The 72089-nt window shown below is 38.1% G+C and overlaps 3 protein-coding genes across 3 annotated transcripts; 2 read left to right on the forward strand and 1 right to left on the reverse strand.

Annotated features, from left to right (window-relative positions):
• Positions 1-33451: 33451 nt before the first annotated feature.
• Positions 33452-34856, reverse strand: LOC109179975. The gene is made up of 2 exons (XM_019329450.1): positions 34183-34856; positions 33452-33969 (listed from the first exon to the last, which is right to left on the reverse strand). Exons 1-2 carry the CDS (start codon positions 34854-34856, stop codon positions 33462-33464), a joined length of 1182 nt encoding a protein of 393 aa, XP_019184995.1. The 3' UTR covers positions 33452-33461.
• A 1008-nt stretch (positions 34857-35864) lies between these two features.
• LOC109179976 lies at positions 35865-36988 on the forward strand. The gene is made up of 2 exons (XM_019329451.1): positions 35865-36167; positions 36266-36988. The coding sequence occupies exons 1-2, from the start codon at positions 35865-35867 to the stop codon at positions 36986-36988; spliced, it is 1026 nt and encodes a 341-aa protein (XP_019184996.1).
• An 8150-nt stretch (positions 36989-45138) lies between these two features.
• On the forward strand, positions 45139-47133 carry LOC109179953 (B3 domain-containing transcription factor NGA1-like). Its single transcript, XM_019329430.1, has one exon. The coding sequence runs from the start codon at positions 45691-45693 to the stop codon at positions 46822-46824; it is 1134 nt and encodes a 377-aa protein (XP_019184975.1). The 5' UTR covers positions 45139-45690; the 3' UTR covers positions 46825-47133.
• Positions 47134-72089: the final 24956 nt, after the last annotated feature.

Here is a 72089-nt window from a genome sequence, read left to right on the forward strand (position 1 = left end):
CTTTTAAGCCGCAACATGGGCAAGAACTGGAATTCGCCAGATGTCTCCTAGCCCGTTCTGCATTGGTTAGCAACCGATCTTTGAGGATGAGCCAGAGAAAGATTTTGATTTTTTCCCAACACCTCAAATTCCAGAGCCAAGCCCAGTCCCTATTCTTCTCGTCAATACCTGCAACACAAGCATAAGCAGATTTCGTCAAGAACTTACCAGTTTTGCCGTTAGTCCACCCCATTGAGTCTTGTCTTCGATTGTCGAGAGGAATCGGGATAGTGCAGATGTTGTCAATAATGTTTTTCGGGAAAATATCTTGTAGCTTAAGCAAGTCCCAGCTTCTATTCTGTAAGATGAAATCGCTTACCGTACAGGAATCAAGCTCCTCCAGGATATCAATATTTTGCTCTAGTCCGAGCGGCATGCTACCAACCCACCAATCTTTCCAAAAATTTATTGATTGACCATTGCCAACTTTCCAATTTGCATTGTTGATGCCCGTGCTTCTTCCCTTGATTATGCTCTTCCGAGCCCACGATGCGTTACCGGGAACTTTGGCGGAGAAGAAGTCACCATTCTTGACGTATTTGTCTTTCATGGCTTGTATCCAGAGTTTATCGGACTTACCACACATCTGCCAGGCGAGCTTAGGGAGAAGGGCTTCATTGAAGTGGCTAGCTTTACGAAGACCGAGACATCCCGAATCGCGGGGTTAGCACACTTCTTTCCAGTTCACCAAGTGAATCCTTTTTTTTCCTGCGTATCCCCCCATAAGAAGTCTCGGCAAATCTTATCTATACTATCGCAAGTACCTTTGGGGAGGGCCAGCACTTGCATAGTATAGACGGCGATGGTTGCCAGGGCCGACTGAGTTAAAATTCTTCTACACGCGAGGTTAAGGGAGTCTCGCTTCCAGCCTGAAAGTCTCTTCTTCATCTTTTCCAGAATATAACCAAAAGTATCTTCCGTAACTCTTTCCTGCAGGATAGGGATTCCCAGATATTTTCCCATGTTGTCGGACACCGGGATCCCCACAACCTCACCTAAATGCTGCTTGACCCTATCACTGGTGTTAGGGGAGCAAAAAATAATAGATTTATTAAAGGATGACTCCGAGTTGTTGTTCAGAAGCTTCACCGAAGAGGATCAGATCATCCGCGAAGAAAAGGTGGGATATGTAAGAACGCCCCCCCCCCCCCCCGCGCGCCACCTTATAAGATTTCCATCGTCCAAAACCGACCTCCTCTTGTATTACCCAGGAGAGAGTTTCCATGGCAAGGATAAATAAATAGGGAGCCAACGGATCACCTTATCTTAACCCTCTACCCACTCCAAAAGCGGGAAGCTTACCCCCATTCCAATTGATAGATATCGTGCTTTCTTTAAGAGAGAACATAATCAGCGAAATCAGGCGGCTGGGGAAATTAAACTTACAAAGCACAGATTCAAGGAACCCCCAATCGAGGCTATCATAGGCCTTGTGAATGTCCAATTTGATGACCATGAAGCCCTTCTTGCCTTAGGCCTTCGACATGCTATGGATAACCTCTTGCGTCATAACGATATTGTCAAGTGTGGATCTTCCCGGGAGAAAGCTGTTTTGAAAAGGTCCAACCATTTTCTTCATGATAGGTCTGAGCCGGTTGACAAGGACTTTGGAGACAATCTTGAAAATCATGCTAAGCAGGGTGATTGGCCTAAAATCTCCCGCATTTTCTGGATTATCTTTCTTGCGAATTGGAGTCATGTAAACTTCAAGCATTCCCATAAGAAAGGTACTTGAAACAAGACAAGAGTTAACAAAATTCATTACCGAGTTACTAACGATATCCCAGTAATGAAGGTAGAAATCCGCTTGGATCTCATCCGACCCCGGGCTCCCAAAATGCTTCATGCCAGACTTCATCAGAAGTAGCATGCCGGATTAAATTTTGTATCTGACTGATGCTAATGTTTCGCCCACTACAGAAGGTGGGGGTTTCATCAATTGTGTCTTGATTCCTGTCAAAAAGGCATTTAAAATAATTAGTAATATGCTCTTTGATGGTATTGGGGTCAGAAGTCCACTCACCCGTTGATTTTAAGCATTGTAACCCTAGCACGGTTCCTTCTCACCAGAGTTGCCCGATGGTAGTAAGTGGTATTTTTGTCACCATCTTGGATCCAGTGTGACACCCCGAAAATATCATCCTTTAAATAGGATTAATTGAGTGATTAATCCTAAATTATCCTTGTTAACCTCCTAATCAATTTTCGAAATTGATAGTCAAAGGACCAAAATTGACCAACTCCTTGGTCAATTGATTTAAGTCAAAGAGTTGTACCTTTAGCCTTGTTGGTTGTACCTAATTCTATGGAGTCTTCCTAAGCCTTTCTACGAAAAGTAAGGGTAAGATGGTCTTTTCTCCTTACTTGGTCTTGTAGCCTTACCCTACCCAAACCTAAAGTTCATTCCCTCACTATAGCAAGACAACTTTTCTCTCCCTTCTCTCTAAGAAACTTGGCTTCTTCCCCAAGCCAAGAAAGACATCACCCAATCTTGCAAATATTCATCCCAAGATCCCACCTTTATATATTCCAAGCTTTGGACAGGGTAAGATCTAAAGTTATTTAGTGTTTTTGGTTAGCTTTAAGGTGTCTTTATCTAAGTTTGGTGTTTTCTTGTGGTTTGGCTTGTGTAAGAAGGTTGTGAGGAAGAAGAGCTTCCAAGTAGGGCTTAGGAGGGTTGGAAGGAAGAAGGTTTTGTTCTACAAAGGTAACCCATGCTATACAAAACCTATTTTCTACTTGTTATTTATGATTCTTGACTTCTATTGATGATTGTGAGTGATTTGATGCATGATCTTGTGGTGATGCATGTTTAGAGCTTGTATCTAGGTTTCTTGAATGTTATTCTTTGATTTATTCTTGGGTTCAAGTCTTTTTCTTTTTGTATGTGAGGTTTGGGGTGTTTTGGACTTGAATTTGGCCTTGTTGATGAATTTCCCCGAAGGGAAAAATTGGTGACTCGGGTGTTCCTCGCGGGCGGATGTCCACCCGTCCCCCCATCCGCGGGTGGTGGCTTTGTACCCGGTGGTAGAGCCACGGGTAGGGACCCACCCGCGGGGTACAACCTCGGTGGACGGTTGGATGTTGTTTTTCCCATGGTTCCTTCTTTTGCTATGTGATGTTTTGACCTCCTTTTGTTGGATTATTGAGCTTTTGAGTGTCTTCTTGATGTTTCGTATGTCTAGAACGATGTCCTAAGTATCCATGTTAGGATTTGGTGTCTTGAATCGTGCTTATGGTCCAACTTTGTGATTCGTTAGATTTATATGTGTCTTTGCGGTTCGTTGGAACAATTTTGGTTTACCTGTTTGATGAGCATGCTAGTTATGATGTCCTTGATGATAGTATGTGTTGTTTGTCCATCTCTTGAGGATTGGCAACTTGTGTTGCCAATCGTGTTGTTATTGGATTGAAGTCTATTGTTGTTGTTGAGTATTGTTTCATGTCTCTCATTGAAACCTCTTGATTGATTCCTATGATGTGATCTTGTACATTTGTTGTACTTGTTTTTTATGCTTGATTGGGCTATTGATGTGCCTCAATCCTCTTGATGATGACTATGTGTGATTAGGATTGAAATTGGTAGTGATGTGACTTGAGCTTTGCTCACGAGTTCGGCAGTATGTGACTATGATATTTAATGGTACCCTCGTGTACTGAGAGTTCGGCGGTATTGTTTGGCGATAGTTTGGTGGGGGACGACGGTCCCAGGAGGGATAAGGTTGGACTCAGAAGTACAGGGTGGCACTCGGAGGTACAGGTTGGAATTGAGATAAGGCTGGGGGTAGCCATAAGGGTGGTACTAAGGTATAAGGTTGGAATGTGAAACTTGTGACACCCTGTAATCCGAATTCAATTAAGGGATTAAGTAAGTAATTAATCCTAAACCAATTGGTAATTTAATTCCTTAAATTCCTGAAAATTCAATAGTCGGGGACTAGTAATTGACTAGTCAACCCAAAGTCAATGTTGTACCTTAAGCTTTGAGAGGAGTTCCCTTGTTCCCTTACACCTCTTCAGTTTAGTAAGGGTATTCATGACATTTCACCTTGTATTTGTAATGCAAACTAACCTAGTAGACACTCCTCATTCTTGATCCTTACACTTCCCAAATTTGAGCTCTACCTTCTCACTAAAAGTTGGATAGCTTTTCTTCCAAGCCAAGTTGGAGCTTTTTCAAATCTGCAAGTGTTGTCTCCAAGATTCTACCTTTCATACCTTTGAGCATCTAGGAGGGTAAGATCTATGTTCATCTTGTGTCTTTAGTGTTTTATAAGGTGTGTTTTCTTAAAGATAGAATCTTTATGATCTTTTGGTGTGTTCTTGATGTGGGTTTGGAAGGTGAGCCTTATTAGGAGCTTGGTGAAGTGTTAAGTGAAGGTTTTTGTCTACAAGAGGTAACCCATGCTCTACAAAATCTATTTTGATTACCTATATGATGATTTCTTGGATTCCACATGTGATTTTGCTATAAAATATGAGTGTTTATGCATTATCTTGTGAAAATGCATATCTAGAGCTTGTGTTTAGGATTCATGTGTGCCATTGCTTGGCTATTCCTTTGATTCAAGTCATTTTGATGTATTTGGTGAGATTTGGCATATTTTGGACTTGAATTTGAGCTTGGTGTTGAAAACCCCCGAAGGGATTATTTTGGGCACAGGTACGTACCCGCAGGCGAAACGGCGGGCAGTGGCCTACCCGCCGCCCACCCATGGGGAACATGAGGTCAGTGGGTGTGTACCCGCGGGCGGAACCACGGGTGGGAGCCTACCCGTGGGTCCACCCACGGGGAACAATATGTGGTTGTTGGGGGATTTGTTCCCCGTGATTCTTTGTGGAACTATTTGAGCGTCTTCTTGATGTTTCGTATGTCTAGAACTATATGGTAGGGATCCATGTAGGCCTTGGTGTCTTGAATCGTGCTAAGTGTTCAACATTGTGATTCGTTGAACCGTGATGAGTCTTGTGTGTTCTTCGAAACTACGTTTGGTTTACGAGCTTGATAAGCATGCTAGTTTGGTGTTTAAATGCTAGCGTGTGTGTAGTTTGTACCTTCCTATCGTTGATGATGACTTGTGTTATTCATCGCTGTTGTTGTTGGACTGTGATCCACTCCTTGATGGAGTATGGTTTCATATCTTCGTTGTGATCCGTTGATTGATTCTTGTTGTGGTGTGATGTGTGTGTGGTTGTACCTGGATTGCACGATTAGTGGTATGGGACACTAGTCACCAAGGTACGGCAGTGGTCCTCGTGGTGGCCATGATGTGATTATGGAGTTTGTGACCTATGTGTCGGGTTCACGTATTTTGGAGAGGCGTGTGTCGCCGTGTGCGTGATCGGTACCTTGTGTACTATGAATCGGTGGTCTTGTTGGTGGTTTGTTGGTGGGGGACGACGGTCCCATGAGGGAAAAGGTTGGACTAAGAAGTACAGGGGTCCTGGAGGTAATGGTTGGAACTAGACATAAGGTTGGGGGTAGCCATAAGGTTGGAACCGGGCATAAGGAAGGCATATCAATTCGTGATGAGTGATGTCACGAAGGCTTGTGTAGTCGTTGTTGTGAGTATCTCTTCTTGTGACGTGTGTAGTCACAAAGGCATGTGTTGCCATTGGTTGTGTTCTTATTCTCTTGTGTTATGCATGTCGGGTGTTAATCTACTGTGTGATGGTAGATTATGCCTTGAGCCATTCTTGTGAGTCGTTATTACATTTCGTGTCTTGGGATGTGTTCCCGTATTGTTGATTGTGAGTGCTTAGAGTCTTGTGTTGACTTCTGCTCTCGATTTTGGAACTTATATATACATATTCCGTTTCGCAAATGATTTTACAAACGTATATCTTATCTGTGTATGATATTTCACATGTATTGGTGGGTTACCAGCATTATTCACTGACCGGGCGTCGTCCCATCTTTTATGTGTTTCTTTCAGGTGATGTTTAGACGTGAGTGCGGTCTAGAGCCTGCTAGTGTAGTTCTCATCTTGTGTTGTTATGGCCTGTGTGCCAAGGATAGATTTTAGTACTTTGGACATGTATGGTTTTTAGCTTATGAATTATGCAGATGTTAGTCTGTGCGTTCACCTCTGGGTGAGCGTGGCATAGCACCCCTTCCGTTTCCAGTTTATATAATCCTTTTTCAGTCTTCCGCTGTGTTTGATGTTTCGTTTAGATATCTGCATGTTTAAGGCTTTAACTAGCATGGAGATTAGGGGGTGGTACAAAACTTGTCATTATGTGATTGTTGTGTTTATTGCTTATGAGCATGTCTATGGAGAACTCTACCATTAAGATGGTAGGTTGTGTCTATTGTTGAGTTGGTTGCTTGTGATCCTTGTTGGTTTATGTATTGTGGTTGATGATCGGTCTTTTGTTGAGAGCGTGATGTTGTGTCCTTTGTTGTTTCCCTCTCTTGATTTTGAAATGATATATACCATATTCCTTTGTCTCAAATGGTTTTGATTATATCTATATATTATATTACTTAACGTGTATTGGTGGGTTACCAGCATCTCTCGCTGATGGGTGTTATCCCTATGTTTTTCAGGTTATGATTAGCTTGGAGAGCGCACTAGTGGATCTAGTTAGCGTAGTCTTGCCTTTCCTTTCAATTAGTTTTGTTGGCCTGTGTGCCTTAGATTGTTGGTCTGTGTGCCTTAGACTGATGTTATGTTATGATGATTCTGTTAGACTTAGCCTGTGCACCGGTAGATTTATGGGTGTGGCATAGCACTTCCCGATTACGAGTTTTGCTTCTACTTGTTTAATGATTAATATTTAGACTGTTTATCTCTTATTTAAACTTTTAAATTTTGGTAAAATATGGGGTGTTACATCCAGTCTTAACGAGATTTTTGGAACCAGAAAACCTCCTCTTGCTTCAGGATACTATTGAGATCATTAATGAGCAATTTTTCCAGCCTTAACAGCCCTATATCCGAACCATAGTTGGGCGAGGCTTAAATCCCCGCGATTCTAGCAATCATATTTTTATTCCTGTTAAAAATATTCCCAAAGATTTTATGGTTCCAATCTTTGGACAAAGTAACCACCTGGTCAATGGCCCCGGAGATATTATCTGAGGAGGAGTTCCAAGCTTGATGCCAGATCCCCCGGTAATCGTCTCTCAAAAGCGAAGCCACCTCAAACCTAAAGGGTCTCTCTTTCCTCCAGGGTGGAGTGCACGCGGTACTATTAATGTAACACCCCGTGTTACGGCCTCTAACCCAAACTAATTATTTAATTACTTACCCTTAAAAGAGAATTAAATTCCTTTAATTAATTAGGAAGGGTCCACCATAGACCATGGACTCTTATCCCTAAACCAAACCCTTAGTCCTATAAGGAATATAATTAGTAAATCCATACCATTCAGAGCCTAATTAGGACTCTTAGATATATATATATATATATATATATATATATATATATATATATATATATATATATATATATACCTAGAATTCACACCACAATAGATTTCACCACACAAGAATTTCCAAGAATTCCCCTATCACCAAACGTAGGAGAAATCAAGAAGAGGAGATCTTAGAGAAAGAACCTTAATAGCCAAGGATTCTTATTAAGGCTAAGAGGTAACCCATGTCTCAACAAAACCTATTTTCCTTGCTATAATCTTCTTCTTTGGCTCCTTGCTATGCAATTCTATAATCGTGTCTTGATAAGGCTTTTATGATGATTGTGATATGATCTTGATGTTTATGAGATGATCTTATTTGTTGATCTTGATGATCTTGATGAGGATCTTGATAATTGTGTGTTGATCTTGATAATCTTGATGTTCTTAATTTTAAAGATAAAGTTATGATTTTGTGATTTAAATATGATTAGAGCCCTAGGGTAAATTATGGATTTTGTGTTATGATAATCTTGATATGTTTGGGAGGGATTTTGCATGTTCAGGTGTTAATTATGTTTAGAAGTCATGATATGATGTATTCAATGTGATTTTTGGTTTTCATCTAGTACTTGACTACGTGGTGTCGTCATTTGTGTTTAAAAGTGTCTAGACTTGGTTTCGGGTTCCAGAGAAGATCCCGGGACCAAGGTATTACAAAAGAGTCAGTGGGGGTAGGGGAACCTGCCACCTACCCGCTGCCCCATTTGGTGTCGCTGGCAGCGGGCAAGCGATTGCCTGCCGGGCACCCGCTGCCCAAAAGTGCGCCGCCGGCGGGCAGCCGATGGGTGGTCCTCCACCCGCTGGTTTTTCCCAGTGTGGATGGTGGTTTTCCCCGTTTGTTGTTTCCCCATTCCCCGTGGTGTCCCAACGGACCCCGTTTGTCGTGCCTGAGTCTAGTTTGATGTTTCGGGTACCATTCCTAGGATAAAAGAGTCTTGTGTATTGCATGCTAGTTGAATTGGTATCCCGTTGGCCTAGGTGAAAGATGTACTAACCCCTTAGGAATATTCCTAGTATGTGGATGACCACGCATAAGTTTTATTTATACGTTTCCCCCCTTCCCAATATGCTAATGTGGGTTGCATGTGCTTGCTATGTGTTATGTGTGCATGATACCCCAATTTGGTTGCGATCAAATTGGCTATATGGGCAGTTGGATAGGTTGAGAACCATCAGCTGTTAACCAGGCCGGTTGCGATCGGTCAGGTATATAAATATTATATAGGGCTGCGGCCCACCATTTGGTTGCGATCAAACTTTATAAATGAGTTGCGATTCATAATCTAGTTGCGATCAGAAATACACTTTTTGGGTTGCGGTCCACCGTTTGGTTGCGATCAAACGTTATGATGAGCTGCGGTTCATCGGTTGGTTGCGATAAACCCCTTCATGCTGCGGTACGAGGTAGGGTTCTTCGGGGTCGTGTTAGCGCTATATGCGTTGACCCTCATGTATGTGCATGCGATTGGTCTTGCGGCACCACCAAAGTATGCTTATGTGTTGAGATAATGATTGAATAATGATACGAATGATGTGAAATAATCTTGTGACCTTAGGGTGTATGCTAGTATCTTTATATGCATGATTATAACTGATAAATGTGCTTGTCCTTACCTGTTGAGTCTATTCTCGGTTTTAAAGCTAGAGTCTCCTAAGTAATTATCTTCCGGCTTCAAAATGGTTTTCCTATATATATATTTGCCAGCATGGGTTGCCAGCATTATTCGCTGAATAAATATATTTGGCTTTCAGGCACAGATGAGTAACTCTGGAGCGCGCTAGAGGACCCAAGGCTTAGGTAGTTAGCTTCCTTTTCGGCCTGCGTGCCATGATGATGTAATGACATTGTTTTGAGGATAATTAGATAGTTTAGCCTGTGCATCTGAGTTCTCCAGCTCAGATGTGGCATAGCACCCCAAACACTTATGTTTAGTATGTTCTGCTTTGGGATTTAATGATAGTATTACCTTCATTTTATAAGCTTTGAAAGTTTAAAATTTTAGGGGTGTTACAATTAAACTGAATGGGATGATGATCCGAGTGAATACAAGGCAAGATATGGGTTTTTCCTTCGGGAAAAAACAGTTGGGCCTCCATATTCCAGAGAACCCGGTCAAGGTTCCTTCTAAGAATGACCCTTTCTCCCACTTTCCTGTACCATGAGAATTTGGACCCCGAGGTTCCAATGTCTATAAGTCCACAATCATTCATAGCATCTAGGAATTTTTCAACCGAACTGGCGATGATTTCTCCAATACCCCATTGATCAGAATACCCCGAGATATCGTTAAAATCCCCGAGGACGACCCAGGGTTCTTGAAAGGACGTGGAATAGTCCTTGCAACCCTGCTAAAAAATCTCTTTCACCCTAGGATTGGGACGAACGTAACCAAAGGAAATACGAATATTCTTCCCATCATTGCGAGGGATCACGATATGGATGGAATGGGAATTGTGATCGACCACGGAGAGGGGAACACGATCTTTATTCCAAACTAAGAGTAAGCCTCCCATGAACCTGAGAGGGTCAACAATAAAGGAAGAGCAAAAACCAAGGCTAGCCGCCATTTTTGATAAATGATCAGCCACCTCAGTCTTGGTTTCCAAGAAGCAAAGAGCACCTAAATCCGGCATTTTAAGGAGCTCCCTAGCATGCCGCCTAGTACCACCACTTCTCACACCCCTACAATTCCAAGCGATAAAAATCATGGAGAAACAACAGACGTGGAGGGATCTGGATTACCGCTTTCCTCCGGAGCGCTATTCAAGTCCATAGGTTGGACCATTCCATTCGGGGGGTGCCTAAAGGCGAAAGTGGCAGTGTTATTCGACACCATCCCCTTTTTTTTTCTTTAGGAATTTGCATTATCAACTTTTCCAGAACCCTTCTCCCCACGAGTAACCCCTTGCAAAGAAAAATTAAGCATTGCATGAGATGTACATGGGGAGTCCATAACCTTACCAGAATTAGCGATTGGTGTTTCGGTGCTTCTTTGATCCTCCATTTGCGCCGGCGGGACTGTGTCACTAGCCCCAGACTACTCTATTTCCTCCTGCAAGGCTGCGAACATATTGCAAGTTTCCTCTGGATGTTTTCCCTTTTCCTTCTGCGCTGGACCATTCGGTTTGGCTGGAGTCTTTCCCTTATCTGATTACGTGCCCTTGGGAAGAGGTTTTTTTACCTGTTTCCCTTGATTAGCACGTTTATCTGGTACAATCATCCATTAACCGTATCTGTAACACCCCGTGTTACGACCCCTAAAACCAATTAATCATTTAATTATTTACCCAAACGAAAGGACTAAATTCCAATAATTAACTGGGAAAAGGCCCACCATAATCCATGGGCCCTTATCTTTAAACCCAATCCCCAAGTCCTAGAAGGAATAGAACTAGCCCTAGTTAGGGACCCTTAGGTATATAAATAGGGGGCATAGGAGGCACCTAGAACCCACACCACAATAATCTCTCACCATACAAGAAGTTCCAAGAATCCCCCTAGGAGAAATCAAGAAAGAAGGAATCTTAAAGAAAGACCCTTCATAGCCAAGGAAATTAATTAAGGCTAAGAGGTAACCCATGTCTCAACAAAACCTATTTTTCTTGCTATAATTATCTTCTTTGGCCTCCTCTCAATACTTGTGTCTTGATGAATCTTTTATGATATTGATGATATGTTCTTAATGATTGTGAGATGATTTTGTGGGTAATCTTGATGATCTTGATGATGATAAGAGGTTCTTGATGATTATGTGATGTTCTTGATGAATCTTGATGTTTTGATGATTAGAAGATGAACTATGATTTTATTAATTTGAATATGATTGGAGCCCTAGGTTAAAATTGGGAATTTCGTATTGTGTTATTCTTGATATAATTGGGTGGGATTTCGCATGTTCGGGTGTTGATTATGATAAGTCATGATAAGTTATGTGCTATATGATTCTTGCTTTTGATCCGTTAATTGTCTACGTGGTGTCACAAACTGCGTTTAAAGGTGTCTAAGCATGGTTTCGGGTTCCACAATGGATCCCGGGACGTTTATCTTAATAAAGAGTCAGTGGGGGTAGGTGGGGTAGGGGGAACCGCCACCTACCCGCTGCCCGAGAAAGACGTCACCGGCAGCGGGCAGCCGGCGGGCATACGACTACCCGTCGGCCACCCGCTGCCCGGAGACTTGTCGCCGGCGGGTGGTCCTCCACCCACCGGCTACCCGCTGGAATGTGCCCAACTTGGGACTTCGGCTTCCCCGTTTGATGTTTCCCCGACCCTCGTGGTGTCCCAACGGACCCCGTTTATCGTGCCTAAAGTTTAGTTTGATGTTTCGGGTCCCATTCGTAGGATAAACGAGTCTTATATATGTATATATGTCGCATGCTAGTGGAATTGGTATCACGTTGGCCTAGGTGAAAGAAGTATGAACCCCTTAGGATTATTCCTAGTATGTGGATGACCAGGCATAGGTTTCATTACACGTTCTCTCCCCTTTCCCAATATGTTAATGTGGGTTGCATGTGCTTGCTATGTGTTATGTGTGCATGATACCCCAATTTGGTTGCAATCAAATTGGTTATTCCTGAGCTGCGGTTCAGAAGCTGACTGCGGTTAGAAGTACACTCTTGGGCTGCGGTCCACCGTTTGGTTGCGATCAAACGTATTACATGAGCTGCGGTTCATATTCCTGGTTGTGGTCAGATGATCACTTTTGGGCTGCGGTCCACCGTTTGGTTGTGATCAAACGTTTTACATGAGCTGCGGTTCATATTCCTAGTTGCGGTCAGATGATTACTCTTGGGCTGCAGTCCACTGTTTGGTTGCGATCAAACATTATAATGAGCTGCGGTTCAACGGTCGGTTTCGATCGACCCCTTCGTATTGCGATACGAGGCAGGGTGTTGCGGGGCCGTGTCAGAGCTATATGCGCTGACCCTCATGTATGGGCATGCGATTGGCCCGGAGGCGCCACTAAAGTATGCTTGTGTGATGAGACACGAATCGAATGATGACGTGAATAAGATGAAGTGAATTTGTGACCATCATGTATGGGCATGCGATTGGCCCGGAGGCGCCACCAAAGTATGCTTGTGTGATGAGATACGAATCGAATGATGACGTGAATAAGATGAAGTGAATTTGTGACCATAGGATACATGCTAGTATCTTTATATGCTTGGTTATAACTGTTGAATGTGTTTACCCCTATCTGTCGAGTCTATTCCTGGTTTTAAAACTAGTGTCTCTTAAGTATATATCTTCCTGCTTCAAAATGGTTTTCGTATATCTATATATATCTATCTATAATGTATTTCAACGCGTTGGAGTGGTTACCAGCATCTCTTGCTGAACAGATATATTTGGCTTTCAGGCACAGATGAGTAGACACTGGAGCGCGCTAGAGATTCGGAGCGTAGAGTAGAGAGTTTCCCTTTCGGCCTGCGTGTCGTGCTTATGTATTGACATTATTGAGGATATTAGTTATTAGCCTGTGCGCCTGAGTTCTCTAGCTCAGGTGTGGCATAGCACCCCGTACTCTTATGTTATGTTTTTGGATTTAATGAGAATTTACCTTTATTATATTAGTCTCAAAAGTTTTAAAATTTTGGGGTGTTACAGTTGGTATCAGAGCCTAAGTTTGACCCTAGGATAAGACTCTTAAGACCAGGACCTTAGGACAATAGGCTTAAACTCGAAGTGTTTAAGAACATAGGACTCAAGAGACTTAAGACGCGTGGTGAGATTGTGAGCATACCCATATTTCCCCTCACTCTTCTTTAAAGTTAAAAAGAACTTCCCCTCCGGTTATCGCACCAAGGTAAGGGTACAAAACTCTAACTCGACATTACTATAAACATTGGCCTAGTAAAACAGCAGCATGGCACCGAACCGAAGACAATCAAGGACTCCGGAACCCACCACACACGATCCCCTGACTCAAACCCTGTAGCAACTGACACAAGTCGCCCAGACACTAAGCGACGTAGCTCTCCGTAACAACAGACCCCCACCACCTCCATCAAACGCGAACTCGGAAGTCGCCCGACAAGTTTCAAACCATCGACCACCCATGTTCTTAGGAGAAGAAGATCCCGTAATCCTCGAGGAATGGATCCGGACCTTAGACAAGATTCTTGGGTTGGTAGAATGCCCAGAGGAACGTCGTGTAGAGATAGCCTCATTCTATTTTGGGCACGAGGCAGACCTTTGGTGGATCCACGAGGGGCCCACTTACAGACAGGAACCAGGGTTCGACTGGGAAAACCTCAAAACACGACTACGAGAACGATTCTATCCAACACACGTCAAAGCATCCATGCACGAAGAGTTCCTCCACTTAAAACAAGGAACGACCACCGTCATGGAATACCACAAACAGTTCCTCGAGCTAGCACGCTTCGCACCAGAACTAGCCCCCACTGAGGCAACCAAAATAGAGAGGTTTGTAGCGGGTCTCAACTTCGAAGCTCGAAAAGCACTAATAGTAAGCAGACCCAGGACCCTCAACGAGGCTTACTCCAGTGCCGCAAATCTCTATCGGATCCAATTGCTACAACGTGGGGTTCAGGAACAGATTCGAAAAAGGAACATAGGGGGTGGAGCACCACCTATGAAAAGAGCGAGAAACGACGCCAAGACGAGGCCAAGCAATCCAGTTGGCCAGAGACCACCCCTAGGAAACAACGAAACTAACACAAGGAGCTTCCCTTGCCCAAGGTGCAACAAAAGCCATAGAGGCAAAGATTGCATGGGCAACCCCTGGCGATGCTTCAATTGCGGGGAAGAGGGGCACAAGGCCTTCCAATGCACTCAACCCCAGAAATCACGCCCCACTACCGTGGGCCAACACGGGGGCACGAATCATCAAGGAAATTACGGCGCCCCCGGAAAGGTGTTCGTCATAAGCCGCGCCCAGGCCGAACTCGAGAACGAAAGCAACCTCGAGGAAGGAAACATGGCTCCAGAGGACGAGGACCACGCAAACCCACCAGAAGAAAACCAAGAAGATGAATTCTGTTTAGGATGACCGGCAAATCCCTTGTAACCACCCTCGTAGAAGAATTACTTGCTTAGATTAGCTACTTCGGAATTATTATAAATAAAAAGCTAAATCAAAACTAATTTTAGCATAAGAGAAAAAGATTAGATTATGCACATCAAACAACAAAAAGGGGACCAAACCAAGTCCTCTACCACTAGAAGACAAAAGAAGGAAAAAGACAAAAATCACACAATCAAGAACCCTAGTGTTACCAATGGGAATTGAACCCTTAACCTCCCACTTACAAAACCAAAACCTTAACCACTAGGCTAAAGGTGTTTCTTAAAGACTTAAGGGAACACTCCCTTCTTAAACCTCTATTAAACCCTAAAACCCACAAAATCCCCAAATCAAAAACCCTTCTTCTTCTTCCACACTCCCTCTCTCTCTCACTCTTCCTCCCCTCTCACCCTTCCGCCGACCCAACACCACCCCAGCAACCATCCCGCCACTTGCCGTCGCCAGCCGAGTCGCCGCCGGCCACCCAGGCGATGCCCCACCGCACGCCACCGTCGCCGCCCGGAAGCAGCCGCGACGCCACCACCACCCGTCGTCACTCGCCCGGACGCACCCCGCTGCCACACACACAGCTGCTGCCCTACTCCGCCCAAGGCCACCGCCACCTCGCTGAGTCATCGCCGTAGCCAAGCCACGCCGCCGCCCTTTCGCCGTCGAGAGAACCACGTCGCCGGAAGCCCGTCGGAGCCTCGCCGGAAGTTCGTCGGAAAAACACCACTTACCAAAATGCCGAAAAAGCCCCTCGAAACCCGCACCCTGGAACCCGACCAATTCTCTCCGGAGTTGGTCGACGTGCTTAACTTCCAAGGGCTCTTGGATACATATCTCACCATAAAAGGAGATACATACCCCGAATTGGTGAAAGAGTTCTATCTTCACTTGGTGGCTGTCAAGCGAGGTGATAAATTGGAAATCACCACTAAGGTCCGAGGCAAGGAAATCATACTTTCCGAAGGCCGCTTGGCCAAGCTCTTGAGACTAACCACCACAGGTGTGTCAGACAACGACCGGAAGGGGTGGATTGGTACCCAAAACATGGGGTACAAGGACTACCTCGGGTACCTACTTGGAAAGGGAGAAGGTTTCACCTCGGCCACTCGGCCAAACAGGAAATGGCTAACTGCAGAACAAAAGATACTAGTCATGATTGTAACTAATAACCTGTTGCCTACAAATAATAAGAGCAAGGATGTGGGAAGTTTGGAGTGCACTTTTTCTTACCTTCTAAAACACAAAATCAAGTTCAACCTACTGGCCCTTATGTTAAAACACATTGAATTTTGCAAGACTAGCAATCGGCTTAGTCTACCTTACGGAATGATCCTGAGATGGATCATGGAGAAGAAAGGAGTAGACCTGAGTCACACTGAGGTCAAACCCGCAAATGGTATGGTTTTCAATGCCCAGAACCTCCGCCGCAACGATATCTACTACACCGAAGGGGGACAGTATATCACCCTCGAGGAGATTTGCCTTAAACCCGAGGAAGAGCGAAGAGAATTGGTCGACCGGTTGGACATCTCCAACAAAAAGCTTAAACGGGCAATGCAAGATTGCGGGGGATTAGAGGGAAGTGAGGAACAGGAAGAGGATAGCGAGCCTAACCCACCGGCACCCCCACGATCAGGAGGAAACCCAAGGGGACAAAACGAATAATCTGTTAATGAGCGCATCCTCGCACAGCTCACCCGGCAAAACCAAATCATGGACGAAGGATTCTCGTCCCTAATCCACGCGACACGCGCCTTAGATCAGAGGGTGGCAGCAATCGAGACCATCCTGGGCACTCGCGGGGCATCCAGTTCGGGAGCAGGAAACCAAGGTAGACCCGAACTTTCCAAACACCACGTCACCAGAAATCCAGTCTACCCCAGCAAGGACAACACGTGGGGCCACGTTCCTAACCAGGAAGCCAAAATACGAAATGTCCAGGGGTGAAAGAATGGGTTAACGCACCGGCTTCGGGGACGAAGCCTCTTGTAAGGGGGGTAGAGTGTAACACCCCGTGTTACGACCCCTAAAACCAATTAATCATTTAATCATTTACCCAAAAGAAATGACTAAATTCCAATAATTAACTGGGAAAAAGCCCACCATAGTCCATGGGCCCTTATCCTTAAACCCAATCCCCTAGTCCTAGAAGGAATAGAACTAGCCCTAGTTAGGGACCCTTAGGTATATAAATAGGGGGCATAGGAGGCACCTAGAACCCACACCACAACAATCTCTCACCATACAAGAAGTTCCAAGAATCCCCCTAGGAGAAATCAAGAAAGAAGGAATCTTAAAGAAAGACCCTTCATAGCCAAGGAAATTAATTAAGGCTAAGAGGTAACCCATGTCTCATCAAAACCTATTTTCCTTGCTATAATTATCTTCTTTGGCCTCCTCTCTATACTTGTATCTTGATGAATCGTTTATGATATTGATGATATGTTCTTGATGATTGTGAGATGATTTTATGGGTAATCTTGATGATCTTGATGATGATAAGAGGTTCTTGATGATTATGTGATGTTCTTGATGAATCTTGATGTTTTGATGATTAGAAGATGAACTATGATTTTATTAATTTGAATATGATTGGAGCACTAGGTTAAAATTGGGAACTTCGTATTGTGTTATTCTTGATATAATTGGGTGGGATTTCGCATGTTCGGGTGTTGATTATGTTTAGAAGTCATGATAAGTTATGTGCTATATGATTCTTGCTTTTGATCCGTTAATTGTCTACGTGGTGTCACCAATTGCGTTTAAAGGTGTCTAAGCATGGTTTCGGGTTCCACAACGGATCCAGGGACGTTTATTTTAATAAAGAGTCAGTGGGGGTAGGTGGGGGTAGGTGGGGGTAGGGGGACCGGCCACCTACCCGCTGCCAGAGAAAGACGTCGCCGGCAGCGGGCAGACGACTACCCGCCGGCCACCCGCTGCCCTGAGACTTGTCACCGGCGGGCAGCCGGAGGGTGGTCCTCCACTCACCGGCTACCCGCTGGAATGTGCCCAATTTGGGACTTCGGCTTCCCCGTTTGATGTTTCCCCGACCCTCGGGGTGTCCCAACGGACCCAGTTTATCGTGCCTAAAGTCTAGTTTGATGTTTCGGGTCCCATTCGTAGGATAAACGAGTTTTATATATGTATATATGTCGCATGCTAGTGGAATTGGTATCACGTCGGTATAGGTGAAAGAAGTATGAAACCCTTAGGATTATTCCTAGTATGTGGATGACCACGCATAGGTTTCATTACACGTTCTCTCCCCTTTCCCAATATGTTAATGTGGGTTACATGTGCTTGCTATGTGTTATGTGTGCATGATACCCCAATTTGGTTGCGATCAAATTGGTTATTCGAGTCTATTCCTAGTTTTAAAACTAGTGTCTCTTAAGTATATATCTTCCTGCTTCAAAATGGTTTTCGTATATCTATATATATCTATCTATAATGTATTTCAACGCGTTGGAGTGGGTTACCAGCATCTCTCGCTGAACAGATATATTTGGCTTTCAGGCACAGATGAGTAGACACTGGAGCGCGCTAGAGATTCGGAGCGTAGATTAGATAGTTTCCCTTTCGGCCTGCGTGCCGTGCTTATGTATTGACATTATTGAGGATATTAGTTATTAGCTTGTGCGCATGAGTTCTCTAGCTCAGGTGTGGCATAGCACCCCGTACTCTTACGTTATGTTTTGGGATTTAATGAGAATTTACCTTTATTATATTAGTCTCAAAAGTTTTAAAATTTCGGGGTGTTACAGTATCTTTTTATATCAGTCGAGGATTGCATAGGGTTTACGTTTTGATTTTCAAGTTGCTCATCAGTGTGTTCTATAGGGGTATCATCCCGTTGATCAGACCGGGGTGGTGTCACAGGAGTATTCTTAGGGCAGGCAGTCGACCTATGTCCGACTTCCCCACAGTGCTGAATCATATCTTCCACGATGATCATGGATGCGAGCGGCTTCTTGAGATCAATTTCCACTGCCGCGCGAGCGAAGCGTCCTTTTTCCGTTCCAGTGGTGGCCTTATCAAGCTTCACTGGCGTTCCGATTTGCACCACGATCTGACGGATTATATCATCACGAAACAACTCCAAAGGCAACTCCGACAACCTTACCCATACCATCATTTTTTCCACTCTGGCCTTTGCTTGTTCAAACCTTGGCGTCCATCTTTGAGGCACCACATAATGGTTGGTGTAACACCCCGTGTTACGGCCTTCAATCCCGGATTAATTATTTAATTAATCCCGTTAATAATAATTAAATATGATTTAATTCGGTTAGGTTTCCCTTTAATTAATTAATGAGGTCCACCATGAACCGTGGACCCTTGCCTAAATGAGAGTCTTAGGCATATTAGGAATAAAGGAAGTGGGCCTTTTACTATTCAGATTATGATTAGGATTCTCTTTAATTAATTAATATGGTCCACTATGGACCATGGACCCTTATCCCTAAAACAAGTTCTTAGTCCTATAAGGAATAGAATTAGTAAACCCATACCATTCAGGCCCTAATTAGGAGTCTTAAATATATAAATAGGGATATAGAAGGCACTTAGATCTTTCACCACAATAATCTCTCACCACACAAGAAGTTCCAAGAATCCCCTTAGGAGAAATCAAGAAAGAAGAAAGCTTAAAGAAAAACCCTTCATAGCCAAGGAATTAATTAAGGCTAAGAGGTAACCCATGTCTCAACAAAACCTATTTTCATAGCTATGTTTCCCTTCTTAGGATTTCCCCCATATTCTTGTGTGATTGATGATTCATTATAATAATCTTGATAATTGGTATTATGATTCCATGGGTGATCTTGATGTTCTTGAGAGGTTCTTGATGATTAAATGGAGTTCTTGATGTTCTTGATGTTTATGTGTTATTTCCTACCGAATCTTGATATTAAAAGATGAATCGTGTCTTGTTGATTTAAAAGGGATTAGAACCCTAGGTTGTATCGTGAAGCTCGTGTGGTATTAATTCTTGGTATATTGGGCGGGAATTCACATGTTTGGGTGTTGATTATGTTTAGAATAGCATGATAGGATATGTGCCGTATGTTTCTTGATTTTGATCCGTTAATTGTCCACGTGTTGTTATTAATCGCGTTTGAAAGTGTCTAAGCATGGTTCCGGGTTCCACGAAGGTTTCCGGGGCGTTTTGTGATGAAAAGAGTCAGTGGGGGGTAGGTGGGGGTAGGGGACCCGCCACCTACCCGCGGCCTATTTGGGCATCGCCGGCAGCGAGCAGCCGGCGGGCGGGCAGCTGCCCGCCGGGCACCCGGTGGCCGGAATAGTTGCCGTCGGCGGGTGAACCCTCACCCACCGGCTACCCGCTGGTCTACACCCTACCTAGGGTTTCCGGCTTCCCCGTTTGATGTTCCCCCGATCCCCGTGGCATCCCAACGGACCCCTCCTATCGTGCCTATGTCTAGTTTGATGTTCGGGTACAGTTCGTAGGTCAAATGAGTCTTGTATATTGCATACTAGTTGAATTGGTATCCCGTTGACCTAGGTATAAGAAGTATGAACCCCTTAAGAGTGTTCTTAGTTGTGGATGACCACGCATAGGTTTCGTTATACGTTTTCCCCTTCCCAATGTGTTAATGTGAGTTGCATGTGCTTGCTATGTGTTATGTGTGCATGTTACCCCGATTTGGTTGAGATCAATCGGGCTATACGGGCAGTCGGATGGGCTGAGAACTATACCGGCTGTTAACCAAGCTGGTAAAGACCGGTCAGGTATATAAATATTATATAGGACTGAGGTCCACTATACGGGCAGTTGAATGGGTTGAGAACCATCCCAACTGTTAACCAGGCTGGTAGAGACCGGTCAGGAATATAAATATTATATAGGACAAAGGTCCACTATACGGGCAGTTGAATGGGTTGAGAACCATCCCAACTGTTAACCAGGCTGGTAGAGACCGGTAAGGTATATAAATATTATATAGGACAAAGGTCCACTATACGGGCAGTTGAATGGGTTGAGAACCATCCCAACTGTTAACCAGGCTGGTAAAGACCGGTCAGGTATATAAAGATTATATAGATCTGCGGTTCATCGGTCGGTTGCGATCGACCCCTCCGTATTGTGAGACGGGGCAAGGTGCTGCGCGGCCGTGTCAGAGCTATATGCGCTGACCCTCATGTATGGGCATGCGATTGGTCCTGTGGCGCCAACAAAGTGTGCTATGTGATGAGATGAGAAGAATTGATGATATGACTATTATGGAAACGTGACCATAGGGCTCTTTCTAGTAATGCTTAATTGTGATTATTGGTTGTGCTTATCTATAACTGTGCCCTATGTGAGAATTGTATATGCTTGATTATGACTGTTGATTGTGTGTACCCCTATTTGTCGAGTCGGTTCCCTGATTTGAAAGCTAGAGTCTCTTAGGATATATCTTCATGCTTCGAAATGACTTTTCGTATATCTATGTATATAACTATATGTATTGTATTTCAACGCGTTGGAGTGGGTTACCAGCATCCCTCGCTGAACAGATATATTTGGCTTTCAAGCACAGAAGAATAAGTCACTGGAGCGCTAGAACTTGGAGCGTAGAAGTAGATAGTTTCCCTTTCGGCCTGCGTGCCATGCTTATGCATTTACATTATTGAGGATATTAGTTAGTTAGCCTGTGCACCTGAGTTCTCTAGCTCAGGTGTGGCATAGCACCCCGTACTCTTGTATTATGTTTTGGGATTTAATGAGATTTCACCTTTATTTTATAAGTTTTAAATGTCTTGAAAATCTGGGGTGTTACAGTTGGCGATCTTATAAGGACCGCCGACTAGAACATTTATGCAGTCCTTAGCCAGATCAAATCGAGCGACATACCAGTTATAACCCAAATCAATCAGTTGGAATCTCCCCTCCGTATTCCTCATCTTGGAGAGGCGATTAAGAAGAAAATTGAACGCAATACGCTTACCAAGGAACTTGAGTGTCAAAACGTTTCTCCAAGGCTGAACGATCTCCTTATGGAGCTCCTTCGAGAAGGTGACCACCGGGAGTCCCAGCGGGTTCGCCGGAGGAACAACTTCTTCATTCAAAACTGCCAAAACCTCCTCGCTAAGCCAATCGCCATTTTCGGTTTTGGCCATCGTATCATCGCTGGCAGTTGGAATAGCCGTAACCGCATCGGCGAGGGAACATTTCGTTGCCCTGACCCGTTTGAATGTCCTCCTTGGATCACTCTCAGGCGGAGCGCTGGACACCGGCGGGGTACTTGCCGGAGCCTGCATGGGGAAGGAAAGTACGAAGAAGGCGGATCGCTCCCAGACTTACCAAAAGTTGATAACGGTCGAGAGCGTTTCCAATAGAATTCTGAGTCCACGACCAATAATGTAACACCCCGTGTTACGTCCCTCAATCCCGGATTAATTATTTAATTAATCCCGATAATAATAATTAAATATGATTTAAATTGGTTAAGTTTCCCTTTAAATAACTAATAAGGTCCACCATGAATCGTGGACCCTTGCCTAAACTAGAGTTTTAAGCCTATTAGGAATAAAGAAAGTCAACCTTTTACTAGTCAGATTCTAAGTAGGAATCCTAGACCTATTTATCTATTAAGAATAAAGGTAGTAGGCCTTTTACTATTCAGATTATGATTAGGATTCGCTTTAATTAATTAATATGGTCCACTATGGACCATGGACCATTATCCCTAAAATAAGTCCTTAGTCCTATAAGGAATAGGATTAGTAAACCCATACCACATAGGCCCTAATTAGGACTCTTAAATATATAAATAAGGTTATAGGAGGCACCTAGATCTTACACCACAATAATCTCTCACCACACAAGAAGTTCTACGAATTCCCTTAGGAGAAATCAAGAAAGAATAAAGCTTAAAGAATGACCCTTCATAGCCAAGGAATTAATTAAGGCTAAGAGGTAACCCATGTGTCAACAAAACCTATTTTCCTTGCTATAATTATCTTCTTTGGCCTCCTCTCTATACTTGTGTCTTGATGAATCGTTTATGATATTGATGATATGTTCTTGATGATTGTGGGATGATTTTATGTGTGATCTTGATGATCTTGATGATGATAAGAGGTTCTTAATGATTATGTGATGTTCTTGATGAATCTTGATGTTTTGATGATTAAAAGAAGAACTATGATTTTATTGATTTGAATATGATTAGAGTCCTAGGTTAAAATTGGCAATTTCGTATTATGTTATTCTTGATATAATTGGGTGGGATTTCGCATGTTCGGGTGTTGATTGTGTTTAGAAGTCATGATAGGATATGTGCTATGTGATTCTTGCTTTTGATCCATTAATTGTCTACGTGGTGTCGTCAATTGCGTTTAAAAGTGACTAAGCATGGTTTCGGGTTCCACAACAGATCCCGGGACATTTATTTTGACAAAGAGTCAGTGGGAGGTAGGTGGGGGTAGGGGCACCCGCCACCTACCCGCTGCCCGAAAAGGGCGTCGCCGGCAGCGGGCAGGCGACTGCCCGCCGGGCACCCGCTGCCTGGAGACTGGTCGCCGGCGGGTGGCCTTCCACCCACCGGCTACCCGCTGGAAATTGTCCACTTCGGGACTCCGGCTTCCCCGTTTGATGTTTCCCCGACCCTCGTGGTGTCCCAATGGACTCCATTTATCGTGCCTAAGTCTAGTCTGACGTTTCGGGTACCGTTCGTAGGGTAAATGAGTCTTATATATATCGCATGCTAGTTGAATTGGTATCCCGTTGGCCTAGGTGAAAGAAGTATGAACCCCTTAGGACTATTCCTAGTTTGTGGATGACCACGCATAGGTTTCTTTATACGTTTTCTCCCCTTTCCAAATGTGCTAATATGAGTTGCATGTGCTTGCTATGTGTTATGTGTGCATGATACCCCAATTTGGTTGCGATCAAATTGGTTATTCCTGAGTTGCGGTTCAGAAGCTGGCTGCGGTCAGAATTACACTCTTGGGCTGCGGTCTACCGTTTGGTTGCGATCAAACGTTTTACATGAGCTGCGGTTCATATTCCTGGCTGCGGTCAGATGATCACTTTTGGGCTGCGGTCCACCGTTTGGTTGCGATCAAACGTTTTACATGAGCTGCGGTTCATATTCCTGGCTGCGGTCAGATGATCACTCTTGGGCGGCGGTCCACTGTTTGGTTGCGATCAAACATTATGATGAGCTGCGGTTCATCGGTCGGTTGCGATCGACCCCTTCGTATTGCGATACGAGGCAGGGTGCTGCGGGGCCGTGTCAGAGCTATATGCGCTGACCCTCATGTATGGGCATGTGATTGGTCGTGTGGCGCCACCAAAGTATGCTTGTGTGCTGAGATACGAATTGAATGGTGATAGGGAAAGGATGAAGCGAATCTGTGACCATAGGATATATGCTAGTATCTTTATATGCTTGATTATTACTGTTGAATGTGCTTATCCCTATTTGTCGAGTCTATTCCGGTTTTGAAACTAGAGTTTCCTATGATATATCTTCCTGCTTCAAAATGACTTTTCTTATATATATATTATATATATATATGTATATATATATATATACATATATATATATATATATATATATATATATATATACATATATATATATATATATATATATGTATATATACATATATATATATATATATATATATATATATATATATATATATATATATATATATATATATATATATATATATATATATATATATATAGATGGGTATTCAAATGAGGACAAGTATATTATAGAGGACTGTGAGGACAGATGTAGTGTGTGCCATTAGCCGGTATGTCGTGCACATGGCCGAATGTAGTCATGTGCCACAGTTTGTATGTCGCGTGCTAAATTTGTTAATTTATAGAGCTTGGGTTCGAAACCTGATGTTTACATTTATTCTGGTGTGCCATTATGTATTAAGTTGTGTGCCAAGTATTAATTTGTTGTGTGCCCATTATTTGTCCTCACAGTCCTCTATATATTGTTGTCCTCATTTGAACTCAACCCTATATATATATATATATATATGCTTATACGGTATTTCAACGCGTTAGAGTGGGTTACCACCATTATTCGCTAAACAGATATATTTGACTTTCAGGCATAGACGATTAGCTCCGGAGCGCGCTAGAGGACCCAAGGCTTAGATAGATAGCTTCATATTCGGCCTGCGTCACATAATGATATAATGATGTTGTTTAAGGATAATTAGATAGTTTAGCCTGTGCATCTGAGTTCTCCAGCTCAGATGTGGCATAACACCCCGTATTCTTATGTTTAGTACTGCTTTGTGTGGGATTTAATGAGAATTTACCTTTATTAGATAAGTTTTAAAAGTCTTGAAAATTTGGGGTGTTACAGTTGGTATCAAAGCCTAAGTTTGACCCTAGGATAAGACTCTTAAGACCAGACTTTAGGACAATAGGCTTGAACTCTAGATATTTAGGAACATAGGACTCAGGAATCTTAGGACGCGCGGTGAGATTGTGAAACCTACACGTAACCTCCCCTCACTTTATCCCTCACTAATTTAAAAGAACTCCCCCCTACGCTTACCACACCAAGGTAAGGGTGCAGCACACTGAGTCATCATTACAATAAATATTTGCCCTAAAAACCAGCAGCATGACGCCAACAAGAAGTCAGTCAGGGACCCCACACTCCACAAAAAATGGATCCGAACCTTCAACAAAATCCTCGGGTTAGTGGAATGCCCAGAAGAACGCCGCGTAGAGATAGCCTCGTTCCACTTCAGACACGAGGCTGATCTTTGGTAAATCCACGAAGAACCCACTTATGGGCAACAACCGGGGGTTCAACTGGGAATGCCTAGGATCACGGCTACGAGGGCGACTCCACCCTGCACCCGTAAGGGCAACCATGTACGAGGAAATTCTCCACCTAAAACAAGGGATGGCCACCGTCAGGGAATACCACAAACAATTCCTCCAACCGGCTCGTTTCGCACCTGAATTAGATCCTACAGAGACGACCAAGATAAAGAAGTCTGTGAAAGACCACCAACTACGAAACCCAGAACACCCTAATTGTAAGCAAACCCCGAACCCCAAACGAAGTCTACACCAGTGCTGTCGACCTCTATCGAATCCAACTTCTACAAACGGGAAATTCAGGAACAAACCCGAAAGAAGAAGTAACAGAAGTGGGAGACCACCTGTAAAGAGGACTAGGAACGCCAATTAAATGCAAGGAAGTAAAGTAGTACATAAACAACATCTTTTCTTAATCGTTAGCACGAATTGTCGAAAAGGGCTCGATATGACAAGAAGAGGCAACAGACGCGTGGAAAGTATCATACAACTAAAGCATCCCTGCAATAAAGGTCTTACCTTGGAACAAGGACCTTGATGGTTTTAACGAACCGTAAGAAGTGCATGTGACACACAAAATCGCCAAAACACCATGCGACGTCGAGGGCAGTCAATCAAATGCATTCCAAGGAAGAGAAATGCATCACCATGCACTTGGTCACCAAAGGATTGAACAAAGAACGAGCGACAAGCCGAACTCCAAGAAAAACCAAGAAGGCTTATCATTAATCAAGCAAGGAAAAAACAAAGTTGGCTTATAACCAACTACCAGGTGAAGATGACGAGGTTGCTAAATTGGAAACCTGACCCGACCTACTGAGCGGAAAGAACATACGAGAGTCTTGACTCATCTAGAACTCATGCTAAAGGATCAATAACACCGTACGATGGGTCATCCTATGTATTCAAATCCCTTTTATTGTGCACATAGGCATGGGGCTTGTCGGGACTTGAATCTGTGCATTCTTGGGATTTTTCCCGAAGGAATTCACTCTTACTAGTCACCTTCCCGCCGGTCCCCAATGGGACCTTGATGGGACCCTAACGGGTCCTTGACGGGACCTTGACAGGGCCCTGACAGGAGCTTGGCAGGCAGACGACCGCCCACCTCGCGCCCACTGGTACAATGTGCTGATTTCTTAACTCCTCGTTTTATTGATTCATGGCGCACTTGTGTGCCTCGATTGATGAACGCAAGTCTTGGGTAAGGAACCATGGGTTGCCCAAACATGGTGTCCTCGGTAAAAGACCTTGACACGCAAGACACCGTCGGAAAAGCACAACCAATTGCATTACACGTGGAGTTGAAGTTGGACTCTACGATGCAACCGACTAGGGATGATTGGCGTGAAGGATTGTGCAAACCAAGGAGGCGAGTTGGGAACTCGTGCTAAGGACTCACAAAGGCCTTAAAAGTCAAAATGCTAAGGATGGACCGGGACCCCTTCAAACCGTGGATATCGTTCAAGCAAATCAGAGGGCTCCTTACAAGTTGTATGAAATCGAGAACGACGTAGCCCGTGGTGCTAGGAAAAAAGGTAAAAGAGCACATTTGTGCCAAGGCCTCAAGGGTTATTAAGGACCCACAAGGAAATGAGATGACTCGTAAAGTCACCGAGTCATTCCACAACGAGATTAGGTAACCAACTGCTCTTCAAGAAGAAAAAGAGCATGCAAGGGCACCTTCATCATTAAAAGTAACACAAAAGGGCACAACAAGCCGAACCTCGGGGAAGACATGAAGTCTTACTAAGAATTTCATTCTCTAAAAAAGGAGATGAAATTCAATAAGAAGAGAAAGTCAACCCAAAGTTTATCGACTCCCAAGAGACTTTGGGAAGAATTTGTGAAGTGCGCCCTAAAAGATTGGCTTGGTTGACCAAACTTGGTCAAGACCTTGGACGCATTAAAGAAGTAAGTATTAAATCATCACGGGCGATTCCCTCAAGATAGAAAAGAAGGATGAAACTTAAGCTTGGGAAGCAAGGTCCGACAAGGATCTTAAAGTAAAGCAAGTGCCAACACCAAAGGAGAAGGATCATCAGTTCATCAATACGTCGTGATCAAAGCATCAAACCAGAATAGTCACTTGAATCGAGAACCCTTAACCCAGCCTAGCCGAATCTCTTTCCCTCCCTTGGATAACCGAGCCCCTCCTTATTACAAAACCCTTTCTACCCTTCAAACCCCATTCTTGATTCCCTATTTTAAAGATTCCATACAAGGTAGCAACCTCACCTCCTAAAGTTGCAAACCTAGAAAACTTTGATCCTAATTCCTAAATTCACTTTGTCCTCAAGTTTGAAACCCACTCTCTTAATCCATTTAACCCAATCGTTCCCAAAAACCCAGTACCCATAGATATACAATTATATATTCTGCCCATAGAATACATTCTCTCAATATGACCACCGTACTACTTTTGACTCGTTATCCCTGTAATGACTTCTAAGCTTCAGGGACGAAGCTTCTCGTAAGGGGGGGAGAGTGTAACACCCCGTGTTACGGCCATCAATCCCAGATTAATTATTTAATTAATCCCGTTAATAATAAATAAATATGATTTAAATTGGTTAGGTTTCCCTTTAAATAATTAATAAGGTCCACCATGAATCGTGGACCCTTGCCTAAACTAGAGTTTTAAGCCTATTAGGAATAAAGAAAGTAAACCTTTTACTAGTCAGATACTAATTAGGAATCCTAGACCTATTTATCTATTAAGAATAAAGGAAGTAGGCCTTTTACTATTCAGATTATGATTAGGATTCTCTTTAATTAATTAATATGGTCCACTATGGACCATGGACCCTTATCCCAAAAACAAGTCCTTAGTCCTATAAGGAATAGGATTAGTAAACCCATACCACATAGACCCTAATTAGGACTCTTAAATATATAAATAAGGTTATAGGAGGCACCTAGATCTTACACCACATTAATCTCTCACCACACAAGATATTCTAAGAATTCCCTTAGGAGAAATCAAGAAAGAAGAAAGCTTAAAGAAAGACCCTTCATAGCCAAGGAATTAATTAAGGCTAAGAGGTAACCCATGTCTCAACAAAACCTATTTTCCTTGCTATAATTATCTTCTTTGGCCTCCTCTCTATACTTGTGTCTTGATGAATCGTTTATGATATTGATGATATGTTCTTGATGATTGCGGGATGATTTTATGTGTGATCTTGATGATCTTGATGATGATAAGAGGTTCTTGATGATTATGTGATGTTTTTGATGAATCTTGATGTTTTGATGATTAAAAGAAGAACTATGATTTTATTGATTTGAATATGATTAGAGCCCTAGGTTTAAATTGGGAATTTCGTATTGTGTTATTCTTGATATAATTGGGTGGGATTTCGCATGTTCGGGTGTTGATTATGTTTAGAAGTCATGATAGGATATGTGCTATGTGATTCTTGCTTTTGATCCATTAATTGTCTACGTGGTGTCGTCAATTGCGTTTAAAAGTGTCTAAGCATGATTTCGGGTTCTACAACGGATCCCGGGACGTTTATTTTGACAAAGAGTCAGTGGGGGTAGGGGGACCCGCCACCTACCCGCTGTCCGAAAAGGGCGTTGCCGGCAGCGGGCAGGCGACTGCCCGCTGGGCACCCGCTGCCTGGAGACTGGTCACCGGTGGGTGGCCTTCCACCCACCGGCTACCCGCTGGAAATTGTCCACTTCGGGACTCCGGCTTCCCCGTTTGATGTTTCCCCGACCCTCGTGGTGTCCCAACGGACTCCGTTTATCGTGCCTAAGTCTAGTCTGACGTTTCGGGTACCGTTCGTAGGGTAAATGAGTCTTATATATATCGCATGCTAGTTGAATTGACATCCCGTTGGACTAGGTGAAAGAAGTATGAACCCCTTAGGACTATTCCTAGTTTGTGGATGACCACGCATAGGTTTCTTTATACGTTTTCTCCCCTTTCCCAATGTGCTAATATGAGTTGCATGTGCTTGCTATGTGTTATGTGTGCATGATACCCCAATTTGGTTGTGATCAATTGGTTATTCCTGAGCTGCGGTTCAGAAGCTGGCTGCGGTCAGAATTACACTCTTGGGCTGCGGTCCACCGTTTGGTTGCGATCAAACGTTTTACATGAGCTGCGGTTCATATTCCTGGCTGCTGTCAGATGATCACTTTTGGGCTGCGGTCCTCCGTTTGGTTGCGATCAAACGTTTTACATGAGCTGCGGTTCATATTCCTGGCTGCGGTCAGATTATCACTCTTGGGCGGCGGTCCACTGTTTGGTTGCGATCAAACATTATGATGAGCTGCGGTTCATCGGTCGGTTGCGATCGACCCCTTCGTATTGCGATACTAGGCAGGGTGCTGCGGGGCCGTGTCAGAGTTATATGCGCTGACCCTCATGTATGGGCATGTGATTGGTCCTGTGGCACCACCAAAGTATGCTTGTGTGCTGAGATACGAATTGAATGGTGATAGGGAAAGGATGAAGCGAATATGTGACCAAAGGATATATGCTAGTATCTTTATATACTTGACTATAACTGTTGAATGTGCTTATCCCTATTTGTCGAGTCTATTCCGGTTTTGAAACTAGAGTTTCCTAGGATATAATCAAGTTGGACTAGGTGAAAGAAGTATGAACCCCTTAGGACTATTCCTAGTTTGTGGATGACCACGCATAGGTTTCTTTATACGTTTTCTCCCCTTTCCCAATGTGCTAATATGAGTTGCATGTGCTTGCTATGTGTTATGTGTGCATGATACCCCAATTTGGTTGTGATCAATTGGTTATTCCTGAGCTGCGGTTCAGAAGCTGGCTGCGGTCAGAATTACACTCTTGGGCTGCGGTCCACCGTTTGGTTGTGATCAAACGTTTTACATGAGCTGCGGTTCATATTCCTGGCTGCGGTCAGATGATCACTTTTGGGCTGCGATCCACCGTTTGGTTGTGATCAAACGTTTTACATGAGCTGCGGTTCATATTCCTGGCTGCGGTCAGATTATCACTCTTGGGCGGCGGTCCACTGTTTGGTTGCGATCAAACATTATGATGAGCTGCGGTTCATCGGTCGGTTGCGATCGACCCCTTCGTATTGCGATACGAGGCAGGGTGCTGCGGGGCTGTGTCAGAGTTATATGCGCTGACCCTCATGTATGGGCATGTGATTGGTCCTGTGGCGCCACCAAAGTATTCTTGTGTGCTGAGATACGAATTGAATGGTGATAGGGAAAGGATGAAGCGAATCTGTGACCATAGGATATATGCTAGTATCTTTATATACTTGATTATAACTGTTAAATGTGCTTATCCCTATTTGTCGAGTCTATTCCGGTTTTGAAACTAGAGTTTCCTAGGATATATCTTCCTGCTTCAAAATGACTTTTCTTATATATATATATATATATATATATATATATATATATATATATATATATATATATATATATATATATATATATATATATATATGCTTATATGGTATTTCAACGCGTTAGAGTGGGTTACCAGCATTATTCGCTGAATAGATATATTTGGCTTTCAGGCACAGACAATTAGCTCCGGAGCGCGCTAGAGGACCCAAGGCTTAGATAGATAGCTTCATATTCGGCCTATGTGCCATAATGATGTAATGATGTTGTTTAAGGATAATTAGATAGTTTAGCCTGTGCATCTGAGTTCTCCAGCTCAGATGTGGCATAACACCCCGTATTCTTATGTTTAGTATTGCTCTGTTTGGGATTTAATGAGAATTTACCTTTATTATATAAGTTTTATAAGTCTTGAAAATCTGGGGTGTTACAAATAACTTATGATGGTAAATGAAACCAGTTAACTTATTTATATAATTAGTCTAAATACATAGCTTTTAAGTGTTTGTCAACTTATCAATTTTAAAAAATCTAGGCTAAAATGCCATCCCGCACCATGAACCATTCCTGATTATTCATGTCGAACCATGATCTTTAATAAGTGATATTTAGAGCAATAAACTCTATTTTTTTTTCGTCTAGAACTTTTTACAGGTTACCGGTAATAATATTATTAATGGCTAAGCATGGCAACCTTTACTTACCAAATGTTAGTTTATTATTATTATTGTTGTTGCTGCTGCTGCTTTTATGCAAGTTATGTATTGAGTTTGTATGGATTATTGAATAGTGAATCACAAATGGTATTCTTTGATAAAATTTATACGTGATTATTAAATTATTAGTTAGCTAAAGACCATGTGGTCAAGCGGTATTACTATCAGGGACGGAGCCAGAGGGGTGGCAGGGAGGTCAGCTGCCCCCTCCCCCCCTCTCCCCACCCCCACCCCCACCCCATATTTAATCTGTATATGTATATATGTATATATAGTATATGTTCTAGTATTAGTATAAAAAAAAACAAGTAAATGTCAACAAGTAAGGAGTTAGATTAGTTGGTAGAGCATATCTATAGTAATTGGAAAGGTTTTGGGTTTGAAACTTTGCATTAGCATAGTTTAACTTTCCCCTATTTACTTTTTTAACACACACACACACACACACACACACACACACACACACACACACATATATATATATATATATATATATAGAGGCGGGTTCAGGTGCGGCAGTGTCTTACGGTGCGGTTATTTCTTACGGTGCGGCAACACCAATAGTTCACCAAATATGCACCATCAATGTTAGGAAATACACCACACAAAACAGAGTAAACAGAGCCCTGCATCACCAAACACACACCATTAGGTGTGAGTAAAAACACCATACACTGTTCGGAAATACACCATTGGGGGTGGTGAGTTATATGGTGTGTTTTTTTGAGTCTGTGGTGTATTTTGTGATGTTTTATTACATTTCATTGGGGTGTGTTTTTATTACACTGTTGGTGCATATTGTTAACACTGTTGGTGTATTCTGGAATTTGACCGCACCGCCGCACCGCCGCACCGTAAGACCCCGCCGCATATGAGCGCTCTTCTATATATATATATATATATATATATATATATATATATATATATATATATATATATATATATATATATATATATATATATATATATATATATATATATATATATCATTATTTTATATTAATAGTGATATGTATAATTTATAATGTGTTTTCTATTCAAATTATTTTATTAAATTACAAATATATGTCTTAAGTAATGGTTATAAATAAAAAAAAATCTTAGGTAATTTATTTATTTTTTTTAAATTATATATTTTGTTTTAATGTTTCGCTTTTATTGGAAAAAATTTCTGAATCCGTCCTATTTCTTCGCCCCTCTCAATCAAATTTCTAGCTCCGTCCCTGATTACGGTAACTCATAAGTTCTTATTTTAATGGGGTTACTAACTCTTTTCGTGCTTCAATAGGTTGAGAAAGTACTCAAAAAAAATAGTTATGGGGATTATACAATGTATTATTAGTTTTTATTGGTTTTTTTAGGTATTTTTTTTCTTTCGCCTTCGTATTATTATTTATTTAGTATTTTTCTTTTTTCCTAAACGTATAGGCCTGCTCTGCATTTTTCGCTTCTCGTTTCTCCGATACCAAACTTCGCAGAGCAGGCCTGACAGAAGAAATGAGAAGCGAAAAACGCAGAGCAAGCTTATACGTTTAGGAAAAAAAGAAAAATACGAAGAAAAAAAATAATACGAAAGCAAAAGAAGAAAAATACATAAAAATTTCATGTCAGCAATATTATTACCGGTAACATGTGGGAAACCTGTAAAAAATTTTAGACGAAAAAAAAAATTATGATTTATGGCTCTAAATATCATTTATTAAAGATCATGGTACGACATGAATAATCAGGAATGGTTCATAGTGCGGGATAACACTATACCCAAAAATCTATTCAATTTGATCTCTTATAGATTTTTACACTCTTTTAACCGGGACCATCAAGGCCATCTCCAACCCATTACACCAAATTCTACACCAAATTCTACACCAAAAGGAATATTCTCAGAATATTCTTACACCAAATTTTATTCATCTCCAACCCATTACACCAAATTTATTTCTACACAAAAATAATTTGTTTTCTCATAAATTATAACTTTTATTTTTTACTTTAATTTTTAATATGAAATTTAATTGTAATGCAAATAATATTTTTATTTCACAATAATATAACATATAACAACTATTACATTTAATTTTCAGAATTACCATATAGTTGCCACAAATGCTCAATCAATGCATTACGAAGTGCATAATGCGCTTCTCTATCTTTTATTTGTCTATGTCGAGCAAGAAATTCTTGAAATAGAGTAGCTTCATCTCTACGTATATCAACTTCAATAGCCGGCGCTTCTCTCCACCTTTGTATATCCGCTTGCTCATCACGTTCATCTTCAATTATCATATTGTGCATTATGATGCAAGATGTCATTATATCATGTAATACACGTTTATCCCAAAAACGTGCCGGTCCCTTGACTATTGCAAATCGTGACTGGAGGACCCCAAATGCGCGTTCGACATCTTTTCTACATGCTTCTTGCATCGTTGCAAATAACTTTTTCTTTAGCCCTCGAGGTTCATGAATGGTTTGTACCAAGGTTGACCATTTTGGGTATATACCATCAGCTAAATAATATCCCGTATGGTACTGTTCTCCTTGAATAACATAATGAGCTGGGGGTGCTATACCATTTGCAAGGTTTGCAAACAAATGAGACGCCTCCAACACATTAATGTCATTATTTGACCCTGGCAAACCAAAATGTGCATGCCATATCCACAAATCATAATCAGCTACAGCCTCAAGAATAATAGTTGGTTCTCGACTACGCCCAGAATATTGTCCAGCCCAAGCTGTTGGACAATTTTTCCAAGTCCAGTGCATACAATCTAAACTCCCAAGCATCCCTGGAAAACCACGACTCTCGCCAATTTGAAGCAACCTTGCAACGTCATTAGCATCAGGTGCTCTTAGATAGCGCTCCCCGAAGATCTCTACAATTGCTCGGCAGAATCTCTTCACACTTTCAATTGCAGTTGATTCTCCAATTTGAATGTATTCATCCGTTGCATCCGCTGGTACTCCATAAGCCAAAATTCGAAAGGCTGCTGTTACTTTTTGTAAAGTAGACAAGCCTAGCCTTCCAATTCTATCTCTCCGTTGCACAAAGTAGTTGTCATGATCTTTAACGGCGTTGGCAATTCGTAAAAACAAATTTCGACTCATTCGAAATCGTCTACGAAACATTGTTTCATTATATTTTGGATTTTCTGAAAAATAATCAGCCCATAACCTTCTATCACCATCGACACGATCACGATGAATCACTCTATGGCCAGGAACCGAACCACCGTGCCTTGAGTTGCTAGCTTGATTTGCCATCGTTTCCATATAGTAAGCCATGACAGCGTTGTTGTTAGCATATACATTTAGTAATGCTTGCTCTTGTGATTGTATTATAGTATTGAGATCAAGATCATCCTCTGATTGTTGGGATAAGAGTGAGGGTGAAGGTGAAGGTGAGGATGAAGATGAGGATGAAGAAGAAAATGGAATAGGGCGTTTACCATTGTTGGAATTCATAATTGAATATTGATATGATGAAGAGATGAATGATAACTTTGGATGTGATGTACTAGTTTTTATAATAAGATATGAAATCTTATCACAACCTTTATCAGAAGTGTTTTCAACCGTTGGATTAAATCTCAACAATCTTAACCATTCATTGGTATGCAAATCATTCCAACACGGAATCCAACAAAAGATATGAAATCTTATCACAACCTTTATCAGAAGTGTTTTCAACCGTTGGATTAAATCTCAACAATCTTAACCATTCATTGGTATGCAAATCATTCCAACACGGAATCCAACAAAAGATATGAAATCTTATCACAACCTTTATCAGAAGTGTTTTCAACCGTTGGATTAAATCTCAACAATCTTAACCATTCATTGGTATGCAAATCATTCCAACACGGAATCCAACAAAAGATATGAAATCTTATCACAACCTTTATCAGAAGTGTTTTCAACGGTTGGATTAAATCTCAACAATCTTAACCATTCATTGGTATGCAAATCTTTCCAACACGGAATCCAACAAAAGATATGAAATCTTATCACAACCTTTATCAGAAGTGTTTTCAACCGTTGGATTAAATCTCAACAATCTTAACCATTCATTGGTATGCAAATCTTTCCAACACGGAATCCAACAAAAGATATGAAATCTTATCACAACCTTTATCAGAAGTGTTTTCAACCGTTGGATTAAATCTCAACAATCTTAACCATTCATTGGTATGCAAATCTTTCCAACACGGAATCCAACAAAAGATATGAAATCTTATCACAACCTTTATCAGAAGTGTTTTCAACCGTTGGATTAAATCTCAACAATCTTAACCATTCATTGGTATGCAAATCTTTCCAACACGGAATCCAACAAAAGATATGAAATCTTATCACAAACTTTATCAGAAGTGTTTTCAACTATAAATACTACAACTTGGATTGCCAAAGTAAAACCACCACTCTCTGGATTCTTAAACCTCCTCTCAAACACTCCTCCATTCTCTTTGCAAAATGTCGAGCTCACGCACAACCCGAACTGCTTCATACTCAATCGAGGAAGATCAACTTCTATGTCGTGTGTATTGTGATATTACCCAAGATCCTGAAGTTGGTAAGAATCAGGCACAACAAGCTTTTTGGACTCGTATTGAGATTGAGTACCATCAAATGCTACCAGCGAATAATGGTAATATTCGATCTTGGCGATCTATTCAAACTCGGATGCAAAATATATTGACTGTTGTTTCAAAATTAAGAGGATGCGTCCGCCAAATTGAAAACATGAACCCGAGCGGAGCATCTGAAAAAGACATTGTGAGTACTTTATAAATGTTTTATTAGTCATTTGCTTAAATCGTGAATACTTTACACATATTTGTTATTTACTTGCTTATATTTATGATTTATAACAGCTAGATAGAGCAAAAGATTTAATGTCACAAGATGCCAAATATCCAAAGGGGTTTAGATTTGATCACGTATGGCCTATCCTTAAGGATCTCGAGAAATTTAGCTCTACTCCTAGTAGAGACGCAAGTTTTGGTAGCCGAAAGCGAAATACCGACTTTCAAGGATCACAATCACTGCATGATATAGCAGATAAGTCAATAGGCTCATCATCTTTTTGTGTTGATTTGAATGACGATTTTGAAAGTGCAGACCAGGTTAACGAAAACAACAATGCAAGCGAGCGTCCTACGGGAAGGAACAAGGAGAAAAAGAAGAAACAACTGAATGAAGAAAATAAGGAATTTTTAAAATCCATCCAGACAGAAAATGAACAAATCAAAAAAATGTTCCAACATCATCAAGATATACTTGAAAAAAATTATGAGGTTCAGTTGTTAAAAGCTCAGACTGAAGCAAAGAAAGTAGAGTTGGCAGAACGACAAGAAGCGAACAGAGAGCGTCGAGAAGAGAAGAGAGAGCGTCGAGAAGAGAACAAAATCTTACGCATAAATTTAAATTCAATCACAGATCCAATGGTGCGTGAGTCTATAAGGAATGAGCAACTACAAATTGTTGCAAAGAGAGCTAATGAGCAAACACATGGAGGAGGGGGTGAATCAAGTAGTCAATTTAATCAATATTTTGATAATTTGGGAGGGAATGGAGATGGTCTTGGAGACTATTAATTCTAAGTATGTTCTGTTTAATTTCGGATGTATTCGGTTTAATATTATGAAAATTATGTTTTATGTACTTCAGTTTTTAATTAATCTATATATAATATTAGGCTTGTTTTAATCGTCTTGATGCGATCTTTCAAATGATATAATTTATTTTTAATTATTCAAATTTTATGTTTATGTATTTAACAAAATATGTAAATCTATAAAAACAAAATTGGGATACAAAAGGAATTAATAAAAGAGGTCAAGGGCAAAGTGGGAATAACATTTTTTGAAGCACATTTGGCGTCAAGCTACAGTGCAGCGCCATATTTGGCGCTGCACTGTAGACAATCGGCAAAATGGCGCCACTTTTGGCGCTTCATTGGAGTGCTTCAGCGCCAAAAGTAGCGCCATTTTGGCGTTTGAGGGAGCGTTTAACGCTCCCTTGGAGATGGCCTAAGGCATTAAATGATGATTTGATAAAACGAGAATCCAGAGAGAAATCAACTTTGATGCTGAATTGTCAAAACTTGTTTAATGAAGAGTGAGTTTGATGAATTCTTCATGCGTTAATTTTATTAGAATAACATCTAAGTGTTAGCATCAATTTGTTCTAAAAATTGTAAAAGAAATACTGTATTTTTATAACTACGAGAAAAAATTCAGTTTAATTTGCTTTGATTTAAGAAAAAAATCGCAACGAACATAACGTAACATGAACATTCAAAATGTGTAACAATTTGAAGAAATTAAGAGATGAACTTACTTAACACTGTGTAATAAACACAACACAATTCAATATAAAATTGTCCATTGCTCTTAATACAAAGCATTACAACAGATATTTATACGATAAGTTAATTCCATCAACTTTCTAAAGTGCACTTCAAATTGGAAACCGCAATGCAAGTTTACGAAACGTTACGGAATATTCGTCAAAAATTTGAAAATAAGACTTTATTATAACCCTATTTGGTAACATATAGTTAGCTTATTAGTTAATTTTGACTTATTTATTCACTATTAGCTGTTTGACTTAGTTAAACAATCAATACAAGTTTTGATTGATTTTTTTTTTTGTAATAACTTATTACTCTAAAACGCTAAAAATAAAAAAGCTGTTTAAAGTAGCTTTAAATAAGTTTTTTGAGAAAGTCATTTTGCATATAATCAATTATCAGCGAACAATCCATTTACCAAACATCTTCATACAAAATGCAATCAACTAGTCAAACTCACTAACTCAATCAGCTAACACAACTATTTACCAAACATCCATTATAACTCTTTTGGTTGAATTGGCCGGCCACATAAAATCTTCTTAATACTATTTATTTCACTTATGTAATTTATGAACTATTACACAAAAATAAAGTTACACAATATATACAGCGTAAGAAAGTAGCGGCGAGTTTATCGATCTTATTATCACCAAACAAAACAAAATTAAACGTAAAACTCTATAGCTATAGCTAGCAATGATGCTACGTATTAAAGGAAGTGAGTTGAGGAGTTGATCCAGGCCAGCAGGTCAGCTTTCACCTTCCATTAATTACACAAGTTAACTCTTGACGTCTTTGTCCTCCGTATGCTTTAATTTGCTGTAACTTGTACAACTATTAATCTTACTATATGGTTGGAAAATAATTAATGTAACAATTAATTACCAATATTATTATTATTACTAGCTATAAATATAAAATAGTCACAACACCTTTTACTATAAAAAAAAAAAAAAAAAAAAAGCACAACATTTGAAAAATAAAATAGTTATTTTTTTTTCTCGCCCATAATAAAGGATTACATTTATTGAATTAATAGAGTTATTAAATGTTATGATTAAAGATTCCGATTCCCGATTAATAGAAAATATGAAACGATGCAATATTAGTTAAATCTCTGGCTTTACAATGAAAGTCTATTTGATATGCTTTTGTTATTTATGGTGGTTCTTGGGATTACAATATTAATTAAATTTTCGATGAAAGCCTAATCAATATCTGAAACAGTACAATTAATGCAAGCATCTACATATAATTTTTCTTTATCTCAAATGCTTCAAAGAAATGGCAGAAGCGAGAAGGAATGAAGAAAGCAAATGTTGCGGGCCATGGGTCAATTATTGGACTTCAGAATTAAAAAATAAAATCATTTAAGCCATAAATAAAAATTTAAATATATATAAATGTATATATCGTATGGGTCTTTAATGTTTTTCTGGATGTCTAGGACTTTTAAAAGAAAAAAAATACATTTGAATTATCTCCACAAAAAGTGGTCTTGGACTTATAAAATGACATTTGAGTTTATGGAATGCCATGTGCATAAAGAATATATTATATAATTATATAAAAAAATATGTTCAATTAAAGTTTAAATTTACTCATACAAAATTTGAAATTTGCTTTCTAAATGTACTTATCTTAGTTATTATTCGTATTGTGAAAATTATAATATAGATGAAATACAATTAAGAATAAATCAATGTAATTATGTAAATTCTCTCTATAAGTTTATTTGAATATGTACATAATTAGAGATTATATTAACCATACAAAATTTTAATTATAATTTTGTATTCTATAAAAATAATAAATAATTGACTAATGTAAGCTCAAAAATATTATTATATTAAACAATTTAAAATATTTTTATTTTTCCTATTTTTTATTTATATTTATAATAACATAATTTTTTCCCCGTGCATCGCGCGGGTGAATTACTAGTTAACAATAATACTGATATGCAAATTAAACCTGGAGTGAAATGTTTTTACCTACTCTTAAATACTTTACTTTTTACGTAAAGAATAATATTTCACTTTACCCAGAAAGAAAATAGCAATTTTCTCGATTTTAATTAATGTTAATAGTATTTAAGGTAGTACCAAATTAAAAGCTGAGTGTTGTCTACATTATGACCAACATTTCTGCGATATTAACTACGTGAATAATTAATCAGGGTTTGGATGACGACTTTGTTGGTTACTGGTTAGACATCAACAAATTTGTTGCGAAAATAATTACGCTTCAATTATGAAACTACATTACAGCTCATCAATAAAGATACATACACTGATACACTGCATCATATATCTGCACCCATCTAAAATCTAAACACCGATAGAAACCAGACGTCGGGCCACCACCCCGCGCCGCAACAGTAGTGTCGTGAATAATGGGATTGCAAATTAAACTACGCAACAATTGATTCTTGGAGAATTATATTCCTTTGGACAATTGTTTGATGTTTTTTGATGACCGATTAAATTATTCAAAAAGTATGTATTTGTCAGAATAATTTTGTTAGAAAAATTGATTTTTGGAATATAGATATTCAATTCCATTGATTTCTCTAAATCTTACTTGGAAACCAAAAAAAAAAAAAAATTAAAAGCTAATCCAAATTCGAGAAAGTAGCTATGAACAGATACTACATTGTAATAGAGTCAGTAGCATTAAAAGAAAAAAAAACTAATCCAAATTCAAAATAACTTTTTCATCTTAAATTAGCTTTCAAAAATTACATATCTAGTTGACCTTTTATATATTTAAGAAAATTTAGACTTTATTAACTACCAAACCACCTTTTATAATATATTTGTTTTTAAAAAGTAATATATATATATATATATATATATATATATATATATATATATATCTACAAATTTAATAAGAGCGAATAATGTTAGGCCCTTAACTGGAACAAAAAAAATGTCGGTACTAATTGTTTCTTAAAATGAATGGTTCATATTATTTTGATTTCAGTATCTTTTAATGATTTTCCTTATTTACTCTCTATTATATTATTTTCTTCCCTTAAATAACCCTAAATTCCGTTAGTTTAAACTTTAGTAACGGAATATTCCGTTAACTATTTATTATTCTTAACATACTCTTAATTTATATAAGGTCTTAGGTTCGAACCCCATCCCAAGTATAGTTGGCATAATTGTTAAACATATATTATGAATTATGAATATTATATTTGTATAAAGTACTTGAAAAATAAATAAATAAATAAATATGTTATTTATTTATTTATTTATCAAGTATTTTATACAAATATAATAAATATTAATATTTTGTTCAATACTTTCACATGATTACCTACGACACACATCTCACAACACATGAAACATGTAGGGAAAAAACTACCACTACTAAATATCAATAGGTGTTTGTACGTTAAAGAGTTCATATTACAACTAAAATCTCAGTCATATACACAGCAAAGACAAATCTAAAACTTCCTACACCCTAATCTCATTGCATGATGAATCCCTATATGTTTCTACCAGTAACCTAATTGCACATGACACACTACCAATAAAAATAAAATAAAAAAATAAAAATAAAAAGAGGACATGTACTGAACTCTATGTTCATAATTACTGAACTTCATATTCATAATTATTGAATTCTATATTCACAATTACAGAACTCTATGTTCATAATTACTGAACTATATGTTCATAATTATAAAGGTATATATTCATAATTTTTTTACTTCATATTCACAATTATTGAATCTCTATATTCATAATTACAGAACTATATGTTCATAATTATGTTCACAACTCTATGTTCATAATTATAGAACTATATGTTTATAATTTTTGAACTATATATTCATAATTATGGACAATTTTAGAACTGTGTCCACCTTGCAAGGTGGACACGGTTCCACAACATAATTTGCCCACTTTATTGCTCTTATTACTTAAATTAAAAAAATAAATTAGTAACTACAACAACAAAAAAAAATACATACACATTTAATTAATTTAGAATTAGATGTCTCACAACACATGAAACATGTAGGGAAAAACTACTACTACCAAATATCAACATGTGTTTGTAAGATAAATAGTTCATAGCACAACTAAGATCTCAGTCATATACACAACAAAACAAATCTAAAACTTCATACTCCATAATCTCATTGCATGATGAATCCTTCTATGATACCACCAAAAACCCAATTGCACATGACACACTACCAATAACAAAAATAATAATAATAATAATAAAGACATGTACTGAAGATGAAAACAATAACAATGCTACCCAAAAGAGAATTAGAAAAATTTAAACCAAAAAGAGTATTTATTTAGACTATCGCTTTTAGACTTAGTACTTAGATTAGCGTTATTACAAAGTTGCAAACATGTATTTTTGTGACAGTTATATATAATCAACCTCTCATATATTATCTTGCATTTATATACTTTAAATTACCGATTTAAATAAACAAATTCAACATTTATTTACTTATGCATGAACATCTTCTATATAATACTTCATTAATATACTTTGAAATACTTATTTAAAAATAAGTATTGGGCATTATCCTATTCGCGCAAAGCGCGTAGAAAAACTAGTATATATATATGGGGTAAAAGCTTCTCGTGCGGTTGTGCGGTTAATGGCTCAAATCAATGAAAATTAAATAATAAAAAAACGCCTGTTTGGAAGAAAGAAGCTAAAAATGGCGCATATTAAGTTATAGAAATATGCATCTTAAGTATTAGAACAACGCACCTTAAGTGTTAAAATGAGGCACATTAAGTTTTGTTCAAAAGTTTTGTTCTTGAGGATTTGAACCACCCCTCAGTTCAAAAGTTTTGTTCTTCTTAAGGGTCTGAACCACCCCTCACTTCAAAAGTTTTGTTCTTCTTGAGGGTCTGAACTACCCGTGACTCACAGAGAATGGTGCGCGAAGAAAAATCATGACGCATCTTAAGTATTAGAACAACGCACCTTAAGTGTTAAAATGACGCATATTAAGTTTTGTTCTTGAGGGTCTGAACTACCCCTCAGTTCAAAAGTTTTGTTCTTCTTGAGGGTCTGAACCACCCCTCAATTCAAAAGTTTTGTTCTTCTTGAGGGTCTGAACTTCCCGTGACTTACAGAAAATGGTGCACGAAGTAGAAACATGACGCACCTTAAGCACAAAACTCACGCACCTTAAGTTTCAACAACTAGTCACATTAAGCACAAACACACGCACCTTAAGCACAAAACTGACACACCTGAAATTTGACCTAGTTACAAAAATTACCAAATTGCCACCACGTTTTTTTTTTTTTTAAATTTTGGTAATCCGGGATGTTGATTTAAACAAAATCAATGGCTCTCCACTATGCGCAGAATCGCACCTGGAGCTGCTACCCGCACCAAAACCTAATTCTATATATATATATATATATATATATATATATAACAGTGCGAAACTTCTCCCAGGTGAAACATGTGGATTAATCACAACCTTTGATCTTGCCAAAATCAACAATCCAAAATGAAGAACAATTAAAAAAAAAACGCTGTGGTATTATGATCATTTTGCGTAAGGTCACAGCTTAAGGTGCATAAGGTCACAACTTAAGGTGCGTAAATTCAAAGCTTAAAGTGCGTAAGTTTATAGCGTTAGGTGCCTAAGTTATAGTTTAAGGTGCTTAAGTCTAAAACTTAAGGTGGGTAAGTTTATAGCTTAAGGTGCATCACTTTCTTGTTTACGATACATTAGTTTAACTCTTAAGGTGAGTATGTTTAAATCTTAAAGTGCATAAGTTTATAGTTTAAGGTGCGTATGTTTAAAGTTTAAGGTGCATAAGTTCGAGATACTTGATCATTTGCATCCATGTTGCCAGGAAGCGTATTTTTTTTTTTAAATTTTCCTTCAGTTTGAGTCGTTTATCTAGATTAGATGAACGGTTCAATCTCACCCAATTTTTCACCTAGGAGAAGCTTCCCACGTGAACCATCCCATATATATATATATATATATATATATATATATATATATATATATATATAACATATAACATAATGTGAATTTTTGGATAACTTTTAAAAAATCAATGAAAATATTAAATTTAAATCTAAATCGTAATTTTTAAACTTAAGAAGTAAAAAGTAAATTCCTAAACCAAATAGAACAAAAAAGTTTAGTCATAAACTTTAAAATCAAACCCTATGCGCAGTGCACTTTTACATTTTGCAAAATTTATTTTTTAATTAATACTAGACGTGTACTTTGTAACAACATAATGTGTATTTCTGTAAAATCCTGAAAAGTACATAATGAGTATAGTGTTCTAAGTTGCATAGCAAAGTTTGAGATTTATCAACTTTATAGTGCAAGTTAGAGCACTATACTTTGCACTTTTTAGAATATTTCAGGAATGCATATTTAGTTATTATAAAGTGCACGTTTAGTATATATATGAACCTAGAATATCCAAAGCTATTAGTAATATTCGTATTAAGTAGGGCAATGATCTATAAAAGGAGACAAATTATAGTGTGAATTATTGCTGATATATTTTCATTTTTAATGTAATACAAATTTAAAAATAAATATACATTAATACTAAAAATTTTGTATTAAAATATAATAAACTTATTAAAATTGAATGTACAATATACTAAGAATGGAGCTATAATTCACCAAAAAAAAAAAAAAAAAAAAAAAAAAGAAAGGAGCTATGTGAAGTATGGTGTGGGCAAATTATATTATGCACCGCGGTGCATAATCGATTATGCACCGCGCGTCTTTTTTTTTTTAAATGAAAATTAACAGTGTTTATTTCCGCCGTTTCGCACCCTTTTGCAAAAAGTAACTCTGTTATTCAGTGTCATTTTGTATACACTGCAGTTTCAGTTGAACAGAACTACAGTTTCATTTCGATATAACTATAGTTTCATTCGATATTTATAGACTCAAATATGTGAAAATGTTATTTAATTTTATTTTATATACACTATAGTTTCATTAAAATACAACTACATGATCATTTTGATATAATTACAGCTTCATTGTACAATATACACTCAAATATGTGAAATGTTATTCAGTTTCAGTTTATATACACTGCAGTTTCATTTCACTATAACTACAGTATCATTTTAATATAACTGCAGTGTCGGTTTGAATATACTGTAGTATCAGTTGATGTTTAATATACCAAACAAACGGACTCCGTTAACTCTAACGGCGGGCCGTTTCTTTACTTAAAGAAACGGCGTCGTTTTTGACCGCGGTGCACATGCACCGTGGTCTATAATATAACGACTGGTATGGTGTGGGGGTATAATGATGGATAAAAAGAGGAGTAGGTCGTCACATGAGCCCAACCAGATAATTCGTGGGCCCCACCCCGCAGGTACCACAAGCTCAAACCGAAGTATGAACAGCGGGTCTCCATCGATCTATGCCTCTTTACTCTTTTGCTCTGAATGGGAGAAAAAAAGGAAAAGAATTTAATGAAAATTTGCCTAACTTGAGAAGATTCCAGGGAAGCACCCACTATGCATATCAACACACTCTCTCAAAAAGGTCAACAGAGAAGAGAAGAAGAAGAATTGAAGAAGAAGATGATAATAAAGTGCAACGGCACTAGCTAGTTTTCTTGAATCTATGTATATATCCTCCGGGATTTTAATTTGATGCTGCTGAAGCTAGTATAGCAAGCAAAACCATGGTCTTAATTTCTTGGATCTCTATCCGTCTATCTATCATCATACCCATCCCACCATTAATGCTCTAGCTAGTACACTACTTAAGTTGTTAGCTAGGGTACTGAAGAATTGAAGCTGCAGCTCAAGAAAGTAGAAACAAGAAACCAGAAACCCCGGCATCTCAGATCAGTCACTCAAATTTCTGGGCAGTGTAGATCTAGTTATCTATCAGAATTGGGGGCTTGGTTGATGTAATTGGTGATGAATTTCATGTCGAACGATAGACAAGCAGGTATGCGTTCTTCTTCTTCTTCTGCTTCTTCTTCTTCTACTTCTTCACAGCAGAGACATTCGGCGGCTCTCTCTTACGGGATTCGGCAACAAGGGGTTTGGTTTGATGAGGGTTGCTCTTCGTGTCCGACTGGGAACAATAATGGGGATGGGAGAGAGATTATTGAGAGAGAGCACATGTTTGACAAGGTGGTGACTCCGAGCGATGTGGGAAAGCTGAACCGGTTGGTGATACCGAAGCAGCACGCGGAGAAGTATTTCCCGCTGGACTCGTCGAGCAACGAGAAGGGTCTGCTGTTGAACTTCGAGGACAGGAATGGGAAGCCATGGCGGTTCAGGTACTCGTACTGGAACAGTAGCCAAAGCTATGTGATGACCAAAGGGTGGAGCCGGTTCGTCAAGGATAAGAAGCTGGACGCTGGGGATATTGTGTCTTTCCACCGCGGGCTGGGTGAATTGGGGAAAGATCGTCTGTTTATCGACTGGAGACGCCGCCCCAATCCCCACCATGAATTTCACCTCACCGCCGCCGCCATTCCGCACCACTTCTCTTTCAACCGCTCCGTTCATCATCATCATTACCCGCCGCCGCCGCTGCCGGCGGGAGGTTGGAATTATCATGCCATGTTCCCAGGGGGGCACTCTCATTCACACAATTCATATGCCTACAATAATTACGCAATTGGGTGTGGTCCTCCTCTTCCTCCTCCTCCTAACTATCCCACCTTCAATTCCCAATTCAACCCCGCCGCGGCGCTAAACGGAAACCCTTGCCCGGGCGGTTCAACAATTTATTATCACAGATCGGCAGAAGAAGAGGCGCCTCCGGCTCAAAGCGGCGGCGGCGGTGGGGCTGTGGTTTTAGAGTCGGTACCGGTGGTCCAAGGCAAGACTGCTGCAACAGCAAAGCGACTGAGACTGTTCGGCGTGAACATGGAGTGCCCCATTCCCGAATCCGACGACTGCTCTTCGCCGGCCGCCTTAATCCCATCTTCATATCACCTATCGTCTTCCTCTTATGGAGATGGACCATCTGATCAAGATTCGCCTTTTGACAAAGCCAAGACTACATCTTCCTCCATGTCCTTGGATTTGGATATCTGACACCATTCACCCATCCCGCCCGCCGGCAAAAAACGGAACCATGGATTCCGGCCTATTCCGATCCTTTTGCTAAAATACTAAGATTCACGTTATTATTATTATTATTATTATTAAAAAAAATTGTGTATAACACCCCGCAATATAATAGAGATCATATGATATGATACATAAATCTATATATATATTTATATGATTACATAGCAATGCTATCATCAACAATTTGAATTCCTACTGTATGAAGGGCTTGGCCGCCGGAATATTCAATTCATGCATCATATCCTCCGATCCATTATTCAATTTGTTTTGAAACCTACCTACCTGTGCTTTTTTAGAAGGTGTTGTACGTAGTTCATCATGAATTGAATCCAATTAAGACGGAACGATATGATATGATGATGGAAGAATGAATTGAAGTTGATCTGATCTGATCTGCTACAAAAACACTAGTTTTAATTTGTTTGCAGCTAGCAAGCAAGCATATATTGCTTCTGCTTCGTTTGCCACGCCGGCCCTGGCCGGCCTGCCGGTGTTATTATGTACTATGCACAGGAAGTTGCTTCAGATCAGACATACAGCTTTGCTTTGCTAGCTTTAAAAGGTACACCATTATTTATCTTAATTAATTTCATCATTATACCCGTATATTTATGTGTATATAGCAGCATATTAATACTCCCATCCTTTTCATTCTCATCTTTTGTCATTGTTACTTTTCTTTTAGCTTCATCCTGTCAGATTCATCAGTAGCCTCCTCTCCTTTCTCTTCTCATTAATTATTAATTTGATCTTCTCAAACCTCATGTGTGGTTGTGCACCTAGTTGGATATATATATATATATATATATATATATATATATATATATATATATATATATATATATATATATGCTTTTCCCATTTTTGTGTAATTACATTCACTCATCTCACCCCCACATTTTTCACAATATATATATATATATATATATATATATATATATATATATATATATATATATATATATATATATATATATATATGTATGTATATATATAGTACGCTGCTGCACTTTCTTTGTTTGGACCATACATATATATATGTTGGTTTCAAGAGATATCATATATACATACACACTTCCAATATATATATATATGATTCTTGAATTTCATTGATGTTTTGGCTCTATCTACCACAAAGATATCATCATAGCTCAGTCTACATCTCTTTATGTGGATCACTGTACTGTCTGGCTAGCTTCTTTTTCTTCTTTAGCAGACAGAAAACTGGTAATCTCGAAAACAAGAAAAAGCAATATAATTATGATATTCTATGTTGATTATATTCATGATATGAGTACAGTTGACATATATATATGAATAGGATACTTAATGTGGACTATGATGTGTGTGAATGGATTGAAAAAGCTGATAAGTTAATACTTGTAGTTGAGATAGATAGATCAGATGTAATTTCTTCTGTGGAAGCTATGATTGCCACTTGTGATGCTGCCTGTGAATTGAAAAACAATGTAGACAAGTATGAAATGTGCTTGGTGCATATATGTACCCTCTATATATATATATATATATATATATATATATATATATATATATAGGTACTTTAGTGTCTTTTTCTATTAACATGTATTAGATAGTCGCACAGATACTATTAAATTTTGACTAATTTGAAATTAAATTAGCATTCGATCTCTTATAAGTGAGTTGTTCAATTGATTCGATGTCTCTTAATTGATTCATAGCCTAATGGGTATCTAATCTTCCATCAGCTTATTGTACTTGGTCTTTTGCAAGGCTATATTAGTCAAATTGCGAAACTATTGTAGGAGTCCTACATATTATTAAGCATAATATATATAAAACAATAAATGGTCAATCTCAATATTCAATTAAATTTTTAATCGATATGATCAGCGAAACACATTCTTTTAGCATTAAAGCAAGCAAATTAAAAGTTCACGAGTTCGAAAGATAGAAACCATCCTTCAAAGTGCATTATATACTTTTTCCATCATTTTCAATTCTTTAGCCTTGATGGGCATTATTACTATTCAATTTTGTCTTTAACTATTGATTTGATGAATTGTTTTGCAGGAAATTTTTAAAAGAAAAGAGAGAGAAAAAAAAGAAAAGAAATTGGAGCTAGCTAGCATTGGTGTATGAAAATAATGTATAATATATGGTGAATTGGAGATGGATGGGAGCTGAGGGCCATGCATTGCATGGTGTAGATCGACTAATTCAGTAGTACTCACTCATAAGGTAACGTACACACAATGCCAAATAACGATCAGGAACATCTTTCAGATCCTCCTCAAAGTCATAAACACACACACACACACACACATATACATATATATATATATATATATATATATATATATATATATATATATATATACTACTGTCCAAAATGCTACCTGCTACTCTATATGCATATATGTTTCTGTGTTTTTATATATCTATATTTACTGTTCTATGGCATGCATACACACAATATTGATTAATTATATTATTTAGGCTTCAATTATACTCCTAGGTTTTTATTTTATTTTTAACTAGGTTTCTTTCCATGGAATTATGCTGATTTTATAAGATACTGTCTTGCCCTTTTTCTAATTATTTAGTTAAAGCATTAGATTTTACCTTTTTCAAACAGGAATAGAATATATAAAACCTTCTCTTAGATCGAAATTAATGTGTTACACGTTAATATAATCAAAGTTTACTAATCTATGTATCTTCTTCTTTTAAATAGTAGAGTTGGAAATCTCATAAATGTTGACCTATAAACTAAATACGTACAGTTAGCCCTGGTCATAAGAATTGAAGCATGTGCTCCATTACAACTAAAAATCTAAGGTGATAGTTGAATTGCATATTTAAGTTTATACATTATATATGTTCAATACGTTCACTCACATGTGCGGGTCTGATTACTTTTTGAATTTATCTTTTGAAGTGGTGCTACTTAATTGGATGTTAGTTTGATCGTAAACGCTTAGTATTGTTGGATCTTTAGCACTTACCATTACAATAAAAACGGTTGTTGATAGTGAATGAACAATTTATTATATTTAACATAGCCCCATAAGCACTTTGTGGTTAATTCAATAATACCACAAATTATATTGTGGATCAGGATTCACTATGCGTATTGTGAACCTTGATCTAGATAATGTACCTACATTTAATATATTATATACCCGCAGTTAACGAATTATGTACTTATATATAAATTAAAGGTACATAATATGTTAACTGTAGATACATAATACATTAACGACAATGTGTACATATATGGACAAGGTCCACAATGTGCATGGTGAACCATGATCCATGATATAACTATTGGGTTAATTTTAGGGTAGTAGTGTTGGAAAATCCAAACAACATCTTTTTTTATTTGATTATTAAGTGAATTTTTCTTTTCAACTCGTGGTGGGATAAGCTATTTATAAGCAACCAATGAATATAGACAATTTTCATTGTTATATCAGGATGAGAGCATTAAGATATAAATAGAAAGGAAAAAATAACACTTTTCTAATAATAATAAAAAAAATTATGTAGAGTTGTTTGATGCACTCCATTAGGAGCCTCTCCAGTTTAATGATAATGGAAGTTGAAATCAAAATCAAATACTTAGGATTAAAGTGAGTTTTAATTAGCAAAAATATATGACATAAAACTTGTGTGAGATTTGTGAGACGGATCGGGTCGAGATGAAAATGTAATACTTATGTGAAAAATGTAATATTAATCAGGAATAAAATATTTGTTACTTAGAAGGGAAAGTGTAATATTTTTTAAGAAAAAATGTAATAGTTTTACATTTTCCCTCTAAAGTACTATACTTTCCTTTATAGGTATTACAATTCTATTTTGACTCGACATGCACTGCTGGAAATTATGAAATTTTCGACCACCTGAAAGTGATCTTAAATCAAGTTGAAAGCAAAAAGTGGTCGAAAATAGCAACAAAGGTTTTTCCGGATACCAAAAGTGGTCAGAACAAGGCTTTCGACTTGATTTAAGATCACTTTCAGGTGGTCAAAAATTCCATAATTTTCAGCCGTGATGTCTCATGAACAAGAATCCGTGAGACGACCTCACAGGAAAATTACTCAAAATATATAGTTAGTTTGTTCTATATAAAAATATTACAAAAATGAAATTAACAATAGTGCTTGATTTTTATTTTGGAAAGATGTTAAAAGGGATAAAATAAACCAAAAAGAAAACAAAAAAAAAAAAAAAACAAAAAAAAAAAACAAAACAAAACAAAAAAAAAAACAAAAAAAACAAAAAAACAAAAACAAAACAAAATCAGGTATGCTCAATTCTATCATCTACCCTTCGTCTTCATTCAACGACGTATTTATTTTCCTTCAGCACAGCTAGGGTTTTGGGTCATCTTCTTCAACAAGATGCACATACAATAACTACACACCAATTCAAATCAATCGGTAACTGTAACGAAGATGTATGTGTAAGGGAGAAGGCAAGTAGGAGGATATTGGGCGGAAGAGTGATGTCAAAATAAAATAAGAATATCATTCATATCATGTAAAACAAATTTCCTTTATAAAATAAAATAAAAATGTTCACACGGACTTAGCTCAATAGTTCAGTAGGTAATACTTGGGAGAAGGGACCAAGATTCGGATCTTGGTGGCGGCAATATAGGGATTACATCACCGTAATTTACATCCTTCCAAATACTCTATCTGCCCTTGGGATTGGACATTCAACACTTTAGGAGAAGAAGAATAAAATAAAAATCTAATATAATTTTCATAAATAAAATCCCTAAATCCAAAGCCCCCCTAATAACAAGGAAGTATACCACGATGGATTACATTGATATATGCCCTCTCGTCCTTTGCTTCTACAAAATAGTGTGTGGAGCCCACGAATAATGCCAATATTTGGTACAATAATTCTTGATTTCTTTCTCCCACATGAAAGATTGGATTCTTAGCCCCCAAAATTTAAATCCGGGATTCAATTTTGGCCAACAAATGTTGGTATTCTATATTCGTTTTGTTTAATACTTTTTTGATGTCATATATTCATTATATTGCATGCATGTGCTATTTTGTTAGTTGTAATTGTCTCATCTTTGAATTGGTGATGCTATTATGATTTTCACATCATTTCTAGGTTTTTGTTTCGCCAAAAAATAATAATAATTATTTTCGGATTGAAGTTATACTCTTATATAAAACAGGGTTACAAAGCATTCACTTCTAGATTTTAAGATATCTGTATTTTCAAGACTCAAATCCGAAACATCTGGTTAACATAAAAGATATATATCACAGTATAATTATAAATTTTTATTTAATTTATTGATATATTTGGTTTATTTATATAGTTAAGGCATGCACAAGGGTAGGGTATTATAAATAACAATACTACGTTGTAAGTAATACTTTTTAAATTATAATAACAATGACAAATGTCACATTATATAATCGCAGAAGAAATGCACTTAAGAAAGTGAAATTTCAATACAATTTACTAAATTATATGAATTGCTTTTCTATCTTTGAATTGTGTAAAAATCTAAATTGTTACTCGGATAATTTAGTAAAGTAAATTAAACAGATATTGTTTTCTTTTTAAATTTGACTTTAGATTTTCTTGATAATTAATTAAAAAAAAAACTTGCATCGCCGGATGGATACTTAAAAAAAAAAAAAAAATAACACCTAACAAGATTATATTAACTATTCTTGGTAAGTACTAATAGAACTTCAAATTCAAATTGCATTACAATATTTTACAGTTTGTTGTAAATTTGATATAAAATTATATCATATAATAATATGTCACAAAATATTACCAATTCATCATCACAACCAACTCCAAAAATATGGCATCAATCATCATCCCCTACACGACAACAAAGCTAAGCTAAGGAATCAGACAGCAAGACCGCTGTTAGCTCAAAGCCCATTGGCAACAACATCATAGATCATTTCCTAAGTGGTTCAAAATAATACAAAAGAGAATTTTGCGTGCCCTAAACTTTAACTTTGTCTGCATATATATATATATATATATATATATATATATATATATATATATATATATATATATATATATAGGCAGCAGTTACTTTTACCAGCAGATCAGATGCAAGCTAGTAATAATATATAAATATTAATTAATTAATTACCATATATCCTCATATATATTATAGCTTAGCTAATAGCTAGGTTTTTTGGATGTAACCAAAATTTTCACCTTCGACACAGTGATTAATCTCTTTAATGAATTATACACATTTTTGTTGGATGAATTTATTCCACTTAACCATACCCTAAGTTATATTAGCTAATAGCTACGTACCTATGTATTTAGCTAGCTTTGAGGTATATATATCTTCCTTCATTATGTAACACTAAAATCAAAGCTGACAACTGCACAAAAAGTTGCTTACTGTCCTGCTCTTTAAAAATTTTTTTGTCACTTCTTTTAAGCCAAATGCCATATATCAAGCTGGAAACTTGTCGTCTTATAAATATATACAATAATGAATACGCATACCCAGCAGACCAGCGTCATGGACAACTGAGGGCTACATGTATAGGGCCATGATTGCAGACCCTAGACGGGGACCAAACTATATATCTCAGCTAGCTAGTACACGTAGTTCTCCTTAACTAAGAAAAAGGTATTGGGTGTTGTTGGCCTGGTTTTGCTAGCTAGCTAGCTACTCTAATATCCAACTAGTAAAACAAGTTTTTAAGCGATGATGGGTTGAAACTTGGTGATTTTTAACCTAAAAATATTCCATAAATGTCTGAGTTCTGGAGCTTTGTTTTAGAATGGATTGGCGGTGGTAGGCGTATGGTAGGGCAGTAATAGGTAGGAAAGGCAGCGATTATGTGTCTGGCATATATAGGATAGGAGTATGTGTGATGGGTTAAAGTGATGGAGGTTATGAATAGTGGAATGGAGGGATTAGGGCAGACAAAGCTAACGAAACGTTAGGTGTGATGTGCAGAATTTTTGACGTAGTTAGGAAACTCAGGCCTGCCTGCCAGCCTGCCTGCCTGCCAAGCATCTCTGTTGGGTTTCCATCTTTTAATTTGACAGTACAATCTTTGGTTCATTATTGCTGACCTATAAACCCCGCTCACACCCTTACTCTCAACCCAGCCTACTACAATATTTTAACCCCCCTCCCCCGAGTTTTAAAATAAAAGAACAACGTTCAAATTGATCATCTAACTGAACACAAAAATGCAATCAGTTCATTGCAACTCAAAAAATGTGCAATTAGATCCCTCAAGTATTTCCCTCCAAAAAAAGATCCCTCAAGTATTCAAGTTTGTTCAATTATACCAAATAATAAATTGATCCCTTCCTCAACAGGTTACCATGTCACGTGGCGTCTACGTCGATATTAAATTAAGCATATTTTTTTATTATATTTTTAAAATAAACATTATTACTTCCTTCAAAAAAAAAACATTATTACTTTTTATTATATTTTGAATAAAATTATTACTTTTATTATTACTCCCAAAATCCCCAAATTATCTTGCTAGTTGCTCGATTTGCAAGTTCGCTTACAAGTCCATAGGTTTGCAGGTTGCGTTGCATACAGAAAATGGTTTACTGGTTCACTCACAAATTCCCAGGTTCGTTGCGGACAGAAAATGGGGATTTGGGCAATTGGAGATTATGGGGAAGAAAACATGCCTATAATTTGGAGAGACTAATAATAAAAGTAATAATGGTTAGTTTAAAAATATAATTAAAATATATGTTTAATTTAATATATACGTAGGCACCACATGACATGATGACCTGTTGCAGAAGGGATTAACCTACTATTTAGTATAATTGAACATATTTAACTACTTAAGGAATTTAATTGCACATTTTTTTAGTTCAATGACTTGATTGCATATTTGTGTTTAGTTCAATGGTTAATTTGAACGTTTTTCTTACAATAAATAATTATAACTTTTATTTATTATCTGGCCTTAAAAGTTATCAAAATTGTCTAGTTACTGGTTACATAACTCAATTAGTTGAGAAGTTAATAATTATATTTTGATACCCGTTGTAAGATGGGAGAAAGATGTGAAAGGCTATATAGTGATCGAGCACTAGTTTACTTGTTGAACTATTTTTTGGGTGATGACTGGTACTGTAAAATATTGTTGTTGCTACTCAATCTTAATATGACAATGCAAAGTTAAATTTTAGAGATTTAATTTGTTAATATTTAATCTTGAATAAGATTTAAATGTATTAAATTGAGAAGGATTTTTTAAGTTTAATTCTTCTATTTTTTGAAGATAGAATAATTAATTAAGTATATACTAGAAATCATGCTTATAAGAAAAGTGGAGCATATATAGTATATAAGCTATTCCGCCACTATTGATCTTGTTTCTTCCAAAAAACATTAATAGGGCGTTTGGTTGGAGGGGGGAATTACGTGGGAAAAAAATTGCAATTTCATGGGAGATGAATTAATGGAAATAAAGTGAGAATTTAAATTTTAGTGTTTGGTTTATCGGAATAGAACTACTGGAAATTTCAATTCCAATGTTTGATATACATGCTTTGGAATTGAAAGGGAATAAGTAGTATAAAGTTCAAAATGCCCATTGTTATTGTGGTATTAATTTTATGTTAAAAAAAGGGAGAGATAATTTTGTCTCATCACTAGCTTTTTTTTTTTCTTCCTAAAATCTCAGGAATTAAACCCAGGAGGGACATGGGATTTTAATTCCACGAAAATAGAAAAATTGCAATTCCTTCCAACCAAACTAAGGAATTTTATGACCTTTGAAATTAGATGGAAATTAAGTGAGAAGGGAATTTAAATTCCCTCCAACCAAACGCCCTGCTAGATACTTATGTTGCTAGCAGAAAAAAAAAATGATATTAGATTATTTATTATTATTATTAATGGAATTCAATACAGGAAATATAACCGAGAGAATTAACTTAATTAAAGTAAACAGACAATGATTGTATTGCTGGTAGTGTTCAGTATTAGTTTTGAGGTGTGTCCGTCCCTTACTTAGTACAGGAGCTGGATCTAATAATTGTTTGGATTAACTAAAAACACAATGGCTCCCACATTAAGTGCAACGACTTCTTCATTAAATGCAAGGCTTTCATACTAATTGCTTGGATTAACTCTCTAATTCCTTCTCCTAAATACTATCTACTGAACCAGTGAACTAAGTCTGTGCAGGTTTGAACTCCCTAATTTGATTGTCACTATTGGTTGCCTTGATCTTTATCTATTGCTTAATGCTTCGAGTTAGACCGAAACCTGTGTAATTATCCAATTATCCTGCTTGTTATGTTGTATTCCAACTGTTTTAATTAATGTCGATATTCAATTTATTGTTTTTTCACCTTGACAAAAATTTATGGCTTCGGCGGCCCTCAAGAGCGCAATTTATTTTTAATTTGATTTGAAGTCTAATAGACCTTGTGTATTTACTAGAAGGTATTTCAAAAGTTTTCATCTCTTGAAGTGTGAATATGGCAAACTATTGTGTAGACCACGGTTCAAAACGACGTCGTTTTGATGTTAAAAAAGAATTTCGTTAGTCAATATTAGAGTTTGCTGTAGCCATTTATGTGTTAGAATAATGAACCTTATGAAATAACATCATATAATTTTATGAGTTAGAATAATGTACTTTATGTGTTAGAATAATGTACATTGTGTTAGAATAATGAACCTCCTGTGATGAGATATAATGTATTTTTCGAGTTAGAATAATGTACTTTATGTGTTAGAATAATGAACTTTTTAGGGTAAGATAATGTATTTTATGCTTTATAAAAATGTACTTTGAGTTTAAAAATATATGTTCGTTGCAGTAGTGGAGTTGAGGAATAAACAATGGAGAGGAAAATGCATGTCGCGTGAAAAAGTAAAAAGAAAAAAAATTGCACAACCCATGTTGCGCAATTAACAGCACATCTCCTCCGATCTAATGAGGAGAATGCGTCGTTTTGAACTGTGGTCCACACAATAATAATTGGTGTGAATATAATGTCGCTCGATTCTAAATTAATCAGTAATAAATATGATTTTCAAATACAAAAGAGTTTCTAATCAAAATACTAAAGATAAAGATCTTGTCTATGTGTGTTACTTTAATGTAAGTTAGCCTTTTATCTAAAGAAAACAAAGGCAATCGTTATATCCTACACCACGGCGCACATAGCACTGTGCGCCGCGCGTCTCCCAAAACGACATCGTTTTGGGGTAGTGTTGGGAGGCGCGGTAGGAAGTTGCTGAGATTATGTGTATTTGTTCACAATGTTATGTGTATTTGTTCACAACGTTATGTGTATTGGTTCATACAGTTATGTGTATTTTTTATACAATTATGTACATTCTTTTTATACAATTATGTACATCCGAATCAGAAAATTTGTGTGTATTATGTTAAGAGTTGATGTGTATTATGTTAAAAGTTTATGTTTATTATGTATTATGTTAGATTATGTGTATTATCTTTTAAAAAGAGTATGTATATTTTGTTATATAATTATGTACATTCATGTATAACATTATGTGTATTCTAGTATAACATTATGTACATTCTTGAACAGCGAGTTTTTTTTTTTTAAGAAAAAACTACTACCATTCACTGGGACGAGAAATTTCAAAAAAAAAAAAAAAATAATTAAAACGACGTCATTTTGCATCTGAGCGCATAGTGCAACGCGCGCCATGGTGTAGGATATAAATTGCAAAACAAAGGGATGCAATGTGAAAAGGAAAGGCTGGGCCAAGAATGTGATCACTATGTGACCACAAGAGCAGGCCAAACTAGCTAGCAAATTCCTAGTCAGCTAGCTAGACAGAAGAATGATACAAGATATATATAAAGATAAGGGAATTTACTAAATCCGTAATAGAAACAAACAACAATGTAAGTACTAGGATTATGTGGTCCAATGGTATCCGGGTTAGACTTCCATTTGGAAGATTATGAGTTCGTATATGAACAATATAACAAAGAGCCAGTAACTTTAAAAAAAAGGCCATATTGCTATTTGCTTGTAATACAAAAAAAAAAAAAAAAAGCGTGAAAGGGATTTTATTTTATTTAAAAAATCCTCAGGTGCATTAATTACAACCCATTACCATTATGATATGTGCTCGATTTATTAGATTTGTAAATAAATAAACTAAGGGGGGTATATTCAATCCAGACTTTTAAAGAGTTTTAATGACTTTTAACGACTTTCAAAGTTTGGTGTATTCAATTTAGACTTTTAAAGACTCTTTAAAAGTCTACCTGTATTCGATTAAGACTTTTTCAGAAGTCTTTAAAAGTATACAGGTATTCGTTTCAGACTTTTATAGAGTCTTTAAAAGTCTACTGGTATTCAAATATTTATCAACTTTCATAGACTTTATCAGAATAGGATTTCAGTAGACATTTTCTTCATTAATATAAATAGATGAAATCTGACCCTCCAACCTCAAACTTTTCAATTTTCTCTACAGACTTTTTTTCCTCTATCAACCAGACAACTTTTTCATCAAATTGTCGGTACGTCTATACGTTGTAATTTTTTTATATATATTTATGCAACTTTGTTTGCTGCGAACAGCAGCAAGAATTTTGCTGCTGTTCGCAGCAAATTTGCTTGCTGCGTGTTCGCAGCAGATTTTAAATACGCTTATCTGCTGCGAACAGCAGCATCTCTGCTGCTGTTCGCAGCATAAATATTCTATAATTTTTGTTGTAATAAATTGAATTAATATACTCAAATTTTTACAAATTTTTTTTATATAATTAATATAATTTTATGTTATTATATGTTCATTAATTATTAATATTTGTATTTGTATTTGTGTTAAGTTGAATTATTCGAGGTTCTTATTTATTTGATAGTAATGGGGGATCAAGAAAGGAGTAAAGGTAAAAGAAAAGTTAATGGAAATTATGCATTATGGGCACCTGAGGAAAGTAATGAGTTGTTACAACTTATGGTTGATGCGATAAAAAATGGATGGCGTGATAGTAGTGGGGGTTTAAGCAAGTTAACTGTGGAGAAGAGGATACTTCCGGCTCTTAATGAAAAGCTTGGTTGTCAAAGATCGTATGCACAATACCAAAGCAGATTGAAATGGTTCAAGCATCGTTTTAACAATTTTTTTGAGCTTATGTGTCATAATTCTGGATTTGGTTGGGATCCAATCACAAAGAGGTTTACTGCTAGCAATGAGGTGTGGGAAGATTATTTTAAGGTGAGATTTTTATATCGTTTAATTAACATAGATGTTTCTTAAATTTTATATTTTAAATAATTTATTAACTATTTTATTTTTCTTTTCTAGTCTCATCCTACTCATAAAAATCTACGGACAGATACGATTGCTGACTATGACGATTTAGCATTTGTATTTGGAAGTAGTACTGACGTAGGAAAAAACTCTTTCGGATTGGGTGATGAAACTGATGCAAGAATCTATAGTGTTGAAGAAGATAATCAGTGTAGAATTGATCAACTACACTTTGATTTTGCTAACGATGGATTTACACAAAATGATATACAAGTAGATTCTCAAGATCCACGATTATCACAATATACTTCATCAGCACCTCAAGAGATAAATGTGGAAGCAACTTCAACAAAGTATTATAAGAGAAAAAGGAATAGAACTGAATATGAAGGAAATAGTAGTTCAACAGAGGAAACAAATCGATCTAATGTGTTAGATAAATTATCTAATACTCTTGATTCGATTGCGGCTGATATCCATATTTTGGTGCAAAAAAGGGAAAAAGAAAATGGTTGTTGGGATGCTATTAAGGAACTCCCGGACTTGGATAGTGACACTTGTTTCAAGGTTTTGGAATGGCTGAACACGAAATCAAAGAAAGATACATTTATAAATATGTCACCCCAAGATCGCTATAAGTGGATAATGTTCAAATTGTCCAAATGAGAGTTCATAGTATTATTATTATTAGTACTATTATTAGTTTCATAAATTTTGTTCCATGCATTAACAATATTTGTGTTGGATTTTTTACATGAAGTTTGATAGAATTATTGTTAGTATTACTATTTTTTTTACTATAAATTCTTTTCTTTAGTTTTTTTTTTTTTAAAAAAATATTTTTTATTGTTTCATATAAATACTTTTGTTTGTAGGTACTATCTAACAAGTAGATGAAGAAATTGAAGAAGTAGAGTTTTATGAAATCATTCAACGTTTATCGGAAATAATTTCTATGATTATACAAGTATTAAAAGAGGTTATTATTGATAATAATGGTGAACGAATTGAACATCCACTAGCTCGACGACCGATTACTTCACGTGGATACAATTACATACAAAACGTATTGGCTGAAGATTCTGATAACTTTCGGCAGGTATACAGAATGTATCCAAATGTGTTTTTAAAGTTATGTCATATTATAAGAGAGAAAACACTTCTAAAGGATACAAGATACATTACTGTTGAAGAAATGGTTGCAACATTTTTACTAACAGTTGGCCAGAACTCTAGATATTGCCATTCTCGTGAAACATTTTATCGGTCACACTTTGCTACAAGTAAGAATTTTAACAAAGTTTTAAAGGCTCTTAACACAATAGCACCTGAGATGATGGTCAAACCTAGTTTCACAGTGCCTACAGGAATAAGAGAAAGTACAAGGTTTTACCCATACTTTATGGTAAGCAATAAATCACCTTATTTGATTAATTATTGTTCTGTTTTTTATGCGTGTCATAGATATTCTTATAAATGTGAATATGAAATCATATTTATGTGTTGAATTTACTTTAGGATTGTGTTGGAGCTATTGATGGCACACATATTCCAGCAATGGTAACTGGGCGTGATGTAAGCAGTTATCGTAATCGTCATGGAATAATTTCACAAAATGTATTGGCTGCTTGTAACTTTATTTAGAATTCATATATGTTCTTAGCGGGTGGGAGGGTTCAGCACATGATTCAAAATTGCTAAGTGACAATTTATCAAGGAGGAATGGCCTAAAGTACCACAAGGTCAGTTTAGTTTAGTTTTTTTTTTTTTTTTTTTTTTTTTTTTTTTTTTTTTTATTTAAATAATATTAAATAACTTTACATATTGGATAATTAATATTTTAAATGTGTGTAGGTAAATACTTTTTAGTGGATTGTGGATTTCCAAACCGACAGCAATTTTTAGCTCCATATCGAGGTGTACGTTATCATCTTCAAGATTTTTTCGGACAAGGTCGTGACCCTGAAAATGATGTTGAGTTATTCAATTTACGACATTCTTCTTTGAGGAATGTAATTGAGAGGATATTTGGTATATTCAAATCGAGATTTACGATCTTCAAGTCAGCACCTCCATTCCCTTATAAGACTCAAGCAGAACTTGTACTAGCTTGTGCCAGGCTTCATAATTTTCTTCGCAAGGAGTGTCGTAGCGATGAGTTTCCAATTGAGCTAAATGATGATGAATCTCCTTCACCGTTACCGACGAATGATGTATATAATTTTGAACATCTGTTTGAAACTCAAGAGCTACAACGAGAGCATGCCAATGAATGGAGGGCTAAAATAGCTTTGGATATGTGGAGAGACACCCAACAAGGTGAAAACAATTCCAATCAAAGATAATTGTACTAACAAGATGAATATTTTAATTTGTACTTTTTCATTTTAGACATTTTGATAATTATATTACTCAATATTAGTTGTTTCATTAGTACAAGAAATATTTTTGTTGGTTATATTTAGTGAAAATAGATTATATTAATTGATTAATCTATTTTCTTTATGTATAATATAATATATTTTTGTGACAATCAATATTTATTTTTTATTTTTTTGCAATGCATTAATTTATTTATGGTTTATATAAATATATTTTTGTACGAAAATTATAAATATAATGTATTGTTATGGAATGTTTGTAAGGGTGTATTCAATTTAGATTTTTAATGACTTTTGTAGACTTTTTAATATGAAAAAGTTTTTAAAAGTCTATAAATGTTTGTCTTATGGATTTTTAAAGACTCTTACAAAGTTGATGAAAGTTTAAAAGATTCTAGGAAAGTCTACGAAATCTCTACAAAAGTCATTTAAAATCCATCACTTTAAAAGTTTTTAAAACTCTTTAAAAGTCTTGATTGAATACACCCCCTAAGTAGAGAAGAGATTTTATTTGTATAGTTGTTTACGAAACTTCTTATTCCACTATTCTCTATACATAAGGATACAGAATTTACTATGTATTGTAAAAATACAATTGAAGAGCCCTTCATAGGGATCAATCACAAAGTCCCCTTTCTACTCGCTCAAATCTCCGATGATAGTGCTTCAAAACTACTATATCACCAAGCAACTGCTCTTCACTATTTGATTGTTCCACTGCAACGATCTTCTACCAAGCTCCATTGAGTGTAGAGTGCACAACACTGTACTTCACAGATGAAAGTTGTTGTAGGTTGGTGTTGGACACTTATGGATCTAGATGATTCAAGTTGGAGCTAAGAACGCTGAATGCAGCTTGAAAGCTTGAGTTTCTCTCTCTTTGAAAGTTAGATATTCAAGAATGCTAATGTTCCAAATTCAAATTTTGTTCTTTTAAGCTCCAAATTAAACTTACTCTTTTATACTTGAGAAATAACTACTTAATCTTTTTGTTATCGCTCTGGAAGTTAAGTAGTTGTGTTTAAAAGTTGTCATCCCTTATTCTCTTAACACAAATTCATCAATTGACAAATAAAATCACAAAAAAAAAAGGGAAAAAAACATTGCACACAATTTAGGGAAAAAAGGATTGATTTTAAGAGTTTAATTAAACTTATGCATTCTCTGTTTTTTTTTTTTTTTCTTCTCTACGACATAAATTTTGTCCTTTGAGTCTTTGTAATGGAGGGAGAATTGGAGAAACAAAAAAGAATTAGGAGAAAATGTTGATCTGGGACAAGCAAAAAACTCTACATGGGGCAAGGGGGGAAGTGTTTAATATACTTTTCAAACATTTTCCAATATAAAAAATTACACAAGATATGCGTAGTGAAAGTTTTTGCTTTCGTTTTTTGGTGAAGTAATTTTCATTTTGATTTGAATAGTTTTTATTAGGAATACGTGTAATTAGATTTTGATTAGGCAAAATGTTTAAAGCACTAAATTCTTATTTTACAGTCTCGGAATTAGGTCATTGTTTCAAGAAGTTTTCCAAACGTGTTGACTACAAGAGGAGTTCAACACAAAAAGACTTTGGTGTTGATGTCATAGTGAAGTCATCACCTATAAAGGTTGGTAACAACATATGTTTGCCTAATAGCAAAGCTTTACCAACAACAAAAGTTTAGTAGATGACGTAGATTTTGACATCACTACCAAAAGAAGTTCATAGACATTAGAGGTTTATAAGCAGCAGCATGAAGTTGCATATGTTAATTGTAAATATTTGGATAAGTCAAAATGTATTTTGAAAAATTAAAACCCCAAATTTATTTTATCTTTGTCTAGAATTTTTTGTTTGTTTCGAGAATCAGGCAAAAGAAGAAGAAGATTGTTTTATTCTAGCAAAAATTCCTTGGAAAATCTACTCTCAACACTACAACAAAAATGCATAAAGACAACACTACAAAGACAACAGTTTTTAACAAAAGTGTTGTCTTTTGTTTAAAAGACAACAATTTAGTACAAAACCGTTCTCTTTGATGTAACACTTTTGTCAAAGACAACGATTTTTACCTAAGCGTTGTTATAAGTGTGTTGTCTTTTGTGCATTTTGTGAAATAAAAACAGCACAACAACAACGATTTTTTAAAACCATTGGCTAGGTGTGTGTGTGTGTTTTTTTTTTTTTTTAAAGACAACGATTTTTTTTAACCGTTGTCGTTGATGTGTTGTCTAAAATCGTTACAGTTCCTTAATGGTGTTGTTTCATGCCACAGGCTATGTCTTGGTGCATGGTCAGATCATGATGAGAGGACATGTGGATTTTATGCATGCAACTGCTATGAAGAAGCAAAGTAAGAGGGACTTGTAAGGTCAATATATATGATGCTGTTTGTTAATTTTTGCACTGATCTCATTCTTCCCTTTTTGTGTGGTAAATAATTGGTATTCAACAAGTAGGTGATGATTTATTTATCTATAGATGACTATATGTTTTTTGGTGTATGCCAATTTTATACATATAGTATGATGAAGCTGAGAGGAGGAAAGATATGGCCAAAACTTATTTGGAAAGATACACTCATTATTATGAGAAATGGGCTACAAACCAATCAGTATGTTTAAGTAATTTTGTATATTCTTGTTAGTTCAATGATACTCTCTATTATATTACCTGCAGGGCATAGTGTTGGAAAATAGCTTGGAAATGTCATAATAAGTGGCTATTTTGTGGTACAAATATTAGTGGAGTCCACTTCCGATATGGTTCGAATCAAAGTGGATTCGGGTTCTTTCATACTGAGACGAAGAGATTGCTATATTGTATGTTCAAAACGGATAATGGTTGTATGAGAAATTTATTCTAAAAGTAAACCCATTTGATTTGGAAAAAATCAAGAGGAAAGGTTTTAAAGTAGCCTTTGTCCCACATTGGTTTGGGAAAAGGATTTGAACCACTATTTATACAAGAGCCTTTCTAAAGCTTATTGAATTGTATAGCATAGAGACTCTTTCTCACGCATAGGGGGGGGGGGGGGGGGGCGGGGGTATGCAAATCAAATCCCTAGAAATTAGAGACATGAGACTATGTGATGGGTTGATCTTTGGAAACACATTGCTAGTGCTAAGCGGATATGGTGTTAGTCTCTTAGGCATAAAATCTAGACTTCCTATGCAAATGTGCAACTCATGACAACAACACAACATCCAAGATCGTTACCATCCCCGACAACGGTGCCAAGCCAAAGCAAGGAAAAGGAAACTAAGCAATGGAGTGCAGAGTGAATTGCAATCTATAGACATTGGCGAGAATTGAGACTATGTGATGGTTTGATCTTTGGAAAACATATTGCTAGTGCTAAGTCGATATGGTCTTAGCCTCTTGGGTAAATCCTATGCCTAAGGCATTACATTGAACACCTTGCCTACGTGCTTTCTTTCGGACTTGACCCTCTCGGATCACAATGTGGGAAGTGTAAGTGGAAATGCTAGAGTGTATCACAATTTCTTGCTAATACACTCATCCTAAATCTCACGCATGAGGTGTACACTTAACACACATGAGTCAAGACAAATTCCATTCCCAACAAAGATCCAACACATAGTCAATCTACCTCAATCAATCCATCAACAATCACAAGGAAATATCCAATTCACATAGAGATTATTCTAGCCAAGGATTATCTAGATTGAATTGCAATATCAATTGAAGAAAGCAATGGAAATGAATGATGAAATTAAAGAGAGAAAATGCAGAAAAATACTTAATTCAATTGCAATTACAAGTCAATCCACAGGATACATCCAATCAAGCAAGAAGAGAGCTACTAGGTCGAAGAAGAGTTCTCAATTCCTCTTGAATCCTTGAAGAACTTCCTTCTCAAATGGAGAGAATTGAGAGCTTGATCTAGAGAGAGAAAATGGATCTAAGCTAATGCCTAAATCCCCTCAAATATCAGCCCAAATTAGCCTTAACATGACCATGACCGAGGTCGTGACCAGGTCTGATTCTTCGTCACGACCTCATCACGTTCATGTCCGGAAACTTTGTAGAGATATCCGAATCAATCTTTTTTTTCTTCATGAAATTTATAGCCCGCTAAGTTTTCGTTCCAATGCCACCTGAATCACCTCATTTGGAAACCCCTAGCTCAAGATATGCTCAAACTACCAAACTGTCGCCAAAATGCTCTAAAAATGACAATGCTTTTCGATATTCCACAAATGCAACCACAATTAGTCCTTGTTTGTAACACCCCATGTTACGACATTCAAACCCGAATTAATTATTAAATTAATCCCGCTAATTAATACAATAAAAAGGGAGTCAATCCAATTATAATCCCCTTAATTAACTTAGGCGGCCCACAATGGATCGTGGACCTTTACCTGAACAAGGAACCTTAAACCCATAGGGAATAGGAGAAAGCGGGCTTTGTTACTCAGGCCTTGAATATGTTTCTCTTAGACATATAAATAGGAGATTAAGAAGCTAGTAGAACCCTTCCTCTCCCTTTCCCTCACACGAAATCACCCACAAGAACCCCAGTCAAGGAATTCCCCACCAACTAAGCCTAGGAAGGACAATCAGAAGAAGAATCTTAGAGAGAGAACCTTAGTAGTTAAGGATATCGATTAAGGCTAAGAGGTAACCCATGTTTCAACAAAACCTATTTTCCTCGCTATATCTTATTCATTAGCTCCTTTGATATATGATTCTGTGCTTGAGTCTTGATAGAGCTTTGCCTAGGGTTTGTATTGTGTTTATATGATAATCTTGGTGTTTATGTGATAATCTTGATGCTTATGTGATAATCTTGATGTTCTTGATACTATGATAAACTATATGACTGATCTTGCATTTTGGATTGTGTCTAGAGCCCTAGGGTAATAACGTGGATTTCATATTGTGTTATTCTTGGTATGTTTGGGTGGGATTTTGCATGATCGGGTGTTGAGTCTTGGCATGTTTAGGGATCGTGTTAGGGTGTATTTGGTGTGATTCTTGGTTTAACTCCGTTAATTGAATACATGGTGTTGTCATTATGTGTTTGAATGTGTTTGGACATGGTTTCGGGTTCCACGAGGGATCCCGGGACCATAAAGTTGCATGTGTATCAGTGGGGGGTAGGTGGGGGACTGACCTCTCGCCACCTACCCACTGCCCGCCTCTAATGTTCCAGCGGGCAGCTGGCGGGCAGTGGACTGCCCACCGGCCACCCGCTGGAATAGTACTCGCCGCCGGCGGGTGGTTAGCGGGTGGTCCTCCACTCGCCACCTACCCGCTGGAATCTCGGCGTGGTTCGTGGTGTTTTTTCCCGTTTGATGTTTCCCCGTGTCCCGTTGTACCCCGTTTGTCGTATGTGAGTCTAGTTTGATGTATCGGGTACCGTTCTTAGGATAAAAGAGTCTTGTGTATTGCATGCTAGTTGAATTGGTATCCCGTTGGCCTAGGAGGAAGGTGTATGATCTCGTAGGAGTGTCATGGGTGGGTTAAGGTAGTTTGATAACGTATGAGTTATGTTGGGTTAAGTGTTCCCCGATGATTCCCCCCTCGTTATATGATAATGTGGATTGCATGTTGCTTGGCTTCTATGTTGATTGTGCATGATAACCCAATTGGTTGCGATCAATTGGCTATAATGACTACCTGGTTTGTTGAGAACAACCAGGTATTAACCCGACCGGTTGCGATCGGTCGGCTATACAGGCAGTTGGATTGGTTGAGAACAATCGGCTGTTATGTATATATATATATATATATATATATATATATATATATATATATATATATATATATATATATATATATATATGGCTGCGGTCCATAGTCTGGTTGCGATCAGACATTCATGATAATAAGGTTGCGGTCCATAGTTTAGTTGCGATCAAACATATATGATAATAATGAGTTGCGGTTCATTGATTGGTTGCGATCAATCGTTTGGTTCTTCCTTGTGCTGCGGTACAAGTTAAAGTGCTACGGGGCCGTGTCAGAGCTATATGCACTGACCCATTGGCAATGGAACTCAAGGTTCGGGTCATGGTCCTGCGGTACCACCATATGTGTGTGAACCAATACGTGTCTTGTTGTTGATTGTTTTGATAACTGGGTATTGATGTGGTTGGTAGTGCGTAGTCTTGTGACCTTAGGATGCATGCTAGAATCTTTATGTTTAATTGTATTGAATGTATCGGCTATTGCTTGATTGAGTCTGTTCTCGGATTTAAATTAGAGTTTCATAAGTATATATGTATTCCAGTTTCAAATTGATGTTCCCTATATCTACCTATATTGTACTTAACGCGTTGGAGTGGGTTACCAACATTATTCGCTGAACTTATATTATTTGGCTTTCAGGTATAGACGAATAGCTACGGAGCGCGCTAGTTGGATTCGTGACTTAGTTTAGGTAGTTCTAGCCTGGATAAGATGGCCTGCGTGCCTTGATTTGTGTTTGGGTATTAGTTAGGGCTTATGCTTTGTTAGTTAGTTTAACCGGTGCATCTGAATTCTCCAGCTCAGATGTGGCATAGCACCCCGACCACTATGTCTAGTTTATGCTCCGTTTGGGGAATTAATAATAGAATTGCCTTTATTCCATAAGCTTTGAAAGTTTTTAAAAATTAGGGGTCATACAGTTTGTATGAGAGCCTAAATTCGACCATAGGAGGAGACCTTTAAGACAAGACTTTAGGACATTAAGCTTGAACTCTAGGTGTTTAGGTACATAGGAATCAGGAAACTTAGGACGCACGGTGAGGCTGTGAGATTATCTATCATTATCTGCCTAACTCCCCCCTCACTCTATCGTGTGCTTAGTCTAAAAATCCCCTATACTTATAGCATCAAGGTAAGGTTGCAACCCACTAACTTACCATTACGATCAATATTGGCCCTGTAGACCACCAGAATGGCGCCAACAAGAGGTCAGTCAAGGACCCCTGAACCCTCCGCTCACGAATTTCTAGTCCAGAATCTACAGCAACTGACTCAGGTCGCCCAAACACTAAGCAACGCTATCTTCCATAACAACAACCGGCCACCACCGCCACCAAACGGGAACACAGATGTCACTCGCCAAATCTCGAACCATCGCCCGCCTACCTTCTCAGGGGAAGAGGACCCCGCAATCCTCGAAGAATGGGTCCGAACCTTCGACAAGATCTTCGAGGTAGTAGAATGCCCGAAGGGACGCCGAGTAGAAATAACCTCATTCCACTTCGGACAAGAAGCCGATCTTTGGTGGGTCCACGAAGGACCTACTTATAGACAAGAACCAGGGTTCAACTGGGAATCCCTAAAAGTGCGACTACGGGGATGGTTCTACCCCGCACACGTAAGGGCAACCATGTATGAGGAATTTCTCCACCTAAAACAGGGGATGGCCATAATCATGGAATATCACAAACGATTTCTCGAGCTAGCTCGTTTCGCGCTCGAATTAGTGCCTATAGAAACGACCAAGATAGAGAAATTTGTGACGGGCCTCAACTTCGAAAGCCAAAAGGCCTTGACCGTGCACAAACCAAAGACCCTCGAGGAAGCCTATGCTAAAGTAGCTAAATTCCAACAAGTACCATGCAACCCACGGGGAACACACGAGGGACACAAAAGGAAAAACGTGGGAAGTCACGCAACCCCTCCACGGAAATCAAAGGTTGTCAGGATCACCCCGCCCCAATACCAGAGAAAGACAATGGCGCAAATCCCAGAAGAGGGAGCGGTAATCACCCGAGGAAGAGTCCTGGCCATGAGCGGAGCCCGAATCGGAGACAGTAATGTAGTCACCGGCACCTTCCTCGTGCACACCGTTCATGCCATCGTGCTATTTGACTCAGGAGCCACCAATTCATTCATAGCAACTGAATTCGCCACAAAACTCGATTTAACCACAAGCACAAGGGTACAACTAAGAGTCAAGGTGGCATCGGGCGAAATAATGAAGTATGACCGCATGTACAAAAACATAATTATCACCATCGGAGGAATAAAATTCCCTAGCAACCTGATCCGGTTCAAATTGGATGGAATACAGGTGATCTTGGGAATGGACTGGTTGGGGAAATTTAGGGCACAGATCCTATGCGGCGAACAAAAAGTGGTCTTGAGGGGACCAAACGGCAAACGAGTGTCCTACAGCGGATCCCCCAAGAATTCCGAAATCAAACTAGTAAACATAATGAAAAAGAAGAAGTACCTAACAAAAGGGCACGAGGCCTTTCTGTGCTCAATCGAGGACCTAGATGCCAAAATAGACGAGCCTCGGATAATCCCGGTAGTGGACGAGTTCGCGAACATTTTCCCAAGCGAAATCCCCGGGATACCCTCGCCTAGGGAAGTGGAATTCACTGTAGACTTGGTGCTGGCGCTGGCCCTATCTCAAAACCACCCTATAGGCTGGCACCAAAGGAAATGCAAGAACTGAAAACACAACTACAGGACCTGTTAGATAAAGTGTAACACCCCGTGTTACGACCCCTAAACCAAATCAATTAATTAATTACTCACCCTAAAAAGGGAATTAAAATCCATTAATTAGCTAAAAGGGGGTCCACCATAGTCCATAGGCCCTTATCCCTAAAACCAACCCCTTAGTCCTATAAGCAATAGAATTGGCAAGCCCATACAATTTAGACCCTAATTAGGACCCTTAGATATATAAATAGGGACATAGGAGGCACCTTGAACTCACACCACAATAACCTTCACCACACAAGAATTCCCAAGAATTCTCATAGGAGAAATCAAGAAAGAAAAAATCTTAAAGAAAGATCCTTCATAGCCAAGGAATTTAATTAAGGCTAAAAGGTAACCCATGTCTCAGCAAAACCTATTTTCCTTGCTATAATCTTCTTCTTTGGCTCCCTATTCTATACTTGTGTCTTGATGAAATCTTCTATGATAATTGTGATATGATCTTGATAATTGTTGTGGTGATTTTATGTGTGATCTTGATGATCTTGATGATGATAAGAGGTTCTTGATAATTGTGTGATGTTCTTGATTTTTAAAGATAAAGCATGATTCTGTGATTTAAATATGATTAGAGCCCTAGGTTGAATCATGAATTTCGTATTGGGATTTTCTTGGTATATTTGGGTGGGAATTTGCATGCTCGGGTGATAATTATGTTTAGAAGTCATGTTAGATTGTGTTCTACGTGATTGTTGCTTTTGATTCGTTAATTGCCTAAGTGGTGTCGTTATTTATGTTTGAAAGTGTCTAAGCATGGTTTCGGGTTCCACAAAGGATCTCGGGGCGTTTATTTTGATAAAGAGTCAGTGGGGGGTAGGGGGACCCGCCACCTACCCGTTGCCCAAAGAAGCACCGCCGGGCACCCGCTGCCTGGAACTCTTTCGCCGGCGGGAAGCCGGCGGGTGGCCCTCCACCCACCGGCTACCCGCTGGTCGTCACCCACTTCGGGACTTTGGCTTCCCCGTTTGATGTTCCCCAATCCCCGTGGTGTCCCAACAGACCCCTTTTGTCGTGCATGAGTTTAGTTTGATGTTTCGGGTGCCATTCGTAGGATAGAAGAGTCTTAGGAATTGCATGCTAGTTGAATCGGTAACCCGTTGGCCTAGGTGGAAGATGCATGAACCCCTTAGGACTATTCTTAGTATGTGAATGATCACACGTAAGTTTATTTATACGTCTCCCCCTTCCCAATGTGCTAATACGTGCTACTATGTGTTATGTTATGCATGATATCCCAATTTGGTTGCGATCAAATTGGGTGTTCCTGCGCTGCGGTTCAGAAGTTGGCTGCGGCCAAATTGGTTACTTATGAGCTGCGGTTCATTTCCTGGCTGCGGTCAGTGTTTCACTTCTTGGGCTGTGGTCCACATGGGCCTCGTGTGCTATGGTCCACCGACTGGACGCGCCAGGCGGTGTGTAGGGCCACTAGCCCGAGGAAGGCCATAACCCACCGAATGAGTGATCAGGCGGTGTGTAGGGCTATGGTCGGCTATGATCCACCGAATGTATGGGCCAGCGGTGTGTAGGGTCGTAGTCTCCGAAGATCATCGCCCACCGAATGAGTCCCTCAGGCGGTGTGTAGGGCTTTGATCTACTATGACCCACCGACTGAGTTCGTCAAGCGGTGTGTAGGGTCGCAGTCCCCTAAAGAGGATCACAGTCCACCGACTGAGCGTGTCAGCGGTGTGTAGGGCTGTGATCCGCCGTTGTAATCGTCGACGGTCTATACGGTTGGTTGCGATCAACCCCTTCATGCTGCAGTATGAGGTAGGGTGCTGCGAGGCCGTGTTAGTACTATATGTACTAAACTTCATGTTCGGGGCATGCGATTGGTCCCGTGGCGCCACTAAAGTGTGCTTGTGTAACTTGAATGATGATTGAATGATAATGTGAACGATTTGAAAATGAACGGTGACCTTAGATACATGTTCTTTATAATATTGTCTCTATATAACTGTTTATCATCGTTTAACGTGCTTATCCCTATCTGTCGAGTCTATCCCTAGTTTTAAAGCTAGAGTCTCCTAAGTATATATCTTCCTGCTTCAAAATGGTTTTCATATATATATATATATATATATATATATATATATATATATATATATATATATATATATATATATAT

The sequence above is a fragment of the Ipomoea nil genome, unplaced genomic scaffold (genome assembly GCF_001879475.1).
Source record: "Ipomoea nil cultivar Tokyo-kokei standard unplaced genomic scaffold, Asagao_1.1 scaffold0982, whole genome shotgun sequence".
In the NCBI taxonomy this organism is placed as follows: Eukaryota; Viridiplantae; Streptophyta; class Magnoliopsida; order Solanales; family Convolvulaceae; genus Ipomoea; species Ipomoea nil.

Bases quoted from the DNA above. Each gene is read 5' to 3' on its own strand.
- LOC109179975 (XM_019329450.1), bottom strand. From the start codon at position 34,856: ATGAATTCCAACAATGGTAAACGCCCTATTCCATTTTCTTCTTCATCC. The intron at 33,970-34,182 runs AGGGATGCTTGG...GTTTGCAAACCT, and splicing joins GGCGAGAGTCGTGGTTTTCC to TGCAAATGGTATAGCACCCC.
- LOC109179976 (XM_019329451.1), top strand. From the start codon at position 35,865: ATGTCGAGCTCACGCACAACCCGAACTGCTTCATACTCAATCGAGGAA. The intron at 36,168-36,265 runs GTGAGTACTTTA...GATTTATAACAG, and splicing joins GAGCATCTGAAAAAGACATT to CTAGATAGAGCAAAAGATTT.
- LOC109179953 (XM_019329430.1), top strand. From the start codon at position 45,691: ATGAATTTCATGTCGAACGATAGACAAGCAGGTATGCGTTCTTCTTCT.